The following is a 61359-nucleotide window of genomic DNA, read 5'->3' on the forward strand; positions in this document are numbered from 1 at the left end:
TCTCTTACACCAATTTACTACAAGATTTCAGGTACTAGAGGATTGCTCTATTTGAAATGAAAAAAGTGACTAGCTTCCTTATACTAAGGAAACCTTTAAAAAGAACCCCAAAACAACATCCACGGGCCTGATGCCAGCTGAATACACGACACTTCAGTGATAAACAGTGAGGAGCCTCTGCTGCTGGAGACGCTTGTGCTAATTACTTCTCCCCGTCCTTATCTGCAGCAGAAGTGGAATTGATCTCTTAAGTGCTGTGCCCAAAGAACAACCTTTAAGGAGAAACTATTTTAATTAAACCAAGAGGAGCAGCAGCATTTCTTCAGGACGAAACTGCATACCCGTCGAAAGGAGCAGCGGCTTCAGGACCGCAGAGTTCACAGTAATTAAGAACAGAGATGAGCAACGGGAAAAGACTGAGCAAGGCTTCAGCCACGCTGTCACCCACAAAGTGATGTCAGAGAGACCAGCAGACAGTTTAGTCTGGACAGAGAAAGCTCATCTGAACCTGAGAGGAAGATTTGGGAGTCACTAGCATGCACCTGGCAGATAGTATATGAACAAGTTCACCCATGGATAAGAGGCAGAAGGAAGAGAGAAAGCAACCAAGGAATTAAATTCTCCAAGACTTAGAGGAGAGCTGGAGGGGGCACAGTTAAGAGCACTCAGAGGATAAGCTGTAAAGCTGAGAAGAGACAAACGGGAAGAACGACCGATTTCCAGATCTCAGGGGAGCGTGCAGTTGCCAAAGAGACTTGCTGGACGATGTCAAGGTGATTGCCAGTTAAATGGGGAGAGAAAGCACAGGATCAGAGATGTGTTCACAAAGATCTTCCCGAGGGCTGGGCAGGAGTCGTCCTGAAGCTTCAGCAACATCTGGCAGCTGGGCAGAAGGCAGGGGGATTAGCTATGCTCAGCCAGCATTTGCTGACCTCCAGAAAAGGTCAAAATTTGCAGCTGTCTGTTATCAAACAGCTTTCTGGAGAAGTTGTTCCATGTGTATGGATGCCTGAAGGCATTGTCAGGGGATGGAGATGGGAGGGTGGCATCCAAAATGAGAAAGCCCATTTAAAGAGAAACATCAGTTGGCAGCTCAAGAGAGGAATACATTTCAAAAATAATCTGTCTGTGCATATTTGCAGCAGTTCTCTTTTCTGCTTAAATGCAAAACCTATTAGGTTGCTCCTATTTTTAAATACAATACATAGAACACCACACATCCATTGGAGAAACAGGTATAAACGTGGAAACCTCAGTAAGAACAATTCAGCACTTAGGGCATTAGTTTTAAATTACAACAGCATGTTTAAATTTTAAGAGCTCTGCCATATAAAATTGGGAAAAAGACAAATGTACTTTATCATTTTCAATTGTGTCATTTAAGGGCTTTTAAAAGTGTAGAACTTTTATATCGCAAGTATATTCCAAGCAGCTATGTAAATATACAGAAAAAATTGGATATTAAATCAATGGCACGTTAAATTATTGAATCATCACAGTGGCAAGACCCAGAAACAATGCTTGGCTCTGCCATCACTCAGAATTAGCACTGATCACTTGCTTCAATAAGAAGAAAGTATGAAGGCCAGATTGGCATCGTACAAATGTCACCCACAAGCTACACGGAACAACGCTGTATATACAGCTCTGCTGTATATAAGCTCTTATATATAGCTCTGCAAGCATAATAGAAGCATTCAGATCTAGTTATAAGTATCATGTTTCTCCATGAGACAAGTCAAAGTCTTAGACTTTTTAAGAAACAAAGAAAATATTCTTTCTTTTGAAGCCCTACTGGATAGCACAAGTATCTACAGTATGCAAATGGACATCACCTGCTACATCCTCAGCAGGCTGAAAAATATTTTGCTTGTATCTAGGTAATATAAATACAGATAGTTGTATGTTAAATTGCTAAAGTGAAAATCACCTTTGCATAGGCAAAGGCCAGGTAACTGATTGTGTTCAGGTCACCAGCTGAAAGGCCCCTACAGAAAGATTTGTTCTGTGGGGCTGTGGATAAATACCATTGCCTCAGAGGCATAGCAGCTCCCATGGAAGATGCACTTTCACCCCCAGCAGGTGCTATTGCAATCTGGGGACAGTTCTGCATAGACATCTTCCATTTGGGGATTACTCCTTCTGCACTCTTCAATGGATGGTGTGACTGTCCGGTTCATTTTCTGCGCACCACACTTTTCATTTCGTGGAAATCAGAATGCCCAAGCATTTTAGCTGTGTTATTTTTTCAAAATGCATTAGTGACAATTACAGACAGAAACAGTTCTTGCTTAGTGGTTACAAGCTTCTATTCAGTGTGCTGTCATATATGCTGCTTCACTTTTTTTTCTTTATTCTCTTTATCCCATCTGTGTGTCAAAATGGACCCTTTAGGCTCTGCTATTAAAGACTCCGGCACATCACTAGGCCTAGGGAGAGGAAGAGCCTGGAGCAATCGTACTTTACTGCTTTATGAAGCCACAATTACAGAGGCAAAACTGTCACACGAGAGGCCCACAGAGCCCCAACAGTTTTTCTTCCTTTATTTCTCTCCCCTCATCTTTTCACCTTCCTGCAGAACGAGCAGTGAAATAAGTGACACCTTTATTTCCTAGCTCTGTTGCAAGCCAAGTATGAGGCAAGTAGGAGAGGAAACATTGCACATAAGATCTGGGAGTTGCTTTTGTCCAGAAATGTTGATATAACAAGATTGAGTTATTCTGTAAGTCTTAAAATTCTTCCAAACAAAGTATTTTGAAATAACCAATAGAAAGTGCCTGGCACTTCTCATTAGATTAAAGTGTCAGTGGCAAACTCCAGGCGCTGCTCTTACAGCGCCTCAACTACACTTACCAATTGCCATTCAGGTCGTGCAAAGAACAGTCAGAGACAGCCAGTATCAACACTGTGAAATTCAGAAAAACAAACTAGGGTGGGTTATTTTCCCTCTGTTCAGACACACTGACCAGCTCTCATGTTCACAGAGGTGACATCGCCCCAGAATACAAACATCCAACACAGCAACAATGTTCCCTCGTACATTGATACACGTTTTTAAAAGTCAGTTTGGGGTGGGGGCCATTGGTAGGAAAAAAACCAAGGCAACAAGAATACCTTGTCTGACAACAAGAATAAAGTCCCTTTGCAGACTATGCTTCTTGTTTGAGGAATTTTTCTTCTGTCTTGAATATCTGGGAAGGGTTGTTCGTTGGCTTTGGCACTGTTTTGTTTTAGGTACGCACACATCCAACACAAGCACTGCAAGATACAGCTTCTAAGGAGGAGCTACCTACGAACGCAGCTCCTTTCTATTTCCACCGCGATTTCAGAGGGAGGTACGGGAGGTATGGAAATCAGAGCCCCCAGGCAAAGCGCTGCCGCGTGGGAAGGCAGCCGACGCCAGAGAGCCATTAAAAGTCGGTGGGAACAGCTAGGAGTGGAAGTCCCTACTTTCTAGTGTTAGTAGAAGTCAACAGAAGCGGCATTGCAATGTGGAGGAGACCTGTTGCTTTATAAAATCAGGAGAATTCACAGATGGCTGCCTGCAGCAAAGGGCAGATGCTCCTCCGGCAGGGGTGAGGGCAGAGCACGTTCCCCCCACACCCACAGCTGATCGAGGGGAGAGCTAGAGCCTCGGATTTTGCAGTGTTTGGATATCAGGCAGAGCGAGGAACCCCTCTCCCACCCCTCTCCGGCCTCTTAAATATCCCCCCAGGCCATGGCCTCTCTGCCCCCAGCCTTTCTTTCCTTCAAAATTCATGTTCCTTCTCCAACTCTTTTCCATCCCAAGAGACCCCCTCTCTCTCTCTGCCCATAATCACTACTTTCCTCTCTTCCCTACTGCCATGTCTTTACCTTTCACGACTGTGAGACTTGTCCTTACCATCACAGGGGGCTGCAGCACTCCGGACCTGGCCTTGCAGACACCTTCTTGCTTGGAACGCTTACTATGTGAGCGAGGTGCAGGACTGAATTTCATGTGACTGAAAGTCTCTTGGGCTGCCAAAGCCTTTTTGTTGGCCTTTTTGTATCTGCATTTTGCTCAAAGTCTCAAACACTGATGTGGAAAAGGTCTTTTGGTGCCATGTGTGGGCAAAAAGCACGGCAAACTCACAAGGAAAATGCACAAGTTAAAATGGGAGTGCTACGGTATTTTTTTAACGAACACATAGCCTCTCCCTGATATTTTGTGATGCACACTCAGAGCAAAGTCCATCAGTATTCCCTTGTCATAATAAAATACCTGTGCTGTAGCTGGCAGTGATGTTTCCCCTTCCACAGTAGTGGAGACAAGCCATTGCTAGTGCAGCTGCTGCAATTACTTTCTTCAGCTCAGCAGCTTACAACAATAATTCCAATTAAAGTAAACCTGTGGAAGGTGCCAGACTGCTGGCTCTGCTGAGCACGGCCCTATATCTAGCCGCAAAATTTGAACTCGAGTAGCTGTAGCAGCACAAGATTTCTCATGCTGTCTTGAGCATACATCCTTCCCTCCCACACCCAGAGAAAATGAAAAGAGCTCAGCTGGGCCTGTCGCTCCATCCTCTCTCATGAATTGAGATCTGTGGTAGAAGTGAAGATTTAGGTTTGGGGGCTGAGTATTCACAGTCCTGCTCCCAGCCTGTGATGACAAATGCCAGCTCAGCTACAGTTCATGTTTGCACCAAACGTAGCTCAAAGGACTCATTTGTACCAGCAGAAAGAGAAGCTGTGAGCAATCACAGTTATACCTTGGATAAACCCTGCCTTTTTTTTTTTTTCTCTTTTCTTATTTTTTTAATGGAATTAATTTCCTTGGTGCAACCAGCTGCAGAGAGGCTGGAGAGGAAAACACAAGCTGCAGGAGAGAAGACCTGGGAAGAGGAAGCCAGTCTCCGTGTATGTGAATGGATTGTCAATGCCATCTCTGTAAATAATTTAAGTAATTATAAGCTGGAGAGGCATTTTGCTTTTTACATTTGTCTTTTCTATCAGGAAGGGATGACGTGGATTACCATTACTGGCTCAGTCCAAATGTCACTTCACAGCCTGAAATAATATGACTTCTTTTGTTATCGACTTGTTAGAGCCAATGACTTCAAGGATACCTGTAGCTCATCCTCCACCAGCCACCCTTCTTAATTTCAAAGTCAGAGACAACTTTAGCAAGCAAGTTTCCACCTTCACTGTAAGTCAAGTGGCAGGCAAAAGCACATTGGTTTTTTGAATCTCTTATGACTGGTTGCATACTATATTGGTATATACCATTGGCTGGATATCATATAGTAGAATTGTGCGTGTGTGGGCATTTTAAATTTTTTAAAAATGTTTTTAGTTTCTCCAGTTGCCACGGGGCAGGGCTGGAATCTGACATTCATACAGATACTGAAAGAAGCTCCTGTTCAAATATTGTGTGACCAGTTGCCCCCATGTCGAGGCCAGAAGCCCCTCTGGCTGGTCTACACAAGCAACGAAGGAGCAAGATGTTTGTCCGAGGTCAGCAAGCGGGCAGAAGACCCACACCGCGGGGGCAGAGTGGGAGGGAGAGGCAGGACAGCTGAGGGTCTTGAAGATGTGAATGAATTCATTTAGGTCAGAGATTTGGAAACTAGTGTGACTAACTTAGAGCAAAAGGGCAGAGAAGATGAGCTTAGCAGTTGTCTTGGCCAGGTGGAGATTGGTGGATGGTGACTTGGCAAAAAAAGACTGTCAGACAAACTGGGTAACAGAGCACATGTACTAGGGAGCTAGGTGCTACCCTCTTTTCTTTCAATACATACCTGTTTCACTTTAAAACCCGGTTTCCTTTTGTTGTATGTTGTCTTAGAGCTCAAGACTAAAATAAAGACTAAGATTTGGGGGTTTTCAAACGCTTTGCTGGCCAGCGTGGCCCACTTGCACTGCAGCAGTACGCCCTGCCACAGGAGGGGGGTGTGCTCCGAGGATGCAATGTCAAAGCAGGTCCTGCAGTGCTAACGTTCCTCATCAACTTGGTTATTAAATGAATGGAGGCTGAAGCGTGGAAGATCTAAACTGCAACAGTTTTAAATGGATAAAGTTGTTATCCTGTTTTGTTGGTACTCTCTTTTCTCTTTAATTGAAAGTGTAGGCTCACAGAGGAAGTATGGGGACATAAAGACTTATGAAATCCACGCCAATGGTTGCATACATGTGTGACCTATTTAGCATGTGCAAATATGTTTAATGCCAAGAACTACATTAGATAATTCAAGCCAAAGCTCACAGGGAGTCACATAATGAGACTGTTCAGATTACTGTCGTGATTAGTTCATTCCTTTCCCTCTTCTCACTTAGGAAGTTCATTTAGGCAAGTAGTCATTTTAAGATTATGCAAACGCTGATTGCTAGTTTGCTAGGGATCTGGCAAAAAGCCAGGCTTCTGTGATGCTGGCAGTGTGAAGTTAAATATGCATGACCTCACATAAAGCTGATCCGTCGGCTCACAAGTGTTCTGCACCTGTAACAATCCAAGCCTACCAACTATCAGAGTCACTATTCTGTAGGCAAAGTGTGTCTAGCGTTGTAGCCGAATCACTTAGTGTTTCAGTGCTCAATGATCATGTAAACTCAGCACACATTCATTATCTGTCTCTGCTTTGGTAAGGTCTCGAATAAAAAAGGTCCTTCATTTATCCATGGTAAATCCAATATTTTGCTGTTGACAAGTATGTACATATTTCACATAGGAAGGCAAGGAAGATTTCATACTGACAACTTTGTAGTTATGTTAAAATTGGATGAGTCCACTGCTATCAAGACATGGGGAATAAAATGCAATAGTTAGTTAGTATAAATAATGTATTTGGCAGTAAGGAATTAATAATGCATTATTAAGATCAGGGAAGCTCTAGGAAATTGCCTGAGGGCATTGTACATAATAAGGAGTCACAAAAAAGTCAACTATAGCTCAAGGTTATAAATCAGAATCTAAGTAGATTAAAATTTATAAATCCAATAAAATCAGCTTCACCTAGTCTCAATTACAAATATTTGTATAGTATGTAGGACTGACAATATCTGTATTGTTAAAAAGATTCTGCAACATTAGACTATCCATAAAGGGGCAAATTCTGACCTCATGAATATCAGAAGAACTCAGTGCGTCATTTTCAATTAAAAATGGAACTTCTAGGATTAGAAAAAAAATGCCCCCAAATAATAGCAAATGTATGCTTTTACAACAGAAAGGACTGCAGAGAGGGCTTTTTCATACTGAGCCTCAGGATTTACTTTCAGGCAAGTTTTTCTCCTCTGCCTGGTTGCTTTGCAGTAGCAGTGCTAGCAGGGGCTCCTCCGTGCCGAGGGAGATGCCGGTGAGAGGCAGCAGCGGTTCCTCCCTGCACCCACCAGAGCACCCTCATGGGACCACAGGCCACCCGTGGTATTTTCCAAGGCTGTGGAGGCTGCTCCGTGCCACCCAGCCAGCGACGGGGCCTGAAGAAACATTGTGGGCCCTTCACTGAGTCTGAAATACCAATTGCAATGCAAGCTACGATCTCAGAGGGTTACAACCGGCTTTTTGTGGTCAATTTGCGGATTTTTGCCTCATGCTGGTGGCTCACAGCCAGTTTGTAACTAATCACCGATTAGTGATCCCAGCCCTATGGAATGAGCATCCTCCATATAGCAGGAATTTTTATTAATAAGTACCGCAGTGCATGACCCTGCACTTCAAATTGGAGGAGGAGGATGACAGGGCCAATCACTGCTGTGGTGTCGGCGTTCGCTACCCACTTCGCAATTGCTGTGGGAACAGGTCGATGGCTGCACAAGCAGAGGTGTTCCCTTTCCCAAAAGTTTGGCATATTTTTCGTCTTAAATTGTGGAGCGGACTTCACAAAACAACTTTTATAACTGTAAAAAGTACTGCTTCCTTATTTGTATGCCATAGCATATTGCTGTTAAGCATTCAGCTTTGGATTTGTAATATGTTGGAGAACTAGTTCTTAATAAACAAAAACAAAGGGAGACTGGTAGGTTTAAGCTGACTGAGTGTCCTTCAGTGTTGAAACATGTTTGATTTAAGCACAGAAGGATCCATTAATGCCAATTTATGATCTATTTTTAGAGTAATTCCAAGCGATTACTATTCATATGACTGAAGCACCCAGGCTGAATCTTAGCCAGGCAATAAAAGGAGATTTTTGTAATGCCAGAGAGACTCTTGAGCAGATCTGGAGGAAAACACAAACCAACTGTTAGCATGATAAAGCCATGCACACACTAACTCAGTTTCTGGAGCTCTTGATAACTCAGGAAACATTCATGCTGGAAAATCAGATGTAAACTGCACATTGGTGCAGCACTGCTGCTTTGTAATGTCTGGGGTTCCATGCAGTTTCGGTGCAGGGAGAGGCTGGAAATGAGCTCACCAGTCTCCGTTCCCTTCTTTACTCTCAGCAATGAAGTATGTGAGAAATACCGATGCGAAGTTTCCTGCGGAGACATCAGGCAAAGAGAGAGGGACAGATGCGTACGCTGGCAAACACTCTTAGAGGTGAATACATGTTCACAAAATCCCTCGCTCTCACACACTCAGTGTCTTTCTTTCCCTTCTTCCCACGTGGACTTTAAGCGAGCCAAAGTCTCATTTTCTTTCCTTCCCCAGTTCTGCTCCTCCTGACACTCCTTTTCCCTCTGATGTCTAACTTTTGTCTCCAGCGTTTCTTTTCCTGTTGCAGGACTCTCGAGGGAGGAGTGCTGCCGCGGGGCCCGCGCAGGTGCCCCCGCCGGGCAGGGCGGCCGGGAGGGCGGGCTGGGCAAGGCAGCTCAGACGCTCGGTAGCCTCCGCCAGGCAAGCCCTTCAACATCACACATGTGCGTTGCTCCAGATTAATTCTAGAGTGATTAACCAGGTCAGGAAGGCAATGGGGGAGTGCTTTTGTGTCCAAATGAGGGCAACAAATATCAGGATACCTGAGCTAGCCATAGGGGAGTGGCAGGGTAAGACAGAGGGGGGACAGGAGACCCCTTATCCTGCTGGAGCAGCACCTGGGGGCCAGGCAAGATACCTGAGGGTGCCTAATGGCACCTATGCTTAGACACCTTGGAAGGAGTTGTAGGTTAACCACCTCACAAGGGAAAGAAGTCCTCAGCACAGTGAAAAATTATGCCCTGCAGTCAAGCTTTACACTTCAGAAAAATCATTTTAGGCTAAGAAAGCAGAAAGGAAACAGGCAAGGAAACTAATAACCCCGCTTTCATAAAGCATTTATTTTTTTTATTTGAAAACATTATACAGGCATTACATTGCCACAGCCAGTCCATATAGGAGCATGCAAATATCAAAATGGAGAAAGGTGTGTTCAGCTTTTCGATGCAGGATTTGGGGTTGGGATTTTGTTTGCTTGGTTTTGGTTTTGGTTTGTATTTCCATCTGCGGTGTCAAGATTAGTGTGCTTTATTATGGCATTTAACAATAAAATCCTACCCATGGGGTAAAATTTGTATTTGTAGCTAGCGCAGGAATACTAAATGGTTTTAAAAAAAAGGAAAGAAAACGATACTACACGCTTGTCAAAATGTTAATAGCACAAGTTAGCAATCTCTACACTATACATTGAAACTTCTTCTTCTGACACAGTGGTGCAAAATTTTCAATTGCTTGGTCTATTGTTGTGTGTTTTGAAAGTTTATAGCCGGAACAAAGACAAGGTCTGTCTCCCAGTGAAGGTTTTCATCCAGTAGCAGAAAATTACATCAGTCTTGCTAAGGGCTGCTCAGGGCCAGCAGTATAACAGAGTTTCAGTTTGTTTGGGCAAGGAGCTATACGGAGCTAAAGACGTCCTACGCAACACGGAGAGTAGCTGCCGGTTAGATAGCCGAACCTTTGCTGGTGCGTACTGAGGTCTTGAACTGCAGAAAACAAGCAGGTAGAAGTAATGTTTTCCTTTACTAGACCCCAGTTTTTCAGTCAACACAGTTACTTGTAAAGCTATACTACTGTTTTCCTTTGAGGTCCATCCAGTGCTAGCACACTGGTGCTCATCCGAGTATCCGCCTTGTTTAACGGGAGACACAGACAGTGAAGCAGCCCCACTTTGCCCATCAAACTCCTCCCGTGCGAGTAACACGGGGGATGGCGGCTGGGTGCAGAGGGCACACCGAAACATTCATAGCTTCTTTCCGTGCAACAGAGCCTTTTAAAATAGCCTATAAAAATTGCTTCAGATGGCACCTCTCAGCCACCCGTGGATCGCCATGCCTTGTATGTGAAAACTCCCAGCCCAGTGACCCGGCTGGGAGACGCCTCCTGCCCAGCTGTTTCTGAGAAGACTCTAACAAACATCTACAAGTTAGTGTCAGAAAAATGAAGAGGGGGAGGCGGAAGGACTACAAACATTTGGCTTAAAAATAAATACTAATAATGAAATTAACCAAAACAATTATGCAAAAGGAAGGAATTGTAAACGTGAAACAAACACACGCGCACGCAATCCTCAAAGGTCTCAAGACCAACACGGGGACTAATGTTCCGAGAAAGGTATTTAATTGGTATAGAAGGTAGCAAAAAAGACTGAGATGACAGGTGCCTGCCAGTGTGCCTCTGGGTACCTGAGGGAGCCGTGGTGGTTGTAACCAGAGCCCCTGCTCCTGGGGAATGTGCAAAACCCACCTCAGGTCAAAGCCCTCCCAGGGCTTGACCCAAGGATGCTTGCTGGTCCCTGTGCAGGAGGGCTTCACCCGACCACGCGCTTCCCACCTCGATTTCCACCCCACGGACCTTACCCTGAAGTATCAGGTAATCTTTCTTGTGTGGTTTTTCATGTTTTTTCTTTGAATGCCATAGTATTTAGACTTTCCTTAATATCCCCAGAATACGGACTCTGTTTCTCTGTAGGAATCTTTTTTTTTTTAATCCCCAATGGTTTAAGAGAAAAAGCTTGGAAACATGAGTGCTAAAAAGATTAAATAAACAGAAGGCAGGGAAAAAAATCATACATTTGTTATGATTTTAAAACCAAGCCATCTTAACCAAAGCTTTTGGGCAGGTTTTGGGCACGGCTTGGCAATACTGCAGACCCTTCCCTCAGCTGCAGCAGGATCGTGGCAGACAGCCTGAACTCGGTGGGACAGAAATTGCCTCTCCTCCTTCTCCACAGCAAGAATAAGATATAACATACTTCTGCTGTTCAGTAGCGTTTTGGCATTTGCCACTTCATGTATATTATGCATACACACTTCTCCCAGTCTGCTTCAGGGAAGTTCCTTCCATATTAAAGCAGGACAGGACTATAAAAGATGAACATTGCCTCAGCAGAAATTCATCCTGCTTGGTTGAACTGTGTGGCCTTTCTAATCTCCAGAGTACACATTGATTTTTTTCTTCCTTTTTTAAATAGAAATAGGTAAGTTGCATTTTTCAAACATGAAGCCCTACGTTTTTGCTTGAGACAGACTTCTTCAGCAGAACAACATTCAAATCAAATTCATCTTCTATGCCCACAAGCAAAATGTTCATCAACCCTGCTGTAAAATCCATTTTCAAATACAATGACTGTATACACACTTTTACAGCACTATTGTGTACTTCTTAATCTCCTTCCTTCTGAAGATCCTGAAGCATTTTAAAATAACTTGGTCCCATAGCACCCCTGTGAGGTAGGTGAAATATCATTATTCCCATATATACAGATTGGGAAACTCAGCCACACAGAAGGTAAGTCATGCCCAAGATCATGCAGAGATACGGCAGATCTGTGAATAAAACCAAGCTCTCCTGGATCCCTCTCCTATCTGTTAGATGTAAGACCATCTTCCCGTCCTTAATTTTAAATTAAAAATAGATGATGGATGTTGAAAGAATGATTTTGTTTTATCGGGCTCTCAGAAGAGCAAACATACAGGCAGAGATGGGTTTTTCATGGTGGTGACTAAGATTTTCCCCATTCTGAGAAGGCTCCTGGAGCTGAAGTACAGTTGTGGAGCACACCCTTACTATTTTCACATGTCCCCAGGAATGTAAGGAAATTGCTGAATTCTTCTGCTAGTTTCGTAGTTAATGAAAAATTATTGGCTGCACCCTGCTGGTATGAATGCCTTTGCGCTACTGCAGCAACACCAGCAGATGGTCCAGTCTTTCTGCTATGAATTCCTTGCTTAATCTTCCTGATTTTTACAATTTGTGGGTTTTGGTGAAAAACTGACACATTTCTAAATATCTATTATTAGAATAATGAACCACTGGAGACTAAGCAAACTGGAACAGCAGAAGGCGCCCTTGATGCACTGAGTATCTAAAATAAGTGCCCTGATCCACATGATATGTCATCTTACCATGGAGAAGTACAATACATAGGAAACTAGAAAACGTGTTTTTCTTTTTACAGATTAAAATTTAAAAAGTAAGAAATCTGTGTTAAGTCACGACTACAGAGAAACTAGCTCCCTGTCACCTGATGCAGAACCTCAGCCGCTAGGAAATCTGCCATGGATCATAGAGAGGTCAATGCTTGAATACTTCACTTCTGCAAATATAGAAAGGCTAAAATGCTCGCCTTATACCTATTCCTAGAATAGAGACGGATATTGTAAGTTGTCCCTCCTCTGGATTCATGGAACAGATTACCCAGAAAGGGCAACTAGACAGATAGCACAGATGAATTCGTTGTCTTTCCCTCACCAAACCCAAGGTGCTAGCAAAAATGTGTCAGGGTGTTGCTACCACGAGTAACCCATCTATTTGGTGCAAACAAACAAATCTTAGAGAGAAATTAACAGTGACTGCACAAGTGCATTTGCTGTAAAAAGGCGTTTTTTCCACAACTGGTGTGGTTTAGGCATAATATCACTCAGGTGGGTGCAAAAACACCCTTCTATGAATTTCTTATTGTAATTTCAGCTTATATATTGAATATCTTTCACAGGTAGTTTGACATTAACTGATTCATATACAGCAGTTTGTATTGCAAACATGCTGCTCATATCGTAAACGAGGGACTGGCATCTCCTTGCAATGAACACCCTGGAACAATTAATTTGTATTTTCATGAGCTTTCCTTATTTGCTACCTTGCAACTCACTGGTGTAACTGCACCTGGTAAATACCTTTCTCTATGTACAATACAGAGATAATGGACATACGAGTTCCACTGAATCATCAGTAGGTGACCAACAGCCCTGGGTTTAAGCAACTCTAACGTGAGGCTCCTCTTCTGTCTCCTGCCCCAGGCTGGTGTATGTTACCGAAGGCTCCAGCTGGCCAGTGGCTGGCAGGTCTACAACAGGTCCTGAAGGGTTTCGAAACTGCTTGTACACCCGAGGATCCTGGGCTACGTAGGTGGACGTGGAGGAGTAGAGCACCAGCCCAACAAGGATAGTGAAGAATGACAACAAGTAAAGTCCTGAAAACTAAGCAGAAATAAGAGTAGAGTCATTAGACACCGGTTATCCTGAGCTCATGAAGACCCACAGACAGGGGTAGGCACAGATCCTTGTTTTGGCGTGAAAGGCACAGAACAAACCCCCTACCACTGGAATGTCCATTTTTTATGGGAATGTCTCTTTGAAAGCTTGTTTGCTCCCATTAACTTCCCTGTCTTCCATAACCAACAGCTAACCGGTGCCTTCCCATGCCCCAGACATCTTAAGTATTGGTCAGGTGGGACTTGGGAAAGCTGGGTTCTGGTCACAGATCCAACGCTGACTTTGTTGTGCTTTCAGACAAGCCAACGACTTCTCTGAGTGCAAGTTTCTCTGGCTCCAGTGTGGGGTACCATCATCTACAGTTGTCTGCCAGGTAGTGGACAAACCTGAAGTTAATTACAGCTAAACCACAGGTCTGTGAAGTTTAACATGCCATTGGTAATATAAAAAGATAATTAAATAAGCATTTAAATGATTTAAATAAACATTTAAAACATATATACTTAAAAAAATATTTTAATAGAGGCACTTAAAAAGCCCACCTGCAGCTTCTCTTGCTTGTAAACAGAAAGCAGACGCTAGAAGATTAATGTGATTTTGGAGAGGATGAACGTCAGCTGTGAAACATGCGCTAGGTTGACCTCAAGAGGTTTGAAAGTACATATGGAGGGCAGTTAACCAACAGCTTGAGTACACATACTTTGGCACACAGCTTCACTAGCTCAGAGGTCAGCCTGAACTTTCTGACATATCCAGACTCTGTGTGCCTGGACTAAAAATACAACAGAAATAACCTTTTTGGCAATATGTTAGTCCTTACCGGTAAAGGTAAAGGCAGGGATTTAAAAGTACAGACCATTGTATATTAGCTTTAGATACTGGGTTTCTACTACGGGGGACACAAAAATGGCTTTAAGCCCATATGACTTGTCTCCTGATCCTAGACTTCAAGTTATTTTTTCTTGCATGCCATGTGTGAGAAGCCACGAAGGACAAATTGCATAGCCAGTTTGTTGGTGGGGATATTGAACTGGGGACATATGCATCAGTATTCACGTGACTTTAAAAAGCGCCTGTATTCTGCAGCTGTCAGGGATCTGTGCTTAAACACCAACAACTAGCTGCAACCTGTTATTAGCTGCTTCCTGAGGTACTTCACTATTTTACATAAGGGTGCCTGCAAGTCTGTTTTTTCATCCTGACTACAGTACTTTGATGGATGCCCAACTTGTTTCCTTTGGATCATTTTAGCACGGCACAAAATGGATAGACCGGACTATATTATGTAAGAAGAAGCTTTTTAGCAATTCTGCTTTTTATATTTAAATAAATAATCATTACGGTGAAAGCAAATTTTACTTAAGCTAACTTTGTAGCGATGTTAATCTGTTGTCATTTAAAAGACCTACACACCTGAGGAAGCATTTGGCTTTTTTAAAGAATCCACAGTATCTTTGAAAGCTTTGGGCATATAAGCCATGGGGATGTATGTTTTTCTCTCCCACAGCTAGCATGCACGTTTTAGAGGGAAAGCACCATAATGGGGAAAGTTTAAAGTGTGTCAGAAGGATTACAGGGAGGAAGAGTTCTGCTTTTCATCAGCTGTTAATTGCTTTTTTCCAGGAATGTCACCAGGTCTTCACGTGTCATCTGGCAGTATCATTTGATGTAATCACCAGCTGTCCCACCAGCCACAAAGACAGTGTCGAGCTTCACCCTGCGTCTGCTGAAGGATTCCCCCATGTGACGCAGCTCTGAAAGGACTGTTTAGGCTTAGATCTCCCCCATGTGGCAATCAAACCCAAGTCAACCATTTCAAAGCATTTTCCAACTGATTTTTTTCCCCATTTTCAGTTCAATTTTGCTCTCAGCACTTTCCCCCCAACTTGCTCTTTGCATGTGAACTTGGGTAACACTTGGCAGCAGTGGACTTGACTAAGCTGACACAAAACTCGGGAGCCAAATGCATCTACAGTTTCCCAAACCGGGAACTAGCTCCCCAATTCCCCTCTGTCCCTCCTTCCCACCTTATGCCTGAATTTCTCACCCCAGACAGCCAGCTGGCTCGCTCCACTGTATAACCAGAGTGCCAGCCAGATTTGTGATTGCCTTGTGTCCTGCTGTGAGGAATCTGTGGGGCTTCCAGCAGCTAAATGTGCCCTTTTTCTTGCTCTAGGAGCTGCCCAGCCAGAACCAATTCACTTTCGCTTTAGTTCGTGGCTCCAGCTCTACCATATCCCCCTCCTCCTGGCCATGCCTCTCATTTCTCTCTCAGCAGCTTTCTGCCAGTGGGCTCTTTCGCCCGATAATATTCTCTCCATGGCAGTGTCCCTCCCAGTGGCAGCTCTCCAGTCTGGGAGAACGGGTTTGAATGAAGCTGGGGGAAATCTAAACAAAGGCCCGTGAATCATTCGTCTTTGGTATCTATGCACAGCTAGTGCAAAGAGACCTGGATCCTGACAGCCCTATAACAATTCCATCTTTACCTTCCTTAGAAACAAGTTAAGGTTCAGGCTGAATTGTTTTCTGCAGCACTGAAGTAGAAGGGTTGTTAGTAAGGTTAATACAGGAATATATACTGTAGGTGTATGAGAAATCTCTGGTTTTTGTCAATACTCTGTCAGATTGACCAAAGCCCCTTGAAATCAATGGGTATTTTCCTCCTATTAAAACGGCAGTGAATCCAGCTGTGTGATGGGAGGATGCAGACTTACTTAGTTCATCAAATACAAAATTTCTTGTTCACTGTACAAATATTTCTAGCTGCAATCTTTGTATTTTACTGAAGATAGGATTTCCAGGCACACTCTACTGCTATTCTACATGTAGGTTTTGGAGTTTTTTTTATCTTGACCTGCAAACCTCATCTGCTGAGATTCACTATTAATAGACAGCAAAAGAGACACATCCAAAACCAGCCGAAAGAGCAATTCTTAAGAAATGAAGTGAGAGAAGATCATTTTTCATTGCTACCCTCTACGCAACTGCAATACCAAACTGCAGGCTCTCAGGAAGTGTGCAATTCCTCTCTTTGGCTAAAAAGCTACTTGAGAATGATATCCTGCTTCATTTTTTTGTCTTATCTCTCACTTTCTACAGAAACATATTTCCTCTAAGAAAAAATATTTTTAAAATATCCAGATTTGTACCTTTCTCCAAATCCCACTTCCCTCCATGCTAAACAGGATAACTGTAAGCTGTTCAAAGAGTAACACGGTTAGAAATTGTTTAGCTCAGATTAGCCAATGGGTGTCACACACCCTAGAGTAAGCAACCAAAAAAAACCCCTCATGTTTCTATAACATTAAATAATTTGCCTATAGATTTTGTATCTACACATATAGGTACATATGTATATAAGGTTGCTTATCATGTAGTTTATTGAAAGACCAGATGACTTTGTGATTAAATCAATGATCTAACACTCTTGAATCCTGGGATTGATTTTCAGCCTATGAATTTCTTTTGTGAATCAAAATTATTTTAGATGACCCTCAGTTTCTTACCCATTTAAAAGAGACAGTAACACTTGGTTACTGAATAAAGATGAGTTTACAGAATAAAAATGGGAAATAGGGATATCATCCTCTGAGGAGAAGGGAGAGGCCTCCTTTGTAGAGAAAAACTGTCTTAGTTACAATAACATTTCAGATTTCATCACTGACATGAAAGGCATCTGCCAAAACTTACTGAGTAGTCAAATCAAATAGTTAAATCAGCCCTACAGAACTCACCGTGGCTGCTCTGCTCTGACATCTGGGTGTCTATAAATGCTTTCCCAACCGGAAGTATTCAATATGGAACACACAGTGATATTTACAAACATTAAAAGATTAAGAAAACATAAAAAACAGGTCTTCTCTAGGCATTATTTAGTACCTGTGGTGAAAATAGCTTACACTAAACTACCATTAATTTTCAGCGTATAAAAAGCACATTTTAGGTGCCTGTCAATTTGAAGATAAACATACAAAGCAAAACCTAGACAAATGTAATGAGATAACATGTATAACAAGATTTGCTCAGTCTATCAAAACCTGCATTGATTCTGGGTGAGTGATTGTTTCTGGTATTTATCTAAGAGATGTCCCTTAGGGACCCGGTACTTGAATGCATTTGCCCAGCGAGGCTTAGCAGAAGAGCTAATGGCACCTGATGGCCTAGCTGCAGGAGCAGGGGTCTCGCTCCTCGCTCCGATACGTGCTACTGCAGAACCCTGCCAGAAAACCACTGCAGCAGTAAGGTCTAGCTGACCACCGAAAATAAATGGTGAAATCAGTCTGACTTTCTGTTATCCACGCACAAATTCTTTTACATTAAAAAAGAACAGAACCCAAACATATCTGCAGTGATTTTTTTTTTTTTTTTAAATAAAAGACCTTACAGCAGTGTTACATAAAATTGTGGATGAAGTTTAGAAAACCCATTCAAATTTTAGTTTATATACAGTATTTTTGTTCCAAGTGAATCAAAATTAGGCGTTTTGGGAGTAAGTCAAGCATCACAAGATTTCTAAAATAAAGAACAACAACATAAAGGCATCTGATAACTTTATATTTTAAAAAATCCAGAATGAACAATTAAGCCTTTCAAAATTTACTCCCCGCTATTTCTTATCCCCTGCTTCTTGTTATCTCCCCGTGCAAAACTTGTCTTTCATATACCCTGAAACCATTATGGCTACAAGAGTACTACTATTTCCACTTGAAAGTCTTGTGCTTTAAAGTAATCCAGTTAAAAAGATAGGTGCAAAATAAACTTCTTGGTGGGGAGCAAACAGTGCATCTGGTTTCATCATCTTGAATAATGATAAGACAATGACAGTAGAAGAAAGAAAAACTGTTCAGAAGGCAGTAAATTCATGCCTGGGTCTGGAGAGAGGGAGTCGTTCTTCAGTACACAGGTCATGAATTTAGAAGGAAAAGCAGAAAGAAAGGGCATAGAAGAATTGCTGTATCACAGCTAGGAAACACTGCACTGACTGACTGACTGCTGCAGACAAGTAGTTCTGACTGTCACAGATGTCCACATCCATGCTACCACTGGTGCTAGGGCAAAACAATATCCAAAGTGACAAAACCAGACAGATGTGAGTCTGCAGAAAAGCCCACACAGACAAAGAAACTCTATGATTTGCTAATTTTGCTCTTTTACTCAGCTATCATGATAATGATCATGACCATTATTACAATGGTTATGAAAATGCAAATTCTCTTTTACTCGGTCCATTGAACTGGAAATAGTCTGCAGGAGCAGACTACTGGAGCTGCGGCGCTCCAACTCCATTTGTATTTCACAACAGCAGCCACAGACTGAATCTGTTGGCAGGTAATATGAAGCCCAGCTCCTAGCCTACGGCAACCTAACTGTGCTTTTTAAGTCTTTAATAGGAATTTTTTGCTATATGACTAACTGAAAATTTAGAATTGTCCTGTTTCATATATTCAGTGATAAAGTATGAAATGGAATAACTATCTTTTCCCCTACCTCCTCTAGAAATTCTCCACATTTTGACAAAAATGAATAAAGAAATCAGGTCCATCAATTCAAATTTTAAACCTTAGAGAGAAGCGATCTCCTCAGAATCATACTGATGAATAGGGACAAAAATGTGCGTGTCAGGTGGAGTTCATTAGACCTGTATTTCTGTTGACACTCTCCACACTCTCCAGACAGGCAGTTCCCACCAACGTCTTACTCCAATCAGTGGGTCTGTGCAGTCTGATGAACCTCTCTGTTTTCCGAACTAATTCAGTTTGTCGCATACGCTGCACAGTCAATCAAAGCTAAGGCCAAGAAGGGCTCCTGCACCGACTTATGTCTTTTCCCCCTGGGTAATTTCACACATGAGTACCTGAGCAGGCTGAGCTAAGGGAGTTAAAACCAAATTTCTCTCATTATCTTTTATACAGCAAACAGACATTTCCACTCGGTTTGATGAATTGATCGAGAGACTGAGCTTCTTTTCGCACTGTTTTCTATTTTTGCCTCCAATATAGCAAATGAAGTTCACCGTGACCAAGTGCAGAAGTTGCGCTGTGGGAGGCACACACTCTCCAGCCAGCAGCAGTACCAGGAAGGGTGAGGGCTCTGAGAGCTATGAATTTGCACAGTGCTTTCACTTGCATAGCTGGATATTACAGACATATTCCTTTATTAATAGGAATGGAAGCCAGGATCCTAGTCATAGCTCATAGTGCGCTCTGGCAACTCCCTCGGCTCAGACCCACGAGGATCTGGCCAAATTTGTCTTAGGTCAGGACTGTGACTCACTGAAACTTGCTGACTATTTTTGTCCCAGCCTGTGAGGGAGAGGTCTCTATTTCCTCCTTCCGGGGAGGAAGGGATGCTCCCTTTGGGATTCAGGGTCTGCCCCGCTCTTTATTGGGAGAACAACCTGCTGGTTCAACCTCAGTTATTGCTGTCTGCCTTCAGGGATGAGGGATAAAGACCCGACCTTTGGCTGATCGCTGATCCCAGTTGAGAGTTGGGCAGAATATTTCCTAGGGATATGTAGACATCTTTCCAAACAGACTGCAGAACTAAGCTCTAGGCAGGTGATGATACATCTTTGTCATCAACAGAAATTGGGGCTGCCACCAACAGTGAAACACACTGTTTAAAACCCAAATGGCACCAAATACCAGAAGGGCTGCTGTGAGTTTTCCGGACTGCATTTGAACAGATAAAACTTGCCCACTTGAACCTTTATATGTCCTGCCAGATCTCTCAGATCTTTAATCTAGAGATCCCTAAAGGACCCAAACCACTGAGACATGGTTTAGCATGTCTTCTCAGCTCTCCAACTGCAGAAGTTTGAATGCAGAAGCTTGAGCAGAAGTGTTAGTTCTCTTGCTGAGAAAGGTACCAAGGGGTGCTGGACAGCTTCAGTAATGATGATAACTTCTGGGCACGGAGTCTGTCCACTAGCAGGAGGATTGCATTATCTTCACACTTTAATGACCTCCAGCTATTTCCAAGGCAAACTGTGAGGATATAGTCTTAAGTGATGACTTAAGGTCTTGTCTTGCCCTCTGAACTCAGCTGGGATGCAAAGTGAAATTTGTAGCTAGTTCTTCCACATTTCTTTTCTTTTCTTTCCTGTCCATTGGCAGTCACATAAGAAGTTTTTCACTGGATGAAAAAGACTTGAGCTGCAGGGCATGTCTCAACACATTGTTGTTGCTCCTGCAAGCCAGAACCCAAAGCAAGAAGCATCTGGCTTGCTTCAACGACAGTGAAAACCTGACATCAGCCTCATTGCCATTTGGTCAGAACAAAGAAGCCAAAGGAAGTTTTGCCTCTGTCATTTCACGCATGAGAGAAAGGTCATACTCCTCAATGCCTGCTGCCTGCTTGCATCCTCAGTTTTGTCTAACTCAGATGAAATGCTGCCCGTTACTATGGCTAATCAACTCCTGCTTATACTGAATTACAAATGTTGCATAGAAATTGTGATATGAAGTAATCATATGACACATTTTCTGTATTTTCTAGTTGATTCTCAAAGCTCCTGTTCTAGTGCTTGCATGTTTTACTGTAGGTAAAACATAGTGGTCCATGCCTTCTGTCATATAGCAGCACCCTCTTTTTCAGTCCTTGCATGGTATTTGCTGGTGGGCACAGTTTAACTGGTAAGACCGTGGTGAGTGGGGAAGTCCTAACCTCTTAGATGCTCAGGTTATCTATATGGGAGAAAAAGGAGGAGGGGGTTAAGGGAAAACTGTCACCACAAATTCTGTTAAAATTTGGGAAACTTCATAGTTTTCCTGGAATTCATTGGTGGAATAAAACAACCTTATGGAGAAAACTGATAGCATTTGGAGAAAAATCTCCGAGGCTGACGTAGGCAGCTGTAAGGCAAATACTGGTTTTGCACAAATCTGCATGATTTCATGCTTCTGAAATGGTATCATCAGAAAAATTTCTTAATAGGCTGTCCTTTCTAAACACATGCCTGTTAGGGCAAAATGTTTGTGTGAAATGGCTTATCTTCCTTTCCTGGGTGCCAGGAGAGATGGGAATGCTGCTTTCTCTTCTGTTTCCCTTTGTTGCCTCTGCCATCAAATGTGGACAAAAAATGAGCCTGTGTTCAGTACCCCGTGGTACCAGCAGTCTGTCTAATTAAAAAGTGCAAGGTAGAATGAGTCCTGCAATCTGTTTTAATCTTTTCTTATCTACATAGGAAAGAGATTTTTATGTGAAGTTAAAACACTTATACTACACTGCTCTAATTTCCTGTGAGCATCCTTACTGTGGGATAAGGGGGCTTCATTTCTGGTTATTTTATATCGATCACTTGGCAAGAGAGTGGTAAAGCAGTTATCCTTTTAAATGTTCTTAATACTAAAAAGAGGAGCCAACAGGAACACTTATAAAAATAAAAACAATTCCCCCTCCCCACTTTTACCTTTCAATATTCTTTGCTGGTTTGCTCTATCAGCTGCCAGTTGCCACGTGTCTTTCTGGTTTTGTGTGCAAGTATTTAATATAGTAGCAGCTATCTGCTGTACTTGATTCTGTATTACTGTATATGAGGCTAATTGTGTTCAAAACCAAGGTTACAATAATTGATTCATCTTGGATCCTTTGTTTGTATTTTTCTGCTGAATGCAACAATATATTCCTGCAGTAATGCTCCCGCAGAATGGCGTTCTTTTCTCTCAGCCACACAAACGGGGAGCACTCCTACCCTGAGAAACAAGGAATATGCAGCTGCAGTTACCCTTACCACAAGGGACTATGTAAACTGTCTGGAGGGAGTGTGATACGGCTGTTTCGCATCAGGGTTCTCCGTGGTCTGGCGCGTTTGCTGCAGGCAACATGAGGCCAAACTCCAGGAGCTCCAAGAGCTCTCAACTGAGTCAATTCACAAGACAGGTGCATGAGGGAATCAGAACGGAGAGCACGTCCTAAGCCGTCAAATCCAATCCCCCATTACTGCATACAGCCAGATCACATATTCCATCTGGCAAATACGCCCTGTCCTCCTGCAAGCATTATTAGGGGTTTTTTCCACTCCCCCTACTCTATTTAAAGTCTGTTCTGGAACCTCCCTGCTACGATCGCCAAAAAATCTCCCTAATTTCTATTCCAAATTTATGCTTTCTCAGTTTCCATCTGTGCGTTCTTGTATCAGCATTGGTCTTTAGCTCAAATAATTCTCCTTTTCTCCCTGTGAATTTATAGATTAATTTATATATGTTGAGATATCATAGTCCCTCCCAGTCCATCAGAAATCAAAGCTATGCTACATACAGCAAATATTTTTTAGGATTTGCACATTCAGTACATTGTTAGCGGACGCACGCTTACTCTGTCAAGGCTTTGGAGCAGATAAGAGAAAAAGCTCTGGTGGCCCTCTTGGGCTGACCAAAAATCTCCATAGCTACAGCTAGCAAAGCCCTGTCCTGAGATGGTAAGTTGCCTGTCCTAAGGCATTAGCACTTCTCCATCAATACTGGAAATACCTAGACCGACCCATTTGGGAACAGCTTTGTCACAACCATGCTCAAATTCCTCCCATCTGTTGCCACAGACATTACCTCGCATTTCTCAATGTCATCCAGTTCTTATTGCCCGATATTTTAATCCTTCTTCCTACTGAGGGTGCAAAGCTACTACTATAATCACTACACAAGACCGGTCTTCAGACCAACTCTTCGGGACCTCCATCAGTGAGCTCCTTCTAGCAAGCTGTTTCTCTCTCAGCACATTGCCTTATCCTTTATCCTCAGTAGCCAGTTCTTACCTAGCTTCTAATCTTTACAGTGCTAATCCTGTTCCTTAGCTTAATTGATAATTTTCTACACTGCATCTTACAAAAGCCTTGCAGATTAGATCTACCATTTGCCTTTTGTCTACAAAAATCTGACCTGTTAAATTATCAGACAGACACCAGATTTAGATTGGCATGATTTACCTTTTGTGAACCAGGTTGGATTTTATCCAATTTTCCATGTCCCTAATTATTCCTCCCTGGTGTCTACTTCTGATTTTAGTTTATTGCCTACTTCATATACAATTCTCCCAACTGTCTATATTCCCAAGCTTGAAAGTATTCAATTATTGTGTTCTGTTTCTACTTCTGATGTAATACTTTCCATTTCTATTAATTATTGTGCATTGTCTTAATATTTAACTCTCGTCCCTACTGAATGCGACAGAAGGTCCTGATTTCATTTTGGTGACAAACTAAAGGTTAATTTTGGCCTCTGCTGGCTTTGCATAGCGAAACTATTTCTTCTCTTCATATACAAGAAGAACTTTTTGCTATTTGTTTCACTTTCTTCTTCATTGCCAAGCTTGGTTTATCTTTTATAGCAATTAAACTTTACTCCTTTTCTTTTTCACCTATACAGTATCAGTTTTCTTATGTGATTATTCTCTATTCCTTGTTTTCGCTCTGTTTATTTCTAACAATTTTTTTAAAGAGATGGTTTGTCCTGAAAAGGCCTGAAAGAGCAGATACTCTTGCTTGCTAAACTTAACTCATGCAGGTGGTGGGAATAACTCCAGAAGTTTACTCCAGTTAATTAAGATGCTTAGCAGCAGTGCTGATGACAAGCATCTATCCCTATCATGGGTTTGAAAGCTTCCAGTTTAGTGGGAAGGGGGAGTTTAGACAAAAATAAGATGTGTTTTGGAGACTTTCTAGCAGTTAATAAAATACCCTACTGCTTAGATTGAAAGCACGTAGAAGTGATGTCTTCTGACCGATATTATGTCTGCCTGTTGACCCATTCCTTCATTTTGGTAGAAAATAGAAGGTAATTTAACCCAGGATGCTTTAAAGGATGCTTTAACCCAGTATGTCTGTAGCATTCATTGATTTGGCTGGTAGGAGGCACAACTGGAGTAAGCACTTCAATCCAGCTAGCTAATCAAAACAGATAAAATTAATTAATTTCCAATTTTACATATGTTTCTTTCCAGCAGCTCATGGACCATGTGGACAGCCAGGCATAATTCTTAACACACTTCCTGAATACTCTACCTTCTTTTCTGGTCACTTCTGGAAATAAGGACTTACTCAATTTCATAAGAAATCTCCAAATTTATAATGCAGCTATTGCATTTAACCCTTACCATTTGCTTTCAAAAATGATTCTGTCTACATCTCTGGAGAACTTCTAGCCTTTGTTTCCGTATGTTAAGGTGGAAACAGCATTTAATTTGAAGAATCATAATTTGAAAATCTTTGTAGATTTTTGGCAACTGAACCTTATTTAAGCTTTTGAATGCAGTTGCTGCTTTGCTAATTCATTACTTTTTTTGGCTGTCTCCTCTGGGTTGCAAATTATTGCTGAGGTATGTAACTCGACACATTCATTGTACTCCTTTGTATGCAAAAGTATGCTTGACTTGGGAAATGCTGAGGCTCTCATTTAATTTTTTTTTCCCCACAAATAATTATGAACCTAAGCCTCTTGGTCTTTGTTTTCATATTCATTGAGCTATCATTTAGAAAAGGTATGTTATTGGTAAGATCCAGCTCTTTTAATAGGATGTCTTTGTTATGTTTTTCTGTCTGCGCTTTTTCTTGTAATAAAGTAAAAGGCAGTATTTGTTACAATATTTTTTGCTTTATGCAGTTCATTCAAGCCATTTTCTTGTTCATTGTTGTTAGGCATTTGTAGTGTTCCACTCCCTCAAAATTTCCTTTTTCAGCCCATGCTCACCAGCAGCTTTAAAACCCATATGGTTTTGCTGAAGATTTATCATTTGAGAGTTAATTATTTCCAGTAACAGGAAGATTTCTGCTAATATGCCTGTACTTTCATATTGGGTAGGAATTATAAGCAGTTCACCTTTACCTTCCACACGACTCTTCACTACTTTTTCCAAAATATTATTTATTTCCTTCAGAGTGTAAGAGTTAAACTTCATAATGTACTCTGTGGTATTATATTGAAACACAAAACTAATTCAAACAAGGCAATTTGAGATGGCTGTTATTTGTCTCCAAGTGCTCAAAGCCCATTGTTACAATACTTGGCTTTTTGCATTTCTTTAAGTTAATAATATCCAATTATTAACTCCAAATGAAAATGATTGATGGATGGAGGCCTTATGCTAAACATAAGGATACTGCTGCATGTTCCACCAGTGCAATGCTGTTGCCTCCCTTTAGCCGCTATAATGCTCATGTGTCTGGAGCGTTGTTGAGCCTGTGAGCAAAGATGGGGACAGGAGAGACTAATGGGTTCTCCTCTTCTGACTGCAGATAGCAGTGACTTCAAATTGCATACAAAATGAAACAGCATCCTGAATCACACACACCCCCCTCCCCAATTCCCTAACCATTTCTCACTAGTTCCCTAAACACTGCTCCCCCTTACCTACCCCTGCTAAGAAAGCAATGAAGACTTGGGGATGATGGACTCAGCATTCTGCAAGGTGTTGAAAATTCAGGTCCCATGACAGTGACGTGAATTACCTTCTTCAAGTAGTCAAAGTATATTCCTGTTTATTTGTCCATGTTCAACTCATTCTCCAAAGACAATTCTTTGTTCAAGACACTTAACAAAGAGTATTTTATCATAACTGAAAGCAATACCAACCCTCAGCATAACATCGTCCGTATAGGGAAATGTCAGTGTTGGAAACTTACAATCCTGTGGTTCCTCTTCATCTTGTATAAAAAACTAGAGGAAACTAATCGGTTCTACGCTAGGACTTAAAACCTTTGTTCATGATTTTGTTTGAAAAATAACAACTTCTCACTATAAGGTAAGTAAACCACTTTCCCAGTGCCTTGTAGGTCAGAACACTTAAGTGGTTCATTGTAACCAAGTCTGACCACCAATTTAAGCAGATTACACAGGCAGATATACTGTCTCTTTTCTTTCTCTAGGGACTGTGAACAGGCTGATTTTACACATTTATTTACTACAGTTAACATTTACATTCTTTTTTCATTTCATGCATTCTTTTGAGTAGTCAATATCCATTAGGCAATTTGCTGTCCACTCTGACCAAAGGCAGAACTCAGCCATGAAAAGTGGTGCTTTTTTTCCCCTCACTGGTTGGATCGTCAGTATAAACTACTACTTACTTCAGTCTGAAATTGGTTCTATTTAGTGATTACATGAGTTTCAGCTGGCCTCAAACACCTTGTCTACAAATGAAAATTTACTTCCATAGCTACCTTACGCAGGTATTTAAAAAGAGTATAAATGTGTCAAATTGAAAAGCTCTTCTGAAATTGCAAACAAATCTTTTAACATTTTAACAGTTATGCTATGCAGGAAGATGTGATACTGAGATGTAAAAAGATTTGATTCAAAAGTTACACACAATAAAAAGGGGGGAGAAATGGAGAAAGAAAAGAAATATTATGCCCATCTAATCATTGATACAAAAAACCAAAAACCATACTATGAGTTGACAGCCAGGTGTGGAGTAGCAAGGCACAGAACAGTGCTGTTGTCAGTAAACCGTGTTAACCAGGCATTCACTAAGAATATTAAGAAATCTAAATTACATAGTTAAGAGAATATAAACCCATGCATAGGTAGGTAGATCAACCCCTGGCTGTTCTCTTGCTGTAATTATGAACTAGTTCCTGGCTAGGAAACCAAACCGTTGTTCTGTAATTAAAGAAAAGAAAAAAATTCCTAAACTGAGATGAGAAGTAGAAACTGAAGCTCTTTCAAGAACACAAATCCTGCATTTGCTTCTCTTATGAAACACCTAAACCTGTTGTTTCTAAAACAAAGTATGCTTGCTGGAAACTCTGGCAACTGCTGACTGCAGCTGCCAGGATTATCTCCATGGCAGACGCCTGGACACCTTAAAAGCTCCTTCTCGGGGTTCTGGGCTGCCTAATGCAGAACTGAGATTTGTTGTCTGGCTTCCAGAATCCGTGAGCTGCATAACTCATGTTTTCTCATACCTGAGATCTTCCAGTGCTAGAATACCTGGCTGAAAGTGTTGGAAACTGTGCGCCGTTGCAACCTCTTAGATGAGCGGGCGAAACAACAGTCAAGGTCTGAGAGAAATGCCAGCCTGTGTTTCCTTGGGAGCATACTGAAAACAGGATGTTTTCACTTAGCATTTCTGGTTTGATAATCAGGCATTTCCAACAAAAACGTATTTTGCTAGAAAACTCCTAACCAGTTCTATTGTGAGAAGTCTTTTAGCGAGATAAAAAAAAAAAATCGCAAGCTAAAAGCCCTGAAAACAACCTACAAAACTTGACATTTATAATGAGCTAGTATCTGAAAAATTATTGAAATTGAAGCTTTCATTGCAACTTCTACAATACGAATGCCACTTCTTTTACGCTCTTTTTTGATGGCTCCAAAACAGCGAGTATCCATGTTTCGCTATTCATGCTTCGCAACTAATGAATCTATTGCAAGATAATACTGTGAAAGGAAGAGACATCCTTTTAACAATGCTGTATTTTCAGAAAGCTGCCATATCTGTGCTGTGTTGTTAAAAATCCACTGTCAGACTGTGCAACATCTTGGTGGGAGTAATTTCATTTTCCAGCTTCTACTCTTTTTTGTCATTTTACTTCATAGCTTTTTTATTGTACGGCATGTTGCGCCCCCAGACAAAGGGTGAGCAGATGTGGCCCTTCCTGTCACAGGAATATACATTCAAGTGTGACCAAAGACACACCTAACTCCTTTCCACCTCAAGGTACCTCTTCACATATAGACGCCTAATATTTTCTAATTTATTATAATTTGGAGGGGGAAATTCAAATAACTAACTAACGAAATAAATAAATTTTTAAAAATGTGAAAAAGAAGCTTTTAAAATGCCACTTAGATGAAAGGCATGCAGACAGTACCGCTTCATGGGAACAGAGCTGTTGAGAGGGAGTCCCACTGTAAGAAATTTAGTACTCTAGAAAAGAAAGGGAAACATGGACGTAGGGTTCTGTACATTACCAATGGCACAAAGAATTAACTAGTAATATGATTCATCCTCATTATTTTCAAAGGCTTAGAAGCCTTCTCCAGGATAAAGGCCCTGTGAGATTAAATTCCATTCAAGCAGAGAGTTTATGGGTCAAGCAGCTTGCATATCCAATTTCATCAGGAAAATATCTTAAAGTGTATGACTGAGGAAGTAACAATGTAAAAAATAGCTGTTCAGCCTGCACTGCCTGCTCTACTGGAAATAATGATGCACCACTGACATCACCACTGTCAAAGTCTAAAATACGTAGGTGTCAGTCCCCTAACAAGTGCAAGCAAAGGAAAGGATCTTACTGACTTCCGCTTATACTTGCAGATAAGTTTAAAAAAGAAGTGAGAACAACATTTGAAGTATTTTCTCAGCTTGGTCAGATGACTGGGAAAAGTCTCTCAGGTTTTTATGGATGGCTACTAAGTAAAAATCAAACTAATAAATAAACAATCCTCCCCCAAACCAAACCAATTCTACCTCCTGCTCCCAAACCACAGACATCATATCCATCCTTCACTAACAAAAAAGGAAACATATGGAGTCACAATAAGGCATGGTCTTTATCTCCACAGTCATGAAACTGTGAATATTTTTAAAAGATTATTCCTTGAGTGGCAGACTTTCCTAATTTAGGAAAATGAACTGAAGTCCACTGAAGCCAGTAGAAAAGCTTCAGTGATTTGGATCAGGATGGTAAAGTACATGCTTTTAACTGGAGGCTTCTAATTCTTCTTTGTTTCCAGAAAGGACCAAATTTTCACCTCAGTTAAGTCTATGTAAATCCCCAATTCATGGGCATTGCTTAGGATCTGTGATGACAAAAATGAAATTGGAACCTACCGCCCCCAATTTGTACCTCCTCTTCTCCATTATGTTAAAAACCACACTCTTTTATGGCTTGTTTTTTGATGTAATGGGAAGGCTGTCATCTGCTCCCTTCCACTGGAGGGAATTAGCATTGAAAAGTCATTTTTAGAAGCATCAGTAAGCATCAGCAAGCAAGGTTTCAGCTAGCATAATTTCAGATATCTAGTGCTGAAAGGTTTTGAGTATCATGTTTATCTGTGTAGCCAAGTCCTTTATCACAGATACTCTCCATGATTCTAAATCAAGATATATGACTTCCTTGATTCATTATGAAATATATGCATTTTCTTCATTTGGAAATTGTGACTATATCCAGAAATTCTGAATTTTTATAGCTGCATCTTGGATAAAATAATGAATGAATTTGCCAAGGCAGAACATAATTGATTGTGTTTGGCTTGCTAGGTAATGATATAATATAGTGTGACTCAACCTGCTGGTGCAGAACACAATCAGTATACATGCTCTAGCTGGTGGAAAACATAAAATAAACTGCTTAGATTATTTAGTGAGAACCCAATTCGCTTAGAATGACTAAAGCACAACATACGGCTTGCAAATAAAAAGTACGAACTTTAAAAATTCACATAAAAATAAAGCTAAGGCTGAGACTAAAATATAAAAAAGAACACCTCCTATGCTAAAAAATAACTGAAGTTATACAAAAGTTCCAACCCCATACACCTGGAGAGCTGGCCCTGAATTTCCCAGCACCACTGGTGTCAGTATGTCCTTGACAAAGAACGGCTATCGCAGACTCTGACAGGGCAAGGACAGTCCTGTTACTCAGAATATTAAATTTCCTCCACACTATGCCTAGACATCCCTCTACACAGCATATATCACATTTGTATCGCATCCTCCTGTTTGGTTCCCAAGCTGTTTACCACCATGTAAAACTGTTACCAACCTGTTAAGTTTTAGGACTCTGATGGCCTTTGTTTTTCAAAGCAGGAGATAATTTAATTGTGCTTAAGAAGAAGGTGAAGTGAGAACAGATAGCTAGGAAAGTTTTGAATGTCATTGTATAAAATATATAAATATGGTGAGAATTTAAAAAAAGGATTGAAAATATGGAGTTGTATACTTAAATGCTATGGCAGTGCAGCCATAATTCAGCCACAAAAGAGGCCAGATACCTTTCCCCATCCACTGGAATATTTGGAATCAATTATTGATTACAGAAGAACTAAAAAGAGAGCTTTTATCTGGGGGTTGCAGATAATTTTAAGAATGATGCACTACAATCTAGTCATTTATCTCAGATTGAAAGTCATTACATTTCAATACAATATCACCTTGAACAATAACAATAACAATAAGATCTTGAATTATGAGTATATGACCACAGTTGTGTCAAGCTAACATGCTGTATCTAGCTTCCATGGGCTTGGGAACTGTTCAATGCACTACCAAGATATCTGCATATGGGGTAAGAACATAAATGCAGCTGTTTATAAACTCACCGTCCCACACGTCATGATGTTGCAAGTCTGTATTATAAAAAAATGAAATGCTACCGAATCAAAACACTTCAAATGCAATCCTCCCCTCAGTTTGGTTTCAGAGGCTCTAAAGCCCAGTTAACTAATTTCCTGCATTTTCCATGGATTTTCATAGATTTACTGCTATAGGTGCAATAAACCTGTCTGGTCATAAAAATAGCAGCTCAGGGAAAAAATCATAACTGTTTCTTGAAAGCCTCATAAAATTATATTCTGCAAGGGGCACTAAACCTCTCAGCTGATCCTAATTCAGCATAAAACCATTTGCTTCCCAGTGAAGTGGGGCTTCGCCCATTGGTCAGTGCAGCAATAAGCAGAAGGAGATGTGTATCTGAAGGAGACATGCAGCTGGGCTGGGAACGAAACGGCTTTTTAAAAGCTAGAAAACAAGCAAGAGTACACAGTCTTAGGAGGGGAATTAATTTAGATCCTTTAATGTTAACATATTAGACTTCATTATTGAGTGCAAGTTGCACATTTCACAGTTCTACTTCCTCATATAAAACGACACCTGATAGTAAACCAGAAAGAAAAGGAGGAGGTGATCTGACTAAGGATAAAAACACGGTAACTAAAGAAGTAACCAGATAATTAAGTGGGCTTTTAAATCTAGTTGTCCTGTAATATAGCCTCTCTTTTCAAATTTCCTCTGCAATGTAAGTTTGAAGGGCATGAAAGGAGATACTGACAGCTTGGGAAGTTGATACTACATTTCAGGTAAAGGCCCTTCCACGAAGTCCTGACAAAGGTTTTCTCCTTACGAGCACTTCAGCTGGGAAGAACAAAGGAGAGACACACACGAGTTACATGGATTGCAGGATAAATGCAAACCACAAAAGAAAAGCAGTGATGAAAAAAGTAAATACAGTCTTACTATTTAGGGGGTAACATGTTTCCTGAAGAAATGGAGAGACAAGAGCATTGCACCAGGTGCTGGAGGGATCTTTCCTGCTTCTCGAGTTGAAGGGTCTATCTCAGGAAGGATGAAATCCAACCAGATGAGGTGCAGAGAAGGACAGAGAGGTGCTCAGGGGAACAGGTAAGAGTGTGGCTTACTCTGACTAGTGAACCTAGGAGCTGAAAGAGGATACGATTGCCCTCTATTGATGTACCAATGGAGTAAAATGCCAAGGAAACAGGGGCACTCTTCATGCTAAGGGATACTCTTGGCAGAACAAGTGGATCAAAACCAGCCACAAGTAAATTTATGCTGGAAATAAGAAGGTTTCTAACTGTTGGAGCAGTGATGTTCTGAAACAGTATCCCAAAGAGAGCAGTGGAGGTAAAAAGCCTAAATAGGCTGAAGTAAGAGTTTGATAAGAGTTTGTGAAGAAGATTGCATGATATGGTTAACTGCAGGAGAACGAGATTTTCAAACAGTTTTCTAATCAAACAAGTAAGGAGCAGAGGGGACCACCAGCTACTTTAGAGGTGGAACTCAACCGGTTTATCAGGACAGATGATGAGACCTTGCTTTCAACCAGAAAACCTTCCAGTTCTGAGCCTTCTCCTGCTGAGCGCTTTTGCAGTATGGGTCTTAAAAGGGGGCCAAGGTGCCACTGTGCTTGAGAGCTGACGTGCACATACAGCAGAAAGACAGGGGGTTGAAACGAGGTTGAAAATTCTGCCTTCCTGGCTGTGCCAATGTACCCAACAATTAGACACGGGGAAAACCGGAAACCTTTTATGCACCTTCGGCTTTTCAAGTGCCTGAAGTTTAAGGTTTGCATTTGCAAAATTGCCTTTTTTGTCAGGTTTGAGCAATGCTGAGCAGAAAGCTGTCCAACCCCTGCTGCCTTTTGAGTCTCTCCCTCTAACAGAGTTTGATTTTGCTAAAACAACACCACCACTGTTTTCAGAATTAAATTTGTCTGTCTTTTATTGTGTAACATAGACATCTTTCTTAGAAACAGTGGACTAACATCACTAAATATATTTTGCTATGGGTATCAAATAATATTATTAACAGGGGACAACAATTTTCAGCTAATACCTAATGTCAAACACTTTGGATTTGAAGTGTGGGGCAGAAAGAACTAGAAACCAAATCACCATGAGACAGACCTGCGAAGCAGCAGACAACCTTTACACTGTGTTCTCAGTAAAATTTTTGTTTCATGCTTGCTTTTCTTCTGTCTGCAAAATTCTTAAAGCCATAAAAACAACATGAAAGGCAATAGCGAAAACCAATTTTATGTTGGACTCTGAAGCTTTGAACTTTCACTGTCTTGTTCAGATTCATTCAGGTACCATTAGTATCACAAAATCTGCTTTGGGTTGGTTAGCTACTCAATATTTTAAGGCTTTCATTTGCCTAACACTTCTCTGGGCCACCATTTTAGTTATCAAGTAATCTCCCTCTTATGAATAAATGATGGTACAAAGCAATTGCCTATGACATCCTGATGCCACTTTCATTGACGGACACCGGGGAGGATACTTGTGAATAATGAAGTGCCATTCCTTGCAATTGGAGACCAAATGTGTGCCTGTACCACACAGTGCTGTAAATATTAGAGGACCTGAGAGATAGAAGTTTGATTTCAACACAAATCTGCTGCATATTTTGGCATTTACATTAACAGGCAAGCCATTGGTTTGGCTGACAAGAAAAGTGTAATTCATGGACAATTAAGAGTAATAAATTCAGCATGAATGAAACAATCTTGTTACCGGGCAAAAAATGTCTATGGGATTTTTGGAAGAGTCCTTCTCTTCATGCTGCCACCCTGGGTCTGGTCACAGCAGTTGAAAGTTACCTCTGATAAGTAAAATGAAATTAGTGATATAATTGCTGATGAACAGGTACTCAAATCTTAAAACTTGTAACAACAAGACCAAATGAGCGCTCTTAAACAACTGGAAATCATAAAATAAAACTAGTTTTGGTGTGGGAAGCCTGAAGTACAAAAAAAATCTGCACTTTTACTGTGTAGATCTAGCAAAGCTTGAAGGCTTCTTTTGTTTCATTGTTCTGCACTGGTATTTCTTCAGGCTTACAGCTATTACCCAAATACATCTCTGATTTCCACATACCTTGTAGTGGAAGAGGAATAATCCACAGAAAAGGCTGTACAGGTCAGCCGTGAGTAGGGAGAGGTTGACGGCAGTAGCACTGGTTTTCTTTATGACCACAGGCATAAAGCTGTAGAGGCCAAACATACAGGCACTAAAGCCGACGTACAACAAGCCTGCAGAAGAGAAACAAGAAGCAAAGTGACCTTCCATAGCCTGCAGAAATGACTCCTGTTGGGAGGAAGAAGGCTGTGTTTTTAGAAAAGGATGAAGAATGCTTTTCAAAAAACCACGGATTCAAATTATTAAGATGCACATATATATAGATAGATTAAGAGCATCATTCTAAATATATACTAAAACCAGTGAAAACCATACCTACACAGTAGGGGGCACAAGGTCTGCTCTCTGTGGTCCCCATAATAGCAGTGCTGTTTTAAACTGGTGTCTTATACTACTAGTGAATACCTCATGTCCAACACAAATTTGGATGAAATGATGCATTTGGACACATCGAACCTAGTCTCTTAAGGAGCTGAATGTCCCCAACACCAACTGAGTTCAGCTGAGTTGGATGGAGCACACAGTATTTTCTGAATGAATGCAGAAGTATTTGCAGAGGACTTAATGAGCCAATGGATGAACGCATGAGGACAGCACTCAAGTCACAGAGGTCCTAGTCCTATTTTGCCACCAAACTTGATAAGTCAATTCATAGTTTTGTGCTTCTGTTCCTCTACCACTTTTTGTCTACCTTCTTTAATAAAGCTTTCCAGAGCTGAGACTATTTCTTGCTACATGTTTACAGAGTGCTTCACACAAATTAGATTGTTAGACACTAATATAATAAAAATACATTACAGTAAAATTCTAATTTCATTTAAAAACATAAATAACTTACTGGGAAAGAATTCATTGCTTCAGTTATTACTTGATAAATCCCAAGGCAAATTAATCAATATGAAGTTAAAAAACAGCAAACACTTCACTCATCTGCTCTTATGCAAATGATATTTCTTAGGCTGCCTTATGCTGCAGAATTCCCAGCTGATATGTGCACAAGCCTAAATTTAAACTCATGCCAGCTCTTCAGAGCATGTTGTTACTGACTAAAAGTTGCAGAAAATCTGATTGCCAAAGTCCTGAAAGGAATTATAAGGGGGGAAAAAAGCCCGTATGATTTGTATCTGCTTGTGGATCCACTTAGTTAAAAACTCTTTAGAGAAGCTATCTAAAGGACAAAATCAGCTGTGATAGTTTGAGTCCCTTAGAAATATCTGAACTGAAGTTGTACATTCATCTGAAAAAAAATACAGCAGTCACAAAATGTCAGTGTCTGTGTATCAATTGTTATGGCATGATAACAAATTTGAATTTATATTCAGAATATGGACAATCATGGTAAGAACTGCTTTTAATAACAGGTAGCAAATTTTTAAGGTGTGCATTGTATATGGGTAACAACGGAATCAGTCTTAGGCAGTGCTTGAAAGAGTTGCTTTATGCAAACTCTGCAACTCTTCTGTAGTAGGCGAAAGATTGCATCAAATGGAGCGTAGCTTTGATCAATGAGAAATTGTTTGCATACATGAGCATTAAGTCAGCTTTTCTTCCAGGCTAAAAATCAAGAACAGATCAGGTGCAAAAGCCATTCCGGACCTGAAGTCAGCGTTCTCAAAGTACGGTCTGCAAACCACCAGCTGGTCCACCGAGCCCCTGCTAGTCAGTCTGGATTTAACACACATATTTAGGTGCTTTGCTGGGTTATGCTCTCAACTAACTGTATAATTTTATGGTACTGCCTTGGTGTTCATATTCTTTGGCAGCCAACTACATGCACTTCACAGGCTGCTTTTCCAAGGGGCATTTCAGTTCCAGTGAAAAATAGCTGTCCTATCAGAGGTGAATGTAAAGTGGCATTTCATTTACATCTTAAAAATACATGTGATACCCACCAGCTGGATGGCATTTAGTGGTGACAATAAGCAAACTGGAAATAACATCATATGATTTTCAGATATTGCTTCTTAGAGGACCAGTTTTCAGACTGAAAATATGTTTTAAGACAAAGATTTGGAGCCTCAGCTTCCTTGGGTGCTTCCCTGCAGTGCTAATGGCAGCCTTGGGAATCGCCACTAGTGCTGCAGTTCCAGGTGCTGGGACCTGTGTCCGACCAGGCACCAAGTCACCAGCACCGATTGCCTGTAGCAGGCACTGGAAGGAAGCAACCTGGTATGTTAGGAGGTGCTTTTGTAATGATCTGCTGATCAGCTGGTCTGTGTTAAACCCTGAGAAGCTCATCATTCATAATGGTCTGCTTTCAGATGTGCTGGCATTGTCCTGAACTGAAGGCTTAATCTGCATGAAGGCAGCTGTGGGTGGGATTCTTTACACCTGACTCTGGACACATACCGAGGGTTGGTGGTCAATGAAGAGATTGGGAAATTTTAGGATGCAGATTGTCCAACCTCTTTTAGACACCAGCTTTATCATGGTATGATTTCTGTCATGCCTGTTTATTCTTGCTGATGATAAAGGGAGTCTATTTAACTAAATCAGATGTCCACATCCAGATATCTAAAGTTGGTGGAAGGAATTCCATCTTGTCTGCAGTGCTCACCCTGATGGGTAAGGTCACCAGTTTTGCCTGTTTGGGTGTGAATAAGTGTCTGAACTGGGCACTTAGGATCATAGGATCATGGGGTGATTGAGGCTGGAAGGGAGCTCAGAAGTCTCTAGTTCAAACCCTGCTCAAACCAGGCTCAGCTGTGAGATCAGACCAAGTTGCTCAGGACTTTGTCCAGCCTGGTCTTGAGACGTCTGAGGATGGAGACCACACAACCTCTTTAGTCAACCTGCTCCACTGCCTGCCTGTCCTCAGTGTGAAGAAGAATCTTCCTTTTATCCAGCCTGAATCTCTCATTTCAGCTTCTGCCTGTTGTCCCTCATCCTTCTGCCATGCACCGCTGTGAAGACCTTGGCTCTGTCCTTTTGATAACCTCCTTGTAGGTAACTCCTTGAAGCCTTCTCTTTTGCAGGCTGAATAAGCCCCAATCCCTCAGTATCTCCTCACTTGTCTTAAGACTGGGCATCTTCACACAGATGGACAGGATCTGCCCCCAGGGACTGCTCTAAAGTAGCCCAAGTACCACCAAGACTAACATGCCTTGGGAACTTCTGTTTTAGCTCCTGAGCATGCTGGTTGAATGTTGCATACTTTATCCTTCGTGGTTTTACTCCAAAAGCTATGGTTTCATTGGGATGAAATGGAATCAGTTACGATTTTTCACGCTGTTTTCTTGGAATAAAGACCATTCAGAAATATTCAAACCCCCTGTAACACAGAACACTTCCTTGGAGATTCAAACTGGCTTTTCTCTTAAATAAAACTGATGTTAATTTATTTGTTATTATTTCGTGTATCACTCTCCAAAACGTGTCATGGTCTCATATGAAACCACTCAGTCAGGACAGTATAATCATTCTCCTTTCAGTCAGGTTGTCAGCAAGTATTAACACTTAAACCTTCAAGGATTCAAACAGAGCTACGCTGATTTACACTAAGTGTGAAGATGATGCTATGTATCAGAGGGATTTCCAAAATTAAAACCAGGAGGGCCACAGCCTGTTTTAAACATGATAGACATAACAGATTGGCTTTAGATCTTTATATTCCAAATTCATTTGCATTTTACATCAGTTGAAAGGTAGCTCATCCATTCTTAATAGCACAATTATGGCAGATGGCAACAGGCCACCTTGAGTTATTTATTAGGTTGCCTGCTGTGACTTTATCACTACCATTCAGAAGGCTGATGATTTAACTCTGCTGGACTGCAGGTTTGAGTCTGTCGCAGTGGATAACTATTCAGGACAAGGCTGTGAACACTCTGACATAGATTTGTCAGTCACTACTTGACAACCTTGTATCACTGCCAATGCAATAGAAAGCACACCGAGTGCAGTGGAAGCCAGGGAAGAACACAAAACTACACATAATTGTCACCATTTAATCCATGTTCAACTGCACCGCATTTCCAATTATTGCTTTAACAAAACAAGTACATATCTACGATGCTCTTGCTAAGATGATCTCCTCCTTATGAAGCGTAAGCACTTTTCAGAATTAGTGGCTAACTTTCAATGACATTTTAATGGCATCACAGACCAAGTAAGACTTTATTTTAATAGCACATTTCACTGATACTGAGTTACAACAGGACTCCCATGGAAGTATATATGACATTTACACGGATAGTAGATTAATTCACTATGACCATTGCTAGTTCCATCAGTACCAGATTAATTATGTCCCTGAGCTCCTTATCATGAAGTATAAACAAAAACTGATGCAATTATGCTAATTATCTCAGATTAAAGAAGGCCAATACACTTATAGTACGCAGTCGAGTGTGTTTCTCCATGGATACTTCAAATTGATTTGTCATTTAGTTTTACAGCTCAACCATCAAATCTCCAAGATTTCTAGGTACAGTATTTTGTGAAATATGCACTGTTTTTATTAAAGTTTATGATGATGAGAAGAAATTGTGAACTAAGTTTAAAGAAAACAACAGTGTCTTCCATAACTTGTATCCCCTGTCCTCAGGGACTCCCCACATTATCAGTTGCCTTTGCACACTTCTGAGCTGTCATTTTGATGTTCATTCTGAAACTAGGTAACAAGCTATTGTCAATGGATTGCCAAAGCTTGAATCCCCTGCTAAGTATATCAGCTCTATACTATTAGTATTCTTTTGTTTCTTCTATTGTCATAAATAGTAAAAGAGTGATTATAGGGACTCTCCTAAATGTTGATTTGCTTTTAAAGCAAATAATTTGTTGGGCTAATTAGAAGGGAGTCTTAGATCATAAACTCAGCTTCCAAACTGAAATGGGAACAGGCAACCCACTGCATAGCAAAACATCGTAAGAGCTTCATTGTGCACGATGCTACCTCAGCTTGTCTAAAAGACACATCTGCTATATTCCACCAAGATTACTTGGAAAGCAATTAACCATTTGCATACAGAAATGCTCCCCTTGGAAATGAGTTTATGGGGCTATAATATGCACTGCAAGTACTTTTATAGTTTTTTGTTAGGTTCCATTTTCTTCCTTTGGAATTCATTGAAAAGGTTTGGCTCTTAATGACTACCTCATTTATTTGTCCCAGTGTTGCATTGAATCTTAGAACTGGAACTCCATTATTGTTTTACTTCACGGCTGTCTGAATAATTATCTTGTGGCATTCATATGCTTAACCTAATGGCGCAAGGAAGGCATAATACGGCAATGCGAGGATAGATCATTTAAGGAAGGTTATGAGGCATGTGGTTCAACCTTTGGCAGTAACTGGTGGAAAAGTCACAAACATTGGCTCCTGTGAAACTTTGTGCCTGCCTCCCCAAACATTGGTTGTCTCCACGCCTCCTTCAGCAACTATCTTCAGTGAGGTAAAGTGCTTTCTTACCTATTTGCCAATCCCAGGGAACTTTCAACAGCTCTTTGTGTTCCATGATTGCACTGTAAGAGAAGAGAAGGCAAAATTTGATGGAAGAGAACAGAAGTTAAATTACTTCCACTCATTCAATTCAAATGCTGGACAAAACAACGTAAATAACCTTATAACAAAAAATCTCTGTAGGAACCAAATGCAATCAGACTTTGCTAATCCACTCTGGCGCTATCCCTGTGCCCATGTATTTGAAAGATCTTCAGGGCAGTAATGAGACGTGTTAGCATACAATTTGTACTGGTTTATTTCCAGCTCTCTATATACCTGCCCAAAGTGCCCATCCCCCTATATGTTCAATCCTTTTCTACTCTTCTGACTTAGTATTCTGAAAGCTTTTGAACTTTAATGATTAATAATGTATCTGTCTGAGTTATTCACCCTTCAAAGTGGCTCTGCAGTGTCAAATAAGTAGATATCACAGGCTGGCTTTGGGGACAATACTGTGATTTGTTACACACTAAGAGAGATCAAATAGTCACAGCAGCGAAAGTCAGGAAACAAAGCAAAGGATGGGCCAAGCTGCAAAAGTCCACTTTCAACATCTTTTAAGTCTTGCATTGTACATTAACATCAAAATCCCAGATCCAGAAAATTCTTAGGTGGCAACAAGTCAGCTATTCCCAATCCGGGCAAATAGAGCCTTGGAGATTAGGTATCTCACAAGCTAGGTCTTCATTCAGCTAACCGCTTTCTCTGATCTGTGATTTGCAGATAACTCGTGCTGCGCAGAACTCTGCATGCTAGTCTGGACACTATTTTAAACAAGTATAAAACATGGAATGATACAGATTGAAAAATAAAGTACCTAGTACAAAAGGTAGTATATGGAAGACCAAGTCTAATAGTACAACTGCAGAAAATCAGTGCCTTCCAGATTAATCTGGTCTAGAGAGCTGCATCCTGGAAATTCTAATTTGCTTGCTGCTGATGTGTGGTAAATCTAATACTGTGTACAGAATAATAAGATTATTTTGTCTGCAAAATAACTAAATTACAAGTGTCTTTGCATGCATAAAACATATGTTTCTTTTATCAGCAATTCCTGAAGAATATCATGAAAACAAACTGCAATATCTCTTGTTCTGGAAAACAAATTTTGATGTAACTTAAATGTAGGAACATTGCTTTCATACTATTGCCTAGCCAATACAAAAGAAGTATAAAACAATATGCTATGGTCTGTGATTCATTATGATCTGTGAAACAAAGAGGGGTAAGAGCAACTTTGCCAGAAGTTGCCATTTAGTGATGCCAGATTCACTGAAGAATTGGAACCACAATGATCTTTGAAAGGTTGTGGTGGTTGGAGGAGATCCCTGATGACTGAAAAGAGACAAATGCAACATCCAGTTTCAAAAAGAGAAAACACTATAGCCTGGCCAGCCTTATGCTAATCTTTGGGAAGATTATGGAGCAAATCTTCCCAGAAGCCATTTGCAGGAAATGAAGACGAGATGACTGGGAACAGCCAGCACAGACTTCTCGAGAGCAAACCATACCTGATCAAACTGAGTGCCTTCTGTGATGAGATGATTGGCTCAGTAAATAAAGGAGAGAGGGAATGGATGAGAGGATAAGGTGTCACCTACTTTGACTTTAGCTAAGTTTCCAACATGATTTCTCTAAAGATCGTTAGAGATTGAAGAGGTATGGACTGGATGGGTGGACTACCCACAATGCAGTCTGAAGAAAAGGGCCAAGAGAAACCTCGTGAAGTTCAAGAAAAGCAAATATGAACTCCTGCACCTGGGGTGGAATAACCCTATGCAATAGTATAGGCTGGGAGACTGGATAGAAAGCTGCTTTTTAGAAATAAACCTTGGAGTCCTAGTGGACATCAACCTGAACAGGAGTCAGCAATGTGTCCTTGGAGCAGAGAAGGCCAACAGCATCCTGGGCTGTGTTAATAAGAGTCTGACCAGCAAGTTGAAGGATGTGATTTGTAAGACGGCAGCTGGAGTACTGTGTCCAATTTTGGGCTGCCCAGAATAAGACAGACATTGACAAACTGGAAGGAGTACAGTGGAGTCACAATGGTCAGGCAGCTGGAGCACATGATGTAAGAGGAGATGCTGAAACAGCAGGGTTTGTTCAGTCTGAAAAAGAGAAAGCTAACCAGGGGTGAAGGAGGACGGGACAATAAATTTGCTGTCTTAACTACCTAATGGGTAAGTTACAGAAAAGATAGAGTCAGACTTCTCTTGGAGGTGTCTTTCCTACATTCAGCACAGTCCTACACACTTTTCGATATTTTCCCTTCTTCAGAATTGTACTGCTCCCTGTAGATCCTATGAACATGAGACTTACACCTCCAGTGTTATTAGCACACATGTTCCCCATCCTCAATCACTTTGTGGATGCCAAACAAACTTGGACCAGCACTGTGTCTAGCATGCTGGGAAATTGCCTTATTTTTAAGACATTCCTTTCCCAGTTTACTTCAGTTTATAGGACCTAAAAGTTCTATATTGCACCAAAGTGGCCAGTAGTGTTTCAGAGAAAGAGTCTGCAACTGTAACACAGGGAGCTGGCTTCTCTTTGAAACAATTCGTATATTTAGTTAGATTAAACCTCTGTGAACTCATAACTATGCGATGTTTGCTCTTCATTACAGGTAAAGATAAGAAAATGCTGAATTGCTTCATGGAACCAAGTAGCAGAAACATTATTGGCCTCTCCTGATATGTAAGCTTTTGCCACCTTGTTAAAAACTACATATATGAGCTAAGCGTGGTCGGGTCTCCACAAAGTGCCACAAAAGCACTAGCAGCAAAAAGCTGCGGAGGCCGGTGGAGAAAAACCTGCTGGCAAGAACTTTTGGGCCAAAGGTTGACTAGAAAAACCTTAGGGCTTTCAGCAAAGAAATGGTTTCTTATTGCTTCCTTCCAGTTGTGTTCTCTGTATACATATGCCTCGTTCCAGCACTAGCTTCTTCTCCCCAGCAAAATAACTCACAGACCCCGAATCGTGACTAACTGCTTAGGTCAAGAGGGGGTAATGGCACTATAAATTCAGGAATATGAGACATATACATGACAGTTTACACATACAGAGCAAGACAAGGGTACTGCTTTGATGCCCTCAGTTAGTACCTACCTACCTACCGTGAACACTGTAGGTAACAAAAATGCTTTAGCCAAAGATACTAGGCACATTTATGTGCTCTTGAATTCTGTATTTTTAAAAAAGGAACTGCTTGTGTGGCAGCCAGTTAATATATATAATTTTAAGTCATGCGTTCAGATCCCACATAAATATAATAAGCTTTTTGGCTAAAGAAATAGAACTAATTAAGTGGGAATTGATGGGTCATTGTTTTGAGCAGTCTCTGTTCTTAGAAGCTGAGTAGCGTAGATGTGCAGGGAAGCAACCTGGTTTGGACTAATAATCAAATATTCCGTGTGACAAGCACCGGTGACGGATCTGCATAAAATGTAGCAATCTTCCATGGTGACTTCTATTACATTTTCACCAGTGTAATAGTATCATCACAGTATTACAACACTGGAAGCTACCTTCCAACTCTTAGGCTTGGAGGTGGGGTGCTCATTAGGTATATCATGTGGATATAGACAGGACTCAGTAGTTCCTGAAATCCGTGTGACAATCTCCTGAGTACTAAATATTTTGAAGTGAAAATGCCAGTTTCTTAAAGGCTTTTTCATTATTTTCACCATATCACAATGTAGTTACACAGAATGAGCCAATCAGTAAAATACCTTCTGACTGGACATATTTTCTACCTGTTTAGAAATCTAAGTGACTTCTTAAAAGTACGAAACAGAACCAGAGAGAGTTGTAGACTTTGTAATTCACAGATCAGATCAACATATGAAGTATCCACTTGTCTTCAAGCAACTATGTGGTAAGTCGTCTTCTACTCCTCCCTCCCCACATGACTATTCAAGGACACCGGTCATAGAATCATAGAATGGTTTGGGTTGGAAGGGACCTTAAAGATCATCTAGTTCCAACCCCTCTGCCATGGGTAGGGACACATTCCACTAGATCAGGTTGCTCAAAGCCCCATCCAACCTGGCCTTGAATACTTCCAGGGAGGAGGCATCCACAACTTCTTTGAGCAACCTGTTCCAGTGTCTCACCATCCTCACAGTAAAGAATTTCTTCCTAATATCTAATCTAAATCTACCCTCTTTCAGTTTAAAACCATTACCCCTCATCCTATCACTGATAAAGAGTCCCTCCCCATCTTTCCTGTAGGCCCCTTGTACTTTGGTACAAATTTGTGTTATTCAAATCCACCGATCTGAAATATGAAAACCAATGCAAATTCCAGAATTAGAGGACACCTACAGGAAATGGCTACCTTTGAAGAGAGGCTACCGCAACGGAGGCCACAGCTGCACTTATTTAAATGACCTTGGAGCTCAAACCTGCTCACTTACAGCTGAATTCCACTGAAGAAGGAGCCAAAGAGTCCGATCATGCCCAGGAATTCCACTCGACTCAGATTTCGGACGATGTACTCCTCACAAACATTCGAGATGCCGTATAGCGTTGCTCCGCCCAGTACTAAGAGATCCCCTATCAGTTTATTTTCACCTAGGAGTAAACAGGGGAAAAGTCAGAATGTCTCAAAACAACCACCTTTTGTCTAGAACCATTGCAAGTTCTTCCCTATAGATTTCAATCCTCAGTCACTAAGCAGGCCATATCTGGCTTAATAAACTGAACGCAAATGTTCTGTCATTTTAACAGTTTTCATTCAATACCACAGCAAAATCTAGCAGAGGTGAAAGGAGAGCATTACCCTTGCTGCGGATAAGAGAATCTGAAAGAATCTGAAAAATTTGTAAAAAAATATGGAAACCAAGTGGAACTCTACAGTGACTAATCCTTTTTATTTTATTATTACTACTTTTTTTGCAGATAGAATGTGACTCAGCTATATAGAGCAGTTTGCACCTCATCTTGAAATTTAACCAGTCTAAAACATGTCCAGTATTTAGATGTGAAACCAACTGAAAAATTCTGTGTACCTGTGAAATGAGTGAAGAAATCATTACAACCCCAATATTGACCTCATTCTCACATGAAGCTGTTTGACAAGAAAGAGAGGAGGAAGGATGGAGTGTAGACAGGGTGATGATAATGACAGATTTTAAAAGAGGTTCAATTAACATAGCAGTACCTAATGCATGCAATGAAACACCAAGACCTATTTTCAGTACCTCCAGGTATATGTAATTACTAAAACATTGTCTTATCAAAGACTGTTTGAAATGTTTTTAATTCTTGGAGGCTTTTATTGTTGGGGGACGGGGAGGGCTGCAGGGAGATTTGATCACGATCAAGTTCCAGCTTGAAAACTGAGGCCCTGGCTTTGCAAACTGATGCACGCGATTCCTTCTGCACATGTGGCTTGTTAAATGACTTCTACAAGAGTTACAGCTTCACAAAGCTGTCAGACATTGCTGCAGAACCATATTCCGAATGGCTGGATATAATGGAATTTTCTTTGAAAAGGTTCAGTAGAAATGCTGAAGTACCAGACTAATTTTTTTTGAAAGAAACCTTGTTTTCTTTTAAAATACCTCTTGATTTATTTTTTGAGCTCCTGCCTTTTTAAGTTTTATTATTGTTGATTTGTAAAATACACACTGCAGTAAATAAAAATGGAAGCCAAACATTCTGATTGGTTCAAAATGATCTTTTCAACATTTTTCTTTATGGAATTCTTTCAAGCCTTTAGTTTTCATTCCAAACTACAGTTCTGAAACTTCCAGTGAGAAGAAATTTACAAAAATAAGAACGGTCATAAGAGGACAGACCAAGGGTTCATTTATCCAGTATCCTGTCTCCAATGCTGGCTATAAGCACCAGGAAAGTATAAGTTATTTAGAGACAAATAGGAACAGGGCAAATGTTTAAAATACTCCCAGTAATACTCTCTTAGTCTCCAACATTTTTCAGCTCAGAGGAGATGTGGCTTCTGTGTATTTAGCAACCATTACTAGATTTCTCTTGCACATACTCATCCAGTCTCTCACTGACTTTCTGTTTTGCATGTTCCTTGACTGACAGCATGTTTATATTTGACCGTTTATGTTTTTAAGATTTGGTACTTATCTTCCTTTTAGCCTTCTTTTGCAATCAGCCATGGAAGACGCCCTTAATTTAAAATAAGCATCAGCACTTTACAAAGCCTCTTCATACCCCTGATGCATTTGATGTTCCACAGTGGCTCCAATCATCCCTCACTGAGCTCACTCATTTGGTATTTATTACAGCTACTCACTGACACTTCGGGGAAGTACTGCTGAAAAAGCTTTTGACCTTAGAGCTTGGCTGTGCTGAACGGCTGAGACAAAAATATCATCCTTTTGCATCTGCAAAACAAGGACGGCTCAGAGGCTGAGTGTTTTCATAGAGATGGGGTGGCCCCAGGCACCACCCCACGATGGCTCTCCCCAAAGCGCACTCATGCTCGGAGTGTGAGCCTCAACCTTCAGGGCTTTCCCAGAAGAGGAAGCCAAGATCTGGTCAGAGCACGGGTCTGCCTAGCCCAGGACCCTCCTCTGGCACTGGGCAGCACAGGGTGGAGGAAAGCATGAAGAAATAGGGAGCACACAGGGGTTTTTATCAGCCAGTTCTCAGCAGATTAGAGATTTTCTGAGATGGAAGTTGCATTAGACCATCAAGCTTAATAGATCCTGAGGGATTCTTCATTAATCTGTTTTGACCTTTGCAACACCCTGTGGCAGTAACTTACCCGGTTTAAGCACGCACTATTAAAAAGTACTTCAAGTTTTTAGCTTTTGAGGCTGATACCTCAAAATTATATTGGGCATCCCATAATTTTCTGATTGTGAGAAATATTTAAGAATCACTCTCTATTGACCCTGTCCATACCACTGAAGACTTCACGTACCTTTACCATATTCTGTCTCTTTCTTGCCTTTTCTGGGAGATGAAAAGTCCCAATCTGCCTACAATCTCTTCATCCTGAAGCCATTTTATGCCCTTGAAAAACCTTCTCACCTTTCTCCATTGCTTCTATAAGCTTACTTTCTGGTCGTTTCTTTTTGAGATGCAGTGACCAGAGTAATACATGGTATTAAAGAGGCTAGTGCATCAAAACTTTATACACTGGCATAAAAACGTTTTATACTATGTTTTTGATTTCTTTCCTAATAATTTCTAGCATCCTGGTTGTCAAATGTCTTTTCTTTGTTTCCTCAAGAGGCTGACTTTGGAACTTTCCCCCAAGACTCACATATCCTAATAGACAAATTTTCATGGATGTAAAATCCACATGCATCTACTGGTTTATTACTGAGGAAATATGTACCAACTGACTAGGGGTATTCTAATGACTTTTAGGTTAATACAGTTGTACTTGACCAATTTAATGGCGTGGGTCATTCTTCTGAAGAAACACAAGGCATAGCTTGGCAAAACGCGCTTTGCATTAATCATTGTTAGCATATTTAATGTTCTCTGGAAGCAGAAGTCATACAGTCCTGAGAGGAGGTAATGTTTTGGGGATCAGTTATAGCACTATAGTGTAACATAAATCATTTAAATATGAATTATGTTCTGACGTGATTGCTTTTCACACTCTCATTAGGCCACTTTGCCACATTTTTACCTCAATCCCCAGCACTAAGTGGTGTTTCTCTTTGCTTTTGGTTGTAATTACTGATGACCATAATATCTAAAAATCAGTCTCAATGTGTCCCATCTTAGTCTAAACATACTCTCATACACTTACTAACAGGATTGAAGTGACTGGTTTTCAGACACTGTGGTAAGCTAAAGCTGTGAAGTGCTTTGAAAAATCTGGATGAAACACAGACCTCTGTGTCTTAGACCCCTGTGTATTACAGGAGCACAAGTACCAAGGTACCTCAGGGGTATTAGTTCAGAAAAATGTTATTTTAAGGTACACTTGGCATGTAAGGTGATAGAGCACAAACTACCTGGTAGTAATTGCTTTTCCCATTCTAATACAGTAAATAGTATGGTCAACAGGGGCACACAGGTGTCAACAGATCTTGTGCCCTAAAATATAGGATAAACAGAGGAGTTTACTGAGGACTAATACAGCATCATTGCTTTTGGTGTATTCCTTTCTTTTGTTTGCCCAGTCCTAGGAAATATCCTATAAATGGTGTGGAACCCCTTAATGAAGAGTTTAAAGAATTTTTTTCTTCTGCTGCCAATCCTTCTTTTTATTTGTAGATTTTTAATGCATAGTTTTACCTCTTCAGATAAATTAAACCAACAGATCTATTTTACTCTGTTAAAGACATCATTAATAAAATTATTTTTTTAAAAAAATTTAAAAAAAAAAATGCTGCAGTCTTTCTGCATAGCAATAAGCATGAACAGTTTTTCATGTGTAGGTCCAAATTAAAAGGCAATAATGCATATTAACAGATGTTTCTGGACAAATTTACCTAACAGCTATACCTGTGCTTTAGTAATGAATATGGCAAATAATACCTAATTATTGCAGTTGGACGGCAAAGAGTCAGTGTTCTTCAGTCTGCTCCTTGTCCGCTGAGATCCATTGCCCCACACACTCCTGCTGATCCGCAACTCACCTGCCCTAGCATGTTACTCTCTAGATTACTGGGACAGAGGATGTTTCCTCTGGAACCCAGGGTTGAAATCCCAATACCTCTGAAATCAGCTCATGCAGCTTTGGCTGGCTGATTTCATAGTACAGAGTATATTCTTTCCTTTTTAGCTGGGGCAGGGCTATTTCTGGAGGAGACCAATGAACTAAAAGTCTCCTTTTAGGATAAAGGACAGGGATAAAAGCGGGCAGGGAGATATGGTGACTACTGTCACAAACTCCCTTGTTTTATTTAGTAGCATCCTGGCAAATGCAGTTCTTACAGCACTTGCATTTGTATTCAGAAAGCTGAGTCAAGAATTTTAAATCCCAGTGTATTATGCTCAGCTCACAATTCAGTGCTTTTAATTAAGAATGAAAAGTGTGCCTAACTGACAGTCTTTGAAAAGAATTTCCAGCCTTCCCACATCATTTGTGTTGGCACTAGAGAAATCAATGTGACAGAGGAAGTTGATCGATGAAATCTAACACTGTCTAGTCTGCATTAATAGCTACACACACACTATTCATATGATGCCACACATAAAAAAGAACATTTTACACACAAGGAGGTTCTTTTCAACAATAATGCAGGCAAATCCCAAACCTTTACTCTGAGACTGTGTGCATAACCCAATTGGTACAGTTAGTATATAGGTTCGATGTCTTTTAGCATCTACGCAGCGACCGCCTCTGCACAAAAAAGGAGCAAAGTTGAGGATAAGTAAGAGTACATAGTGGATGTGAGAGGTGCTTATGATTCAAAGATGCAGCCAATTTGGAAAGGAAGCAACTGAGGCTTGCAGTCAAACAACTAAGCCAAAACAGAAGGAAACTACAAGTATTTAGCTTGTCTCCCTGGCCTGCACAGAGGGTGATCTGGGTTGCAGACTCAGGGCCCACCGAGTCCGTTTGCAGCAGTGCTGACTTCTAAGTGTTGACTCATTTTTGTTCTCTGTCCCTGCTGACAAAGAAGCAACTTTGAATGGTGCAGTGCTTTGGATCCATGAAGGCACAGGGTTTCTTGCCAATTTTCCCTTTTTTTTTGTCCCAACCTGCTATGTTCTGGTCAATGGCTTCTCTGAGCAGAAATTGGTCATACAATACACCCATGCTTACTCACCTGCTCCTTGCTGTCTCCCAACGAGGACATCTGCTCCTGCCATGCAACCCATGCCCAGAATGCAGACCACGATCCCAATGAAATGTACTGCCTTGTATCGTACCAGTAAGAAGAACCAGGAGAGCAGTATCACCACTGGGATGACAAAACAGTCTAGGAGCTGTCAAGAAAGAGAGGAAAAATCAACAAATCAACCTGCTAACACTTTGCCATAAAATACTAGGATAGATTCCAGCAGAGGGGAGCAGGGTTATTTAGTTAGTAATAACACTTTCTACCAGACAGAAAGTGTATTCAAGTGGTTATGTCACCCATCAGACAGAGGATAAGACTGTATTCTGTTCATGACTATTCCACGAATTCAGGAGAGCTGTTGCTCTGTGGTAACACCCAACAGCACTGCCTTGCCCTTGGATTCAGATGCATATTTCAAATCCATGGGAAGGAAACCTGGCCCAAAAGACCACCACTCCATCTGGTCCTCACCTCTGGTGATTAACAGACAAAGACTGAGGGCACTCTTCCTGTAGTCTAGACATATGCTTTGATTCAGTCATTTCAGGTCCAATTAGCAAGAATGTTAATAACGCACAAGTTGACCAGATTTATTAAATCTGGCCATATAAATCAAGGGGTTTCTGCATGCAGAATACTTATGAAAAATCTGCCCCCTGTGGGGACTGTTAACTCCTTGAAAACACAGTCCCATACAACTCTGAAGGAAAAAAAAACAAAAAACCACCTTGCCTGCAGTGCAAGAGACTCAATATTCTTGCCAAAAGACCCTGGGTAAGAGCTTTCTCAAAGTGTTATGAAACACAATCTTTAATTGCTTTTTCCAGAGACATGCAGCAATAAACCCATGATAAAAAAAGAAACGCACCAAATGTTTGTGAGAAGACCTTGAGATTTTCAAATTAAAATATATTTTAGAAACTATCAGTATGTCACCAGGAAAAAAAAAATCCTGGGTAAGAAACACCCAAAGAAACTTGACTTTAATCCCACTTCCTAAAAGGATACAGATAATTACGAGTCACAATTCTGTGGGCTAACAATAGGATTTACAAATTGTGTAGGGTACACTACTGTTCAATACCAATTGATACAGCAGGAACTAGAGCTATATGGTTGCATCTTCTTTCTAATGAAAATGTCTGGAACAACCAAAGGAGGAGACTGTGTCCTTAGTTCTGGAAAACTACTCCAGATGTTGTTACCTTGATTTTAGATGATGCAATTTGGTTTTTCTTCCCTTTGGGCCTACTACCTGCTATTTGCTCTCTCAGTGTGATTTACCACTAAGCACACTAAATATTATCAAATAATGATCATATCCCTTTTAACTTCTTTGTCTGCTTATGCATTATCTGAAGAGAAAAAGATTTTTAGATTATTTCAAAAATTTCAGTGCTTAGAAAACTATTCTTTACATGTGAGATACCTACGTAATAAATATTAAATTTGGGGGATCAACAAAAATATAAAAGCCAATTTTTGGACTAAGGATAATTTCCCTGAAACTTTGTTTGAAAAACAAGAGTATGCAGTGGAAACCCATCCATTCCAAAGATTCCCCAGACAGTGAGTGGCAAAACCCTTCAGAAGAGAAGTGGCTCAGCAGGGGGACCACGCTGCTCCCCGGAGGCTCAAGCAGTCCCAAAGAACTGCAGAACAGACGAGGGAAATTACAAACGGGAGAAGTCCGTGCTAAAAGCAGGTTCTGCATTTAAAATGAGAGACAATAATCTAAAAGGCATGGCCAGGCCTCTTTACAGTGAAAACTTCCTCCAGCAGTCCTCAAAACGCTGTCCTTCACAGACCGAGCACGAAAAGGGACAACAGCTGAACGAACTGTAACAAGCTCCTTCGTTTGCACAGGGCATCTGCTCTGCCTCTGAAGAGCCTGTAAGGTGTACAGTGTATAACGGAGCTAGCGCTCAGTAACCACGCTTTGTAAAAACACGCATATTCAAGACACCACATACACAAGAACAACTTCAGAAGCCGCGCTGCTGGGAGCAGCCAGCTCCTGGGGCAGGGAGGGGAGGAGGCAGGACTACCGGGCGTACGCATTAAATCCTGGCACGTGGTGTAGGCAAGGTGGCACATGGCTTTCTCCTGTCACTGGGAGGAGGGATGGGGCCCACCTAGCCAGCACAGATGGTCACTGCTGCATAACATCCACTGCACATTGCTCACGCGCTGTGGATTTCTGTACTTTGTCAACACAGCCCTAGCAAGTACTACTAGTGGGGGGCACACCTGAGGGAAGCTCACTCTTTAGTGTAACCCATGGGATGTGGACACACCTCAACACCTCCCCTCTCAATTCACAGCTCATTTCATCGTGCCTGTACGTGCTTCATTAGCTGTGCTAGCATACAGTGCAGCCATCATCTCTGCTGAAGATGGAGGGAAGGTGATACCAAACAGTAAGGAGGCAGTTACTACTTACATTGCTCATAGCTATCCCTGAACGCGTGAATGCCTCTATCCCATTCCCTCCCAGTGCAGCATTGAACAGGTGAGCTTAACTCACACAGTCTTCTGACCTCATCACAGTTTTCCAGTACTTACAGTGGGGCTACAAAGAAGACTGAGGCTCTCTCTTCACAAGGAGCCACACAGAGAAGACAAGGGGCAACAGGTACAAGTTGCACCAGGAGAGGTTTCATCTCAATATAATAAAGAAATTTTTTACAGTCAGAACAATCAATCACTGGAACAACCTCCTCAGGGACGTGGTAGAGTGCCCATCGCCGGAGGTTTTCAAGATGCAGGTGGACAGGGTGCTAGATAATCTCATCTAGGCTCACTTTCCTATGAAAGGTTGGACCAGATGATCTTTTGAGGTCACTTCCAAGCTGGGCTGTTCTATGGTTCTGTGATTCTGACTTACTGATAGTTTGCATCAAAACGAGGTGGAGGAGAAGCTCACATGGGCAGGCACCAGTCTCACCTTGGAGAAAGCAACTGAAATCCATCACCAGCAAGAGCTACCTTTACCTGGCTCAGTGCACTTGGCTTCCCTTCCACGCTGTGCTATGGGAGTCACCAGTAGGTTATACCAACTTGATTAACTTTGCACTGGAGAAGAGGAGAAGAGGCAGCCTTACACCTAACTCAGAGCTGGATGTGAGTAAACCAGCACCAACCAGTGATACTGCACAGTCTGCCATTGTCTTCCTCAGGCAAGCACCTAAGATTTGAGCACCCTCTTCCCCATACATACACATACCACCTCAGAGACGACTGTGCCCAAGACAGAGCAGAAAGCCTTATGCAACAGTTAAGCACAGAGGTGTTTCAAGAGACCGCTTATTAAGCAAGACAGTAAGCACCTGCAAGCATCTTTCCAGTTCTTTTCTGTGCAAAGGTGAGTAAGCGAATCTCAGCCATCACCGAACCAACTATCTGATTTTGCAAAATCAGGAGCTTCGCTCACTCACGCAAACAGTGTATAAGAATAGACTTAAGAATATGAAGATGTCACCTTTCGGCCACTAACTACTGTCTCTCAAGAGACACAGAGTGACCCGGTGGATATTTTTAACGCCCAACATCTGGAATACAGCCCTTGCCCATCTTTACACACACGACATGACACTGCATGTTCATTGTGGGACAGCAGCTCTGTTAAGGGCTGCTTTACTTACTCGGGGCTAAGCACACAAAAAGAACATTTTCTTGTGAATATGACATATATTAGGGTGCTAACGTGTTTTCAATAGCCAGTTTTAAAAATTGTTTATACTTGCAGCATGTGTACTTCAACATGCAAATTCCCACTAACAGCCTTTCAGAGGAAGATTTTAAAAATTCCTCTCATTCCATAAATATTTAAACATACCTATGCTTTCAAGTATGTGAAGATGTGTCTTTTAAGCCCTAACATGAACGGAAGCATGAACAGAACCTGCCACAAACAATGCTGACAGCAGCTGGAAAATGTCTCTTTGCGGCTGGTAGTCCAAGGTCTAATCCACAAATTGCTATTCGGAATACTGCAGCATCAATAGATATAAACATGAAATGTAGGTAATATTCATTGACATTATATAGCTCTTGAATTGTGCTTAGTTTATACCTATAATTAAACAATGGGGTAGATAGAAATAAATTAGGTTGCTACAATATAAGCAATAAGACAACCTAGTGTATACTGCTTAACTATTTTTCAGGTATTGCTTTACATCTCATTTCTCCAGGAATAAATTTGCTGTGCCTTTCTTTTTTCCTCAGATAAACCTGTCTAGTAGGAGAAAAAAATGCACATATATTCTACAGACAAAAGATGTGAGGTTGTGGATTACGTGATCTGCAATAGGGCTTTCTTGTTTAATTTTTTCCCTTTTTTTTCCTTTTTTTTTGTTTGTTATTAGTTATTTCAGTTATTAAGAAAAAAACCCATTATACCTAATTGTCATGTTTCTGACTATAAAGCTTTTACAATAACAAAGATAAATTATGCTTAGCTTGAATTTCATTTGTAGTATTTAAAGGTCAGTTATTTACCAGTATTTCCCTAAGAATCATCTTTGATATTTTCCTTCTTTTTAACTGCTTATTCAAAAGGTACTGCCTATACCCTATGTTAAATTAATGTGTGATCTGATTTTAATCAACGTTCCTGTTCTAATCACAGAAGTTATCAGATCTCACGAAACTAAAAGAAAACATATTTACTATTTTGCCATGGGAAGATAATAAAACTGATACGAGTGCGTGGTGCAGACCATGTTCTTTGACGCTGCCGTGTTTGCCTGTGGTTCTCTTCAGTCACAGCTCTGACTTGGGCTGCTTTAGAAGGCAGGATGCAAAATATGTAAACTATTGATATACCGTCCTACAGCAACTCCTTTCTATTATAAAAATGCTGTGTTGTTATAGATATTGAAGACCATTATTTGATTCTAAAAGACATCACACTGCATCTAAGTCTGTTGACAATACACAATGTTGAAATGTATTTTCTCCAATTATTTGTTTGTTAAATTACATTGACTTTATTGTACTTGTGAATCATAGACAAATGCTCTCTTGCTAACAGTAAATATCCAGTTTCTGATCCCACAAATTCAGCATGTGTTTGCACATTTATAGCAAGAATGTACTGTTAGTCATTGGAAAGGAGAGCTGGCAAGCTTTAGAGGAAAGGTCTGTAATACAGAGGGTGAACTGCTGACCTGCAGCAGTATCAAAAAGAAAAAAGCTGGTCAGCAAACTCCCTATGGGAACAGCTGAGCTGAATCTTCCTTTTTAAACATTCATTGGATTTTTTCCCCCCAGTTATAAGCCCTTTTTTTCACTTTAGGGGTTTCTCATTAGCACTGCCCTCCAGCAAATCATGCAGAGAATCAGTTGCACCCTCTACTCAGTCTACTCTCCAGAGCAGAGGGATCAGTAAAATCAGTGTCATATCTGTCCAATGTTGTATGGTCAAGTACATGTGACGGCTACCGAATTTCAGCATGCAACCTGGTAAGTTTAATACAACAGCAAATGCTATATCCAGTAAGAGACAGACCTTCTGACATTTGCTTTGTTTTTTCAAAGGAAGAAAGGGTTTGCTGCCCATTTGAGGGCTCTTTCTATTCCAGTTTTCACACTACCTCCACAATACCACACACACTTGATTCAACTGTACGTTACATATGCACAAAAGCAGCCAAGATGTGAAACCTCACCGCGGTGGCTGCCGGCTGCCAGGGGAACTGCGTGGCAATTCCCTACCCTGCGACCGAAACCTTCTGCAGGGAAGGTGTGGATGCTGGCAGCATTTCTGACAGAGTTATTTCAAGTAATCCAAATAAGAAAGGAGCATTGCTTTTACCTTTCGTGTTTCTATTTGCTATCTCATCACAACTTAATCACTTCCTTGGATGGTTTTTATATAACCATGGAATTAATTTAAAAACTATTAATTTTTTCATCCAGCCAAAAGGTAGGGTACTCCAGGTAGGGAGATTGGTGAAAGAATCAGTTAGTGATGTCATTTGTTCAAAAAAAAAAAGTAAAAATGTTTAATTTCCATGACATGGAAGAAACAAAATCCAGAAGACTGCTCCCAGTCTGAAGCCTCTTTAAATCAGTGTTTTGCCCACACGATCTCGAATTTTTTTCTTGGGGCCACATGACTGATGTTTCTATAACTATTCCCATCAGTTCCTTTAATCTGTTCTCAGGATTTTCGCTTTTTCCCTATGGACACAGAAACTCCCTCAAAACTTTCACTAGTGAAAGACCCTCACCTACATCTGACTTGCACGCACCAACACCCAAGATGAAGGATTATTACAGCTCCAGCTTTCTGTGTACATAAAAGGAATTCAGTAAGTTCTTGCAGGCATGTTAAATGAAAGGCGGTGGTCACATCCAACCCACAGTTCCTCTGCTTTCAACTCTCTACACATGGACACGCTTTACTACCAACACAAGTAATCACATCTTGATTCTTTTTTTAAAAAAAAACTTAGGACACACCTCTTCATCCTCTCCTCTCGTTACATGCACTCCAGCTGTGCCTATGTAAGATCTGCTCAAATGCCAGGAAGAGTTACCGACATACGTATATATTCAACTGACCACTGAAATGGCCTTTCCTTTAATTGCCTTCCTCCTCTGATTTTACATACCACTGTCAGAAAAAGATCATTCTAAGACAGCAGACAGCTCTGCTCTCATGTGTTTCTGCAGAAAAAATCTATTTTCTGTTTTGCTTCTCTCTAAGTAATATGACTGGATATGGGCTTTGAAGACCATTTTCTCAAGGTTACTTATTAGAAACTTCTCCATGTCAGCAGTTGCTCTAAGCTATGCAGCGGATTAGATCCTGGCCTAAGAAGAATCATGGGTATCTCCCGCAGAAAAAACTCTGCTTTTGCATTTCATCTGCAATGGGCACAGAATGCCAAAATTTCTGCTGTTGTAATGGGCACAGCTCCACTGACTTTAATAAGGTTTTGGATATTTATGTTAGTAAAAAGTTTGGGTCAGAGTGAATTTTGTCATTAGAGGCAGGACCTCTGGATACTGAGAGCTCAGTTGTCTACAAAACCATGTACAGAGACTGAGGATACTGTAGGGGCTGGTTTGCGAACCATAGGTGTAACACAGTTAAAAAACAGAACAGCAAGTTGAAGTACAATAATAAATCAGATGCAAGATACACCCCACAGACTCTCTCAATATAAATGTATGGTATGCAACACTTCTGCACACGCTGATCTGCAGACCTTATCAACATTGCAGTATTCCCTCACTGCCCCTAAGCAAAACGGGAAAGTATGGGCAATCTTACATGCATAGGATGGGGGGAGGAAGGGAAGGAGTGGAATTTATCTCTGCTTTTGAGGTATTTCACATTAGCGGGCACTGGACAAGGTGGATCAACAACTTCAATATTGCAAATCCCCTGCTCCTCACCTCCCAGATTTGCTTCAAAATTATCTCAAACCTTCTGCCTCAATGCACATTGAGTCCATAGGGACCAAGAACAAAGCAAAGTCTATTGCCATGCAGCACTGCTATAATAAGCACTTACTGCTGACTCCTTTCCTTTTCTGGTGGCAGTTGTTGAGGTATGAAAACTGCCAGAGGTAATTGGAAGTATGATGTACTGCTGAGCCTCACAGTGATCTAAGAGTAGCTGAGAACATCAGCATTGTAGTTTTACTGTCTGTCTCCTGGTGTCTATAAATCCCAGCTTTTACTACCTTTGTTTTCGTCATGCCAATCAAAGGGTTGATTGCCCAAGGAAAAAATTACCAGATAAATCACTATTTGGAAACATAGCACTCTCTTTGACAGAGCCTTATTTCTTGTGACATCGTATGCATATTCTACAGTACCACTATGCAAGGCGTTGCAGAAATAGTCCAGATTTCTATGTGATGTCATAGCACAGAAAAAGGATAACATTACCTCTAGAGAGTGTACCACAGCAGTGTAATATGCAGGTGGATAGAACAGTGTATTCACAGAAAGGAGACCTAATTAACGTGGGGGCGACGGGGGAGAAGCGAGAGGCCAGTCTGCCCCATAACGAAGCTTGGCATGATGAGAAAGCACTTGCCTGGCAGCAAAGGTTACAAATGTTAGTACCATAACAGGCTTAGTGGAAGACATTATGGACTTGGTAGGATGTATGTGTGCGCGGTACACTGTAAATGCAGTACAGGGAAGCTGAAGTAAAAATGCCATTTCAAACAAATTAAATATCTAGATCTAAATAACTGCAAGAGCTTCAGAATCTTTTAATTCCCTCTGGGGGAACTAATTTTATCTCTTGTGTAAAAGTTGCCTCTAACAGTAGTTAAAACACCCTTCCACAGGTCCACAGGTTATTAAACCTTTCACAGGCCTACACCAGGGTTGTTTTAAAAACCATTAGGATAAATATGGAAACCATTACCACAGGCAGTCCTGAAAGTTAAGTGTATAGTTTTTTAAAAAGTCCGTGGGATCGGGTGCTAGTGTACACGGGAGTGCTTAATGTACTTTCTGCACCTGCTACAGCTGACATGCAAGAAGGCTGCAAAATCTAGTGCAAGTTAGATTAATGCATCAAAGAGAAACTAAAGATAATTTTGCAAGTTTTTGGCCGTCTGGGAATCGGGACACATGCGTCTGAAAGCATTAAGTGTGACTGATCTCTGGCACTTCTGGCATTTCTTGAAATACATGGTTTTGGATATCAAATTGATCCATCAACAACCTACTGTGCCTTTTACCTGGTGTATACTGAATTTTTAAATATACCCTCCAGAGAACAGTCTTCACTTGCTAGCCTGAGCATTTTCATGGCTGTGGGAAGCTTGAGGTTCAATCCCCGCAGCTAAGATGGAGTTAACTCAAGCCCTTTCTGTGGGCTACTGTTTAACAGCTATGACTTTATGGAAAAGGTGGCTCTACCCTTGCAATTTGGAAAGCACTCCAGGCTTTCTGTAAGCCCTTGAGGTATGCTAAGGCATATCTAACAAATTGAGTAAGAATACTTAGCTTTTGAATTTTAAAATGGAGGCAGGTATTTAGGCATCTGGCTCCATCAATACTCCGGGCATGCAAAAAAACAGAACTTAAAGCTACCAAAGAAGGAGCAACCTGAGAGGTTCAAACACACATTTTCATGTCCCAAGATTGTGCTCTGAGCACCACGTTAGTACACATGGACAGGGGATGTTAGATGTCTATGACATTTTAGATATGTAGACAATTAGGTGTGGGTTTCTTGGATTGTTCTATTAAATCTAGTTGCCCCTGGATTGCACTGCAGGTACCTAAAGGGTACCTTGGATTTTATCCTTAGCAATTGACCTACACCCTGATGTCTGAAACATAAACAGTGCATTGGTTTTCAATCTAATTTTTTATGTTACCTAGTTTATAAGGGAGGTCTTTTAGTTTGTTGTTTGGTTTTTTTTTTAAAGGGAAAATTATGTGTTTCTAGGCTTCACAAGTACTTTGTTTTCATCTTATGATGGAGTTGAGTGCCACGTTCTCAAACAGTAATTACAGAGTACATGAGGATTTGAAATAATCAGAAGCACGTCCAAAAGTAAAAGTTAGGTACCATATTAATCTCTGATTTATGCCTCTGTGTCCTCATTCACTGTGGTTCTGAAGGCAGCCGATGAAAGACGTATAGGGAGGTTTATTAGAAAATTCTGTTTTCCCAGACCAAAACCAAAAGGGAATTTTAAAGGAAAGTATAGGAAAGACTTGGGTGTGAAACAGCGGGGAAAAGTAGGGCACCATTTTCAGTCTTTTCCTGGAACCATGATGAGATAATGTCAATTACAAAAAAAGATGGAGTTTAAACTAGAAACTTTGACAGTCCTAAGAGTTTAAAGCTACTTGGCAAACAAAGCTGTTGAGTGCTTGGAGTTGTTTGGTGAAAACAGTACTGCAAATCAATTGCAATAAAGATATTTTTTTACAGTTGAACTTTGGCTTTTTGCTGGGAGCAGCTTAATGTTTTTTGCCTAAAAGCACCACAAGCCCAGTACGCAAGATAGTTTTACATGACGGAGCCGAGATACCATGTGGAAAAAACAGTATATGCTGTAAAACTGATTTCCTTCTGAAATGGTCCATGTACCACCACTATAAAAATATTGCAAGATTTCCCATTTACTGAAGTGACAATTTCAAAAAATCTTATATTCTCTCCATCAAAAAAGCCTTGGTGTAAAGCCTGTTGAGAATAAAATCCCCGGGAATTGACTTGAGGGGCTCGATTCTCAGTCAATGTATACAGCCTTCAGTCGAAGCCATGCTGATTTGTGGTAGGTAGTAATGGTTTCTCAGGTCTCAGTTCTGAAAGGATTTGAATATTTCTTGCTGCGTGCCAGGGAGCATTTATGGCCTCACAGGTAGTGCTCTTGCAGGATCAGGCCTTTCAGAAGATGCTCTCGAGAGAGTGGCCCTGTTTGCTTCTTCAGAAATCAGATTCTAGGAAGAGCTTGCTTTTTTTCATCTTTTACTTTCCATTTCTTCAGTCTTCATTTCATACCATTATGCACTTTGACCAATGCTGTTTCAGGCTGAATAATCCCCTGAGCTGCTTCTGTTTCATCTTTAAATGAAATAGGGTGTTGTTTGGCTACATTTCATAAAATGTGTCATTTGATTCAACATCCTAATGCATTACCTCATACTCGTCCCATTCTCACCATATCTTTGGGCTTGTCTATACTTAGAAGCTCATTCAAATTAAGGCATGAAGTGAATTTAAAATGCAACAAGTATTCCCAGTCACTCCATGCGTATCCGAACAATCCAGGACAACTACGGGAAAAGGAGCCACTGCATTCATTTCACTCCTGGAAAAAAGCTTGATGGCATTTGAGCTTCTAACTCTTCCCTCTTTCAAGCTACACGGGAAAGAGACCTGAACTCTATTGTGGAAGAGTCTAAAAAGGAGACAACACGGTCTGTGTCCCATGACAGTTCCCCTGTTCCACCCTTCCTCCCTCTCTCAGCCTAAAAGGAGACTGTGGCTCATTTCACCTAACAAATATCCTGCTGAGACACAGGCAATGCCCTTGAACTCTCCTGCCTTCTTCCTCCTCGCACTGCAGTTTTTGATCTCTTAAGCTAAAGGCCATGCTCATTGCAGAAGGTCGGGAGGGTTTGCATCTTCTGGAATCGGTGTTTCACGGGGCCGGCCAGAAGCACCTCTGACACGAGCTTGTTGGTGGCTATGGGAGATGGGATTTAATGACCTGGATCATCTTGTCCACTATTCCTACTTGCTATGAGTGAACGTGCAAAAGAAGCAATTCAGCTCTTGCTTTCCTCTTCTTTCAGTAGCTATAAAATCAGACAATATGAGATTTACGTGAATTTATGCTTTACTCTGTACTGAGTAATCCGATTTGGAAAAGTGTTAAAAGCAATATTACATTGTCTGAGCACGTTTCAAAGAATTCCCAAACCAAGATTCTGATGGCAGAGGCATTTGTGAATATTTAGTATAAACCTCACATTCAGATTCATTGAATTCATAGTTTTCTTCTATTTTTGCTTCTTATGCAGCTAAACAAGCTCAGAATTTTCCAGTATCACTTTTCAACTATGGGAAAGACGTATTCCTAATTAGCTTTGATTCTGCAGAACATTAACTGGTGCTCCTCTATTTTACCGGCTCTAATGCAAACTTCAGGCAAATAAGGTGTAAAATACACTGAACACTACCTAATGTTGCCCAGTTATTTAGAAATAACGTAAAAAGGGAGTAGGTTTGTTTCAGAACAAGTAGCAACGAAGTATGCAATGTTTCCCAAGATAGACAATTTCCAGTCTCTTAAAAATGTTTTTATTATTTACTTCTCCACTTAAATGGGAAGAAGCCTGATTCTTTTGTGTTTGTATTAGGTTTGTAGGTTAGATCTGTGGAGAAATCGTTACCCTAGCTTTTGTTCACTGCATGTATAATTTTTTAAGGGAGAATACACTTTTTGACAGCTGCAGTTAAGCTGTTATATAACATAACTACTTGCCTTAAAGTAAGACTTCTTCATTATAACTACATTCATTTTACTTAATGACAACTTTTGCACTGAAATCTAATTATGGAACCCTAAAAGAAGTGCTTGTATTTTTTCCAAGTACAATATAATATGATCGTCTTGGTGGCCTTCCTCTGGACTCGCTCCAACAGGTCCATAACCTTCTTATGCTGGGGGCCCCAGAGCTGAATGCAATACTCCCGGTGGGGTCTCACGAGAGCGGAGTAGAGGGGGAGAATCACCTCCCTCAACCTGCTGATCATGCTTCTTTTGATGCAGCCCAGGATACGGTTGGCTTTCTGGGCTGCGCGCGCACATTGCCGGGTCATGCTGAGCTTCTCATCAACCAACACTCCCAAGTCCTTCTCCTCAGGGCTGCTCTCAATCCATTCTCTGCCCAGCCTGTATTTGTGCTTGGGATTGCCCCAACCCATGTGCAG

The 61359-nt window shown here is 40.9% G+C and overlaps 1 protein-coding gene across 1 annotated transcript; it reads right to left on the reverse strand.

Moving 5' to 3' along the window:
• Positions 1–12106: 12106 nt before the first annotated feature.
• SLC35F1 (solute carrier family 35, member F1) lies at positions 12107–49077 on the reverse strand (the record flags this gene model as incomplete). The annotated part of the gene is given in 5 exon segments (XM_009587700.1): positions 12107–13350; positions 33702–33856; positions 39154–39206; positions 43605–43761; positions 48906–49077. Coding segments are annotated over 5 exon segments (762 nt in total), but the record flags the coding sequence as incomplete, so codon positions are not given.
• Between the last annotated feature and the right edge of the window lie 12282 nt (positions 49078–61359).

This window comes from Fulmarus glacialis, unplaced genomic scaffold, assembly GCF_000690835.1.
Source record: "Fulmarus glacialis isolate BGI_N327 unplaced genomic scaffold, ASM69083v1 scaffold42611, whole genome shotgun sequence".
NCBI classification, from domain to species: domain Eukaryota; kingdom Metazoa; phylum Chordata; class Aves; order Procellariiformes; family Procellariidae; genus Fulmarus; species Fulmarus glacialis.